Genomic DNA, 72,089 nt, shown 5'->3' with positions numbered 1-72,089 from the left:
TCTTGAGTACCCAGATACCAAATATGTGGAGGAAAACTACTGTTTGGATGAATGGCATGACTCGGAAGGGAAGGAGCACAATTTTAACTTTTTAAATGCAAAAATTGCTGGAATCATTAGCAGCCCCTGATGTCCCTAAAGTGTTGAAACCCACCACAATAGATCCCAGTTTGGAAATTAGGCCCCTCACAGAACTTATCTACATGTGTGGTGAGCACCTTGAATCCCCAGATAAATAAATAAATTACATCTTCCCGGCAAAAATTTTCTTTTAGTCCCAAATATTTTAATTTCACAAGAGTAACAGGAGAAAATGGATGACAGAATTTGTTGTGCAATTTCTCCTGAGTATGCTGATACCCCATATATGGGGGAAAACTACTGGGGGAAAAAAAAGAAGTGACGTTTTGATGGAATGTTCTGGTGGTGTCACGTCTCGTTTGGAGAGCCCCTGTTATGCCTAAACAGTGAAAACCTCCACAAGTGACCATACTTTGGAGACTAGACCCTTCAAGATATTTATCTAGATGTTTGGGGAGCACCTTAAGCTCCCAGGTGCTTCACAGTATTTTATAATGTTGAGCCAATAAAATAAAAAAAGTTCATTTTTCCACAAAATGGAAAAAAATGGATATGTGGTCTAAAAACTACTTTTCAAGCCACAGTGCAAAGCTCAGAAGTGAAGAAGCGCAATATTGAAATTCAGAATTTGCTGCAATGGTTTAAGGGTGCCATGTCACATTGGTAGAGCCCATGAGATGCCAGAACAACAGAACCCCCATTAGGTGACCCCATTTTATGAAACTCACCTCTCAATGTACTCCTCTAAGGGTGCAGTGATCATAATTAGAGTTGAACGAAACAGGTCGGTCAATTTCAAAAATCGCCGACTTTCGCCAAAGTCGGGTTTCATGAAACGAAACCCAACCATAGCGTGAGGTCGGCCATGATGTCGGCGACCCGAGCACCAAAGTCACGTTTCAAATGATGTTTCCAGTGTCTTTTTTCAGCCAATGATGGAGGACGCACACTGTGGTCAATGCGATGACATAGGCAGTGGCCAGCACCATCTTAGGGAAGGGCATTGAAGTGATTGTCTGGCTTTGTGTGGCGTCACAGGGGGTATAAAAGGCTGTGAACGCCGACCGCCATCTTACTTCTGCCGATCTTACAATAGGGAGAGGTGCTGCTGCTGATTCTGAACAGGGAGAGCTTTAGGCAGAGAAGAAGAAAAAAAAACTGCTTCTGCTGATAGCGCTTTCACTGTACAGTTAGTGTGCAGTGAAAGGGGATGATTTTTGTTGTGTGCAAATGGGGCAGATCAGACACTGGAGCAGCATCTAAGGGGCACATTGTACACTGGAGCATTACAAATGGGGCCCAGTATATATGGAGCATTATGTGGAGCTCATCAGATACTGTATGGAACATTATATGTGACTAATTATTTGGTATGGAGAAATATATAGGGCTCATTATTCTGTATGAGGCACAATGTGGTGGCCATAACACTGTATGGAGTATTATACTGTCCTGTTTTTGAGCTATTGTACAAGTTAAAATAGATCAGTCATGTCATGTAAGCAGTGAAGTATGTGTACTATACCTATATTTCTGTGGCGTATCGGAGCATCATGAGTTGTGGTTTGTGTTAAAGGGGCACACTGACACTCTTTGGTCCAGGGCACACGAAAACCTGGAGCCAGCCCAACCCCCCCCACAACTTTAGCCAAATAACCCCCAGTTTTCAATGTGTAACTATTATTAGGAAGTAAATTAAGGTTGACAAGCTTCAGTTATAAGAATTGATCTTTTTGGCATTGAAATGGCCACTGTAAGTGTGTTTCCTGTCCTCCACTCACTGCCGACTTTGCTTCCCCATTGACTTGCAATGGGTTTCGTGTTTCAGTCGGCCTCCGATTTTTCCCTATAGTCGGCCGATTTCGTTCAACCCGACTTTTGCGAAAGTCGGGTTTCATGAAACCCGACTCGACCCGAAAAAAGGCAAAGTCGTTCATCTCTAATCATAATGACACCAGAGGTGTGTCACAGAATTTAATACCATTTGGCACTGAAGAAAAAATAATTACATTTTCACCACCAAAATTTAGTTTCAGCCCTAGATTTTATATGTTCACACTGGGAAATGGTTAAAAATGGCACAAAAATTTGTCAAACAATTTCTGCAGAATGTGGAAATACACCATACGCGGCTGTACAGTACTGCTTAGCCACACGGTGAGACTCGCGAGGGATGGAACACTATTTGCCTTCTGGAGTACAGATTTTGCAACAATAGTTTGCATTCTTCATGTAAGAGTCCCTAAGTGCTAGAAGAACAGAATCCTCCCTCAAGTCATCCCATTTTGGAAATTATACCCCTTTGGGAGTTTATCTATAGGTGTAGTGACATTTTGATTTCATAAGTGTTTTCCAGAAACAAGCAGCAGTGAATGTTGCTGAATGAAATTTGCAAACTGCCATTGCAGTGCCCAGTACGTTGTAATTACCAGTACGTTGTAGTGACCAGTTTGTTGCAGTGACCAGCTCATTTTTCTGAAGACATTCACATATAATTTAGGTGGGCTGTCATTGCTACAAAAATTCAAATAATGTGGATGCTAAATATGGTTTGGGCACACTGTGGGGCTGAGAAAGGAGCCTTTGTATCAGCAGTAGCGTGGAAGCACCCTATGTTTTCATTGACAGATGATGCACCTGAGTGGGGACTTGCTTTTTTGTGGATTTAATTGAAGCTTTTCTTGGGAACATTTCATATTTGGGATCACATTTATCCGGCGCTCTATGCTGAGCACTTACATCGGCGCTTGCATCTAAATTTCCAAGTGACGTGATTCAGATGAAACCTACAAGGGAACCACTAGCTGTAATGAGGTATCAGAGTTACTCTGGACTTCGTATGGCATCTGTTCAGGGTTGTCCTTCTTTTTTGAAGTGCCCAAAACTGTGGCAAAATAGATTGTCAACTCCAGATCATAAGTTAGATGACGTTCACAATGATTCCACCTTCAATCATTATAGGGAATCTTCCACCGAATATTGGAATAAAGTATTTCAGAGATTTACTTAGAAACCCGGTTGTAAGCGTTCAGCACAGAGCCCAGTATATAAGTGAGTCAAGCTTTACTGAGATCTTTGGGAGACAGAATAAAAAAATAAACATCAGGCGAAAAAATGGTTTATTTATTTTTTATGCCATTCCTCCTGCAGTATAAGTGATTAGATGAGTTTATTTTTCGTGGCTGTGTGATTACAGTGATACCAGATTTATAGTTTTTTTATGTTTGGCTCCTGTCACACACTAAAAGTTTTTGCATCCCTATATTTAGATAGTTATAATTTTTCCATATTTCCATATTTCTGCTGACAGAATCATGTGACAGCTTGTTTTTTGCAGGATGAGTTGATGTTTTTATTGGTTACACTATTGGGCACATATTTTTTAATTGCTTACTATTCCAATTTTTTGTTGACACAATGAACAAAAACCAGCAATTCATGAATTGTTTTTTTTTAATGCCATTCCTCATGTGGTAAAATTGGTAAGGCAACTTTATTCTTTGGGTCAGTATGACTACAGTGATACCATATTTATATCATTTTTATGTCTTGGCGCCTTTATGCCATAAAAACTATTTTATAGATAAAATAATTCTTTTTGCATCATTATTTTCTGAGAGCTATAACTTTTTTATTTTTCTGCATATGGAGCTGTATGATGGCTTGTTTTTTGCAGAATGAGATTATGTTTTCAGAGATGCCGTTTAATATTTGCATTTGTCTTTTTGATCACATTTTATTCCACATTTTGTTCGGCTGTATCATTATAAAGCATAGTTTTTGCTTCGTTTTTTATTTAGTTTTTCATGGTGTTCATTGGAAGGGGTTAACTAGTGGAAAAGTTTTATATAGCTGGTCGTTCTGGACCCAGCAATATCAAAAATGTGTACTTTTTTGTTTATTTTTACATTCATATAAATAAATGTATTTATAGGATTAGCATTTTTTTGCTCCTTATTTTGTGATTTTTTTTTATCATATTTTTACAATTTTTATTTACTTTTTTAATTTTTTATATTGTCCCAGGATGGGACGTCAACTTGATACTGACACATCACTGATGTAATTCTCTGTCATGCTTCTGCATTGCAGAGGATAAGATCAGCATCTTACATACAGGAAGGAGCCGTGTCAGCTCCTGCTCTAAGCATGAGCTAAAAGATGACCATCCCTGAGTGACCATCTTTGGTCACCTAGGGATGCAATTGCGTTGTGCCAATGGGAGCAGAGAGGGAGCTCCCTCCTTCTCTGATGCGCGCAATGTTGATGTCACTATTGACAGCAGGATCAGAGGGGTTAAACACCCGGAATTGATGCCAGCACCGATCAAGGTCATTGCTGCAGGGTGTTAGCTCTCATATGGAGCTGACACTTGCATTTGATAGTGGGGATGCTCAGTGTGAGACATCTCTGCAATAGTAAGCCATGAGCTTGATGTCACTGGACAATACAAAGATGACATCAACTACACAAGCATGAACCCTACTTGCCACCCCCACAGGGCAAATGGTAAGAGCTGGGCAAAGTGCCAGGATTGACACATCTAATAGATGTGATTTTTTTGGGCTTGGTGGTAATAACAATGGCCCCTTACCAGTCTGAGAATACCAGCCCCCAGCTGTCTGCTTTAGCTGGTTGTCAAAAATGGAGAGACCCCACATCATTTTGTTAAATTATTTATTTAAAGCTGACAGCCGAGGGTTGCAACCTGCTGCTCTCAGTTTTGCCTGGCTGGTCATCAAAAATACAGGGGAACCCATGTCAATTTTTTTAACGATTTATTAAGAGATCAGGCACCTGCTGATAAATGCTCCAATCAGCTGTACCTGCTCTCAATGTTATTTTCTGCAGTAGACATACTGTAGGCTTGTGGAAGTAGTAGTCCCATCTGCCGATGTCAGTTGTCGGAGGTAAACTTTTTACCTCCAATCAAAGCTGTGGGCTCACGCTGTCATTTGACAGCGTGGAGACCACGACTGTCTGAGCGGCGGTAATGATTTTACCATTGTTCGGGACCCCATTCAAGTCCGAGTACTATTCTGGTATCCGAACTCAAAATTTTTTAAACTGTTCTGTAAAACCCGCCGAACCCAAGCATAGAGTGGTCCATCCATTTCTACTCCTTGCTCGAATCGACCAGGTCGAACATTCGGACGGGCTCAATTCGTGTATCGAGTATAATGGAAATCAATGTGATACTTGAGCATTTTTCCAGAGACCCTAATAGGAGGGCTGGGGGTGGCAGGAATATAGCAGAAATGGATGGAAACAGCACTCAAATGGTATGGGAATAACAGGGACACATTCAGGACCCCCATTTTTTATAACCAGCCAAGATAAAGCTAAGGGCTGATATTATCAGGCTGGAATGGTCCAGGGTTATTTGGCCCTTCCCAGCCTCAAAATACCACACCAGAATTGGCGCATGACATTAGATGTGTAAATTCTGGCACTTTTCCTGGCCAATTACCTCCTCATCAGGGTAATATTTTTGCAGTTGATGTTAGCTGTGTAATGTAAGCTGGCATCAACCAAACGGTTATCAGACACCTCCATTACTAACCTGGTAATAAAAAATAACAAAACACACACAGAAAAAAATATTTTATTTGAAGACATACTAATTTTACATTGTTGTACAAGCTGTACACTAACTATTTTACATTGTATCAGAGATTCATATCTTCAGTGTTGTCCCATGAAAAGATACAACAAAATATTTGCAAAAATGTGAAGGGTGGACTCACTTTTGAGGTATGAATATATATTCTTGCAAAATACCCACGGCTTCGCTTGCGGAAAATGATATGTTAAATTGTTGGATAGATTGAAGATTTTCACTTTGTGCTGAATAATTCTATCTCAGCTTAGAAAGTCCTGTCCAGCCATGACAATAGCTACTTTAACAATGGGATAATTAAATCAACTTTTGTGCTCTCCAACCGGTGTCTTGTCTGCTCTTATTAAAACTTTCTTGCTAAGGCTCTTTTAAAAAGGTTTACTAACTGCTTGTGTTAATGGAAAAATCTTTGCAAATTCAAAACAATGTCGTTTTTTTGTCTCAGGTACGGCTTCACAACGTCGATCAGCTTACATCTGCTTATCTCCCAAAAAGTAAATTTGTAAAAATTTGGGGTCTTCATTTGCTACAGGAATTATCAAATCTATTTTGTGTTATATTCAGCCCTGGACTTTAACCCTTTCATGACCTTGCGATTTTCCATTTTTCCATTTTCACGTATTTGTTTTCTGCTTCCCTTTTTCCAGAGCCATAACTTTTCTGTTTTTCTGTCAATATGGCCATGTGAGGGCTTCATTTTTAAGTTTTGCTTTTGAATGAGACCATTGATTTTACCATATAGTGTACTAGAAAATGAGAAAAAAATTCAAGTGAAGTGAAATTGCAAAAAAAGTGCAATTATACAATTTGTTTCTTTTTTTGCTTTTATTTTGTAATGTTCACTAATGGCTAAGATTGAAGTGCCAACATGATTCTCCAGGTCAGTAAAAGTGCACAGACACCATACATGTATAGATTCTTTTTTTATTCAAGTAGTGAAAAAAAATCCAAAGTTTGTAAGAAAAAAATGTCGCCATTTTCCGAGACCTGCAGCATCTCCATTTTTGGGGATCTGGAGATACCTGAGGGCTTATTTTTTGCGTGTCAAGCTGACGTTTTTCTTGATACCATATTGGGGGGGGTAGATACAATGTTTCATCACCAGTTGTTGCATTTTATTGCAATTGCAGACAAGAAGAAAAAGGCTAATGGCCATACAAGCAGGGATCACCTTAAAATATTTGATACACATATAAAGACATTTAAAAGTCAAACAAGTGGCATAAAAATACACTATTTTGCTCATAATAGAGCTACAGCCCATGACCAGGTGACATGCAAAATGCTGAAGCCACCTAGAGCGGTGACATGCGTTTGGCATTTCTCCAGCCCTCTAAATGTGACTTTTATATTTTTGGCAGGACCACACCATCCTTCATTATCTATGTGAGGTATCTTATACCTTACTCACTTTATTTTTCATTTAGGAGGCTAACCTGTGTCCACTTACTTTGCATTAGACAACTCCTGCCTATCTATTTTATCCTTTGCTCCTTCAGGATCTTTTGTTTTCTAATTTGTCTTCAGTATTTAATCCCTATTACCAAATGGGTATATGGTGACACATGTTAGTGACATATTAATATCCTTGGAGCTTACATTTGTATTTTCTGCTTTAGCAGTGTATTTGTTATCATTCATACTTCTTTTTGACTCTTTTTACATCGTGTGAGCATTACCATATATGTATAGCAGTTGGTATATTCTAATATACATTATTTTGACATATCTTTTTTTATTTTTTGCTTTTTTTAATACTGTGGTGTGCTGATTATATCCATTTATACCCACACATGTTACTAATTGGTATTTGCATTCCTGAATTCTGCATTTTGTATGTCACTTAGTCATGGGCTGTAGCTCTATTATGAGCAAAATAATATATCTTTTATGTCACTTGCTTGACTTTTAAATGTTTTTATATGTGTGTTGTTTGGTTTTTGTGTACCCAATAAAGTATCTAATATTTTAAGGTGATCCCTGCTTGTATGCCCCTTAGCATTTTTCTTCTTGTTTGTAATTCAGTATTCCTATAGGCCTCAGGTGTATCCCTATTTACTCCATGTGGTGCCCTACTGCATATTTGTTGTATTTTATTGCAATATCGCAGAGATCAAAAAAGCGTATTGCTGGCATTTTGATTCTGCTTCTTGGTAAGCCACTTACCTCTCGTATTAATTTGTTTTAATATTTTGATAGATTGGACATAGTTCCTGTATGGTGCAAAAGGGGATTTTTTTTATTTTTTCGAATGGCGCAATAAGAGTGTGATTTAACTTTTATACATTTTTTTTTTTACTTTTTACTTACTTCAATACTCCCTTTAGGAGGCTTGAAGCTGCTATCGTCTGATCACCTGTGCTACTCTTTGTAGGGCTTCAAACCTGATATGTGTGGCATAAATCATTATCTCCTAAGAACGCCGGCTACAGGCTGATGTTCATAGGAGGTTCCGAATGACAGGCATGGGGGGATCTTTTGCATGACCCTATCATGACAAGCTGGGAAAGAGTCATGACAAGCTGGGAAAGATGCAGTCTCAATGCAGGAGCCTGCATCAACCCCTTCATGACCTATACTTCCAAGGTCGTGAAGGGGTTGAAAGTTGGTATAAATCCTGCTTCCTTGAGTCCAGCTGATGTAACAAAGGATGTCATCTGGAAAGATGAAATGCATCTCCTAATACTTTGCAGAAAATTCTTGGACTCAGGAGTAGAGTTGAGCGATACCGTCCGATACTTCAAAGTATCGTATCGGATGGTATCGGCCGATCTTTAAAAAAAGTATCGGTATCGCCGATTCCGATACCGGAAGTCCCATTCAAGTCTATGGGACTTCCGGTATCGGAATAAGAAAAACCCTTTCCTGCCCTTGTACAGCCTCTCTGGGGTCTGTACGGGCCTTTCGGGGGGCTGTGCCGGCCTGCCAGGGGGTCTGTGCAGGCTCCGGTGGTCTGTGCCGGCCTGCCGGTGGTCTGTGCAGGCTCTGGGGGGCTGTGCCGGCCTGCCGGGGGGCTGTGCAGGCTCCGGGGGGCTGTGCCGGCCTGCCGGGGGGCTGTGCCGGCCTGCCGGTGGTCTGTGCAGGCTCCGGGGGTCTGTGCAGGCATCGTCCGATGGGACTACAAGTCCCATCGGGCGATGCCTGCTACCATGACAGTGATTGACACATTAGCCAATGATGGGACAGTAGTAGTCCCATCATCCGGCTAATGTGTTAAATGTAAAAAAAAAAAAAAATTACATGCTACATACATACAACATGCATACTACATACATGCTACATTCATACTACATACTACATACATGCTACATTCATACTACATAAATACTACATGCAACATACATACTACATATATACTACATGCATGCTACATACATACTGCATGCTACATACATACCACATATATACTACATATATACTACATGCATGCTACATGCATGCTACATGCTACATACATAACACATATATACTACATGCATGCTACATACATACTACATGCTACATACTACATGTATACTACATGCATGCTACATACTACATGCTACATACATACTACATATATACTACATGCATGCTACATACATACTGCATGCTACATGCATGCTACATACATACTACATACATACTACATGCTACATACATACTACATATATACTACACACATACTACATACATACTACATGCATGCTACATACATACCACATACATAACACATATATACTACATGCATGCTACATACATACTACATGCTACATACATACCATATACATACTACATGCATGCTACATACATACTACATGCATGCTACATACATACTACATGCTACATACATACTACATATATACTACATGCATGCTACATACATACTACATGCTACATACATACTACATATATACTACATGCATGCTACATACTACATGCTACATACATACTACATACATACTACATGCTACATACATACCACATATATACTACATACATACAATACATTCATACAATACATACATAGACATACAGTACATATAACATAGAGTAACATACTTACCAATACTTGTCACATTGTTCCCCGAAGCCATTGTCTTTTCCGGAATAAATATTAACATAACAAACCACAAAAATACTCACCCACGATCCGAAGCAGTCCACGAGTGTGTCCCACGACGATCTTGGGTAGAGAACTGCAGCATCAGCTGTTGCTGCCGTTCTCTACGGGCTGCAGGAATCCAATGACGGAAGGTAGGTATCCTTCCGCACTGTATTCCTCCGCCACTTAAAAAAAAAAAAAGTCCCTAGTCTCACTTTATGCCATTGCTGTGTGGGAAATTCCCACGCAGCAATGGCATAAAGTGAGACTAGGGACTTTTTTTTTTTTAAGTGGCGGAGGAATACAGTGCGGAAGGATACCTACCTTCCGTCATTGGATTCCTGCAGCCCGTAGAGAACGGCAGCATCATCTGATGCTGCAGTTCTCTACCCAAGATCGTCGTGGGACACACTCGTGGACTGCTTCGGATCGTGGGTGAGTATTTTTGTGGTTTGTTATGTTAATATTTATCCCGGAAAAGACAATGGCTTCGGGGAACAATGTGACAAGTATTGGTAAGTATGTTACTCTATGTTATATGTACTGTATGTCTATGTATGTATTGTATGAATGTATTGTATGTATGTAGTATATATGTGGTATGTATGTAGCATGTAGTATGTATGTAGTATGCATGTAGCATGCATGTAGCATGTAGTATGTATGTAGCATGCATGTAGTATATATGTAGTATGTATGTAGCATGCATGTAGTATATATGTAGCATGTATGTAGTATGTATGTGGTATGTATGTAGCATGTAGTATGTATGTAGCATGCATGTAGTATATATGTAGTATGTATGTAGCATGTAGTATGTATGTAGTATGTATGTAGTATGTATGTGGTATGTATGTAGCATGTAGTATGTATGTAGCATGCATGTAGTATATATGTAGTATGTATGTAGCATGTAGTATGTATGTAGTATGTATGTAGTATGTATGTGGTATGTATGTAGCATGTAGTATGTATGTAGCATGCATGTAGTATATATGTAGTATGTATGTAGCATGTAGTATGTATGTAGTATGTATGTGGTATGTATGTAGCATGTAGTATGTATGTAGCATGCATGTAGTATATATGTAGTATGTAGTATGTATGTAGTATGTATGTGGTATGTATGTAGCATGTAGTATGTATGTAGCATGCATGTAGTATGTATGTAGCATGCATGTAGTATGTATGTAGCATGCATGTATTATGTATGTAGTATGTATGTAGTATGTATGTAGCATGCAGTATGTATGTAGCATGTATGTAGTATGTATGTAGTATATATGTAGTATGTATGTAGCATGTAGTATGTATGTAGCATGCATGTAGTATATATGTAGTATGTATGTAGCATGCATGTAGTATGTATGTAGTATGTATGTAGTATGCAGTATGTATGTAGCATGTATGTAGTATGTATGTAGCATGCATGTAGTATGTATGTAGCATGTAGTATGTATGTAGCATGCATGTAGTATGTATGTAGCATGTATGTAGTATGTATGTAGTATGTATGTAGCATGTAGTATGTATGTAGCATGCATGTAGTATGTATGTAGTATTTTTTTTTTTTTTTTAACATTTAACACATTAGCCGGATGATGGGACTACTACTGTCCCATCATTGGCTAATGTGTCAATCACTGTCATGGTAGCAGGCATCGCCCGATGGGACTTGTAGTCCCATCGGACGATGCTTGCACAGACCCCCGGACATCAGCACAGCCCCCCGGCAGGCCGGCACAGCCCCCCGGCAGGCCGGTACAGAACCGCACAGGGTGCACAGACCACCGGCAGGCCAGCACAGCCCCCCGGCAGGCCGGTACAGACCCCGGGCAGTCCACACAGCCCCCCGGCAGGCCGGCACAGCCCCCCAGCAGGCCGGCAGAGACCCCCGGAAGGCCCGAAATGACGGCGCATCATGATGCGCACACACCGCGCATCATGATGACGTCAGGCCGTCAATCAACTGAACTTCCGATTCCGATGCCGAATTCCGATATTGAAAAAATATCGGAAGTCGGTATCGGAATTCCGATACAGCAAGTATCGGCCGATACCCGATACTTGCGGTATCGGAATGCTCAACACTACTCAGGAGTACTGATGGGCGGGATTGGCGGGTTTGCCCAAGTTTTTTTAAAAAATTCGAGTTTGGGGCTGGAGATGACACGAACTTGCATCCAAACCCCAAATTCAGACTTTACAGATATGGGATGGGGCAGGGCAAGCTGTAAAAAAGTAGAAAATTAATAACTAACATTATAATTATACTTACCTGTCCAGCGACACGTCCTCCTATCCCGCTGTCTCGCGGCCACATCTGCTTCTGGGTTCCACCGGTATTCACTGCACTCGGCAGTAGTCAGATTTTTCCGTCAGTGTTTGTGTGGTGGGTACGGAAATTATTCAGACCCCTTTAAATTTTTCACTCTTTGTTTCATTGCAGCCATTTGGTAAATTCAAAAAAAGTTCATTTTTTCCTCAATAATGTACACTCTGCACCCCATCTTCTTCCATTTAAGAAATATAGAGACCACAGTGCTTGAGTACTGCTGACATTCTTTTTTAACCTGGGCCAGACCTGTGCCTCACCACAATTCTGTCTCTGAGCTCCTTGGTCAGTTTCTTTGGCCTCATGATTCTCATTTGGTCTGACATGCACTGTGAGCTGTGAGGTCTTGCATAGACAGGTGTGTGCCTTTACAAATCAAGTCCTATCAGTTTAATTAAACACAGCTGACCCCAATGAAGAAGTATGTGACTTAAATATGAGTGTCTGAGCAAATGGTCTGAATACTTATGACCATGTGATATTTCAGGGTTTCTTTTTTTTTTAATACATTTGCAAAAATTTCTACATTTCTGTTTTCTCCAGTCAAGATGGGGTACAGAGTACACATTATTAAGATTAAAAAGGAACTTTTTTGAATTTATGAAATGGCTACAATGAAACAAAGAGTGAAAAAATGTAAAGGGGTCTGAATACTTTCCATACCGGATGTGTGTATATATATATATATATATATATATATGCATATACTTATATCAGAAAAGGTGTGCCCTTCTCATTGTCCATAGCAACCAATCATAGCTCAGCTTTCACTTTACCTGTTCAGCTTCAATGCTGAAAGCTGCACTCTGGTTGTATAGGCAAAAACAGCGATCTTTCTGTGAGGCAATGTTCATAAATGGGGCCCCATTTACCTCTGCAGTGGTTATAAGCAACAATAATGATCTTACTGTGAGGCAATTATCATAAATGAGACAAGTGTCACTACTGCCACAGCCTTTGATATAATTAGTGACTTTAGAGTGAATTATCAGGTTGTCCCACCTTAGCAAATATAGAGGTGCTGTCCCTTTAAGAGCAACTCTTTGGGAACTTTAATACTTTCAGACTCTTTGGACAAATATCGTGGCTTTCATTCAGCACACACACACTCATTTTCTACTATATTTCTACAAAGACTAAATATGGGTGCCAAATCTCTTGAAGGAGGAGAGATTTCAAGTATTAAAGTTTACAATCATAGAATCATAGAATCATAGAATTGTAGAGTTGGAAGGGACCTCCTGGGCCATCTGGTCCAACCCCCTGCTCAAAGCAGGATTTGCTAAATCATCCCAGTCAGATGTCTGTCCAGCCTCTGTTTGAAGACTTCCATTGAAGGAGAACTCACCACTTCTCGTGGCAGCTTGTTCCACTCATTGATCACTCTAACTGTCAAAAAGTTTTTTCTAATATCTAATCTGTGTCTCCTCCCATTCAGCTTCATCCCATTGCTTCTAGTCTTTCCTTGTGCAAATGAGAATAAAGTTGATCCTTCTACAATGTGACAGCCCTTTAGATATTTGTAGACAGCTATTAAGTCTCCTCTCAGTCTTCTCTTTTGCAAACTAAACAATCCCAAATCCTGCAACCTTTCCTCATAAGACAGGGTTTGCAGACCGGTCACCATTCTGGTCGCTCTTTGCTGAACTTGCTCCAGTTTGTTGATGTCTTTTTTAAAATGTGGTGCCCAAAACTGGACACAATATTCCAGATGAGGTCTGACCAAAGAGGAGAAGAGGGAAATAATGACTTCACGTGATCTAGACTGTATGCTTCTGTTAATACATCCTAGAATTGCATTTGCCTTTTTGCTGCTGCATCACACTGTTGACTCATATTTAGTCTGTGATCTATTAGTATACCCAAGTCTTTTTCACATGTGCTGTTGCTTAGGCCTATTCCTCCAATTCTGTATATGCTCTTTTCATTTTTATTGCCCAGATGTAGTACTTTGCATTTTTCCCCGTTAAAAACCATTCTGTTAGTTGCTACCCACTTCTCCAGTTTATTTATATCTTTTTGAATCCTCTCTCTCTCTTCTCTAGTATTAGCTATCCCTCCTATCTTTGTGTCATCAGCAAATTTAATCAGTTTACCCTCAATTCCTTCATCTAAATCATTGATAAAGATGTTGAACAATACAGGGCCCAGGACAGAGCCCTGCGGTACCCCACTTGAGACATTCTTCCAACTGGATGTGCAGCCATTTACGACCACTCTTTGGGTCCGATCACTAAGCCAGTTATGAATCCACCTAACAGTTGCCTTGTCCATTCCATACTTAGTCATTTCTTCAATAGGATTGTATGAGATACTTTGTCAAATGCTTTGCTGAAGTCAAGATATACTATATCTACAGCATTTCCTTGATCCACCCAATCAGTGATTCTGTCATAGAAGGAAATTAAGTTAGTCTAACATGACTTATTAGTTACAAACCCATGCTGACTCTGTTTAATCACTTCATTCTTATCCTGGTACTGACATACCTAGCCTGTTGATAAAGATAAGCCATGCAAAATTTTACTCAAATTGGTTGAAATATATGCTTTTGCACTCAACAGGCTACAACACACCAATGTTCTAATGTTCTGCGATATATCTCATAGTGCAAAAAAGTACCTATAAAGTGCTTTGTATGAAGGTCCCAGCTGCCACGTGCTCTCACCCCACTTATCCTCATCTCATTAGTCTGCTTACGGATTGAATTTGTTTAGCACTTCATTTTTGGTCAATATTCCGGCAATATGAGACATTCTTTTGATCATGCACTTTTGCACATGCACTTCTCACTTTCCCATTGAGATTGGGTCATGTTCTATGGCATATTTGCCTCATCAATTCGCTATTGATTGTTTACATCATGCATCAGTAATGAATTCTTATGTAGTCTGTAGCCCATTTCTCTCAATTGGAAGCCTTTTTTGATTATGACTTTATGCATTGAGTACCTTTTGTGCATATAATAGTCAGTACTTACCTTGTGTCCTCATGCTCTCGTACTCCGGTTTTTTTTCCCTAATCTTGAATTCATATAATTTTATTTATCATTTTTATTATTTATTATTAATAAAGATTTATTTTTAATCTTTCATACTTTTGCAATTTATCGTCTTACTTCAGTATACACAATTGAGGATTTGCAGTTGAAAATTTTCAGTTTGTTTTTTCTCTTTACAGGTATATATATTTTTTTTTTTATAAATTTTTTTCGACAGCTGAATTTTAAAGCATTCATTTGCCAGTTGGAGGATTTAATTTAATTTAATATTGTTTTAATTACGAGCTAGTAGTATAATTAGCTGCACATTTTTGTATGTTTTAGTGATATGTTTCTGAGGGTCATTATATGTACTCTTTGCACCACTATTTGGCACTCTGCCTGAGTCAACAGGCGTCTGTTATATGCAGACAAATTGGTATTTGGTGCCCGGTTTATGGGCCTGGTTTTTATATATTTTTTATATATTTATAAAATATAACTAAGTTTTTATCACAAAAAATATGTTTTTGATTTTTTTATGTTATGAATGTCCAATTATTAATAAAAGGAGGACTATTTTAATAGTTTTGCACATTTACCCATTATTTCATTCTTCATTTTTTATTTCATGCTTCTTATTTTTACATTTTTTCCTCTTTTTTTTTTTTTTTTCTGCTTTTGTTCCCCTTTTTTGTACATTTTTGGGTAAAATGTGCACATATATTTTTATTTTTATTGCACTTATTGATTCACTGTTCTTTAGAGGTATTCTTTTATTTTTGTCTTTTCACATCATGTTTAGAGAGCGGTATTAGATATACTCCAGTCCTTTCTAATAGGAGGCAGGAGGAGGGTTAATTTGCTAGCCACCGAGGGTATTTATGGGTGCTGCCTGGGCAGCTCAGGCACCCTGATGAAGAAGGCAGTTTGCGCCTTCGAAACGCGTTGGTTTGCTTTTTGGCCTGTTTACTGCCCTGTACAGGCTGTGACGTCACACGCCCAGGTACTCTTGGGCGGCCGTTTCTAAGCGGGTTTCCAGGGAAGCCTGTCGGCTGATGCTTTTCCTTCCAGCTCCTTTCACATCCTGCTCTCCCCTGTGCCTTGTGCACACTCTTCTTGTTTTGGCAGCATGCCATCTGTGCACGGACTTCCTAAGTCATTATCGCCCTGTACTGTTCTCCACTTCTGCCTGGTATGTAACCCCTGCTGTCTCTGTAATTTATGTCCTTGTTTATTCAGGGACACACTCACCTTTTTTTTCCACAGCGTCGCTTCATACACAAACCAGCATTGTTACCACGTCTGTGTGATTGATCCTCTGCAGCTCTCATCATCATCCCCTTTTTTTCTGGTGAGTGCATGCTGGTTTCCTTGAGGATGAGTATTTAGTGCTATTTTTTTATGTGCGATTATCTATGATATTTGTAGTTTGTACCTTTATTGAATTGATACATGTTAACTTAGGTGGTGCCTTTGTACATCATTTGTCCACTTTTGCAGCCTCTATTTAATCCTTTTAGCTCAGGTCTTTTTTTTTGTTTTGGATTTGTTTTAAAACTGTGGGCTGACACTGACCTACACTAGACCTAGCAGCTGGGGAACTATTAGTGTTTATTGCTTGGTAAGCGCTTGTGTGATCTGTTGTTTATTTAGGTAGATTTTTGAGTAAAATGTAAATTGCTCTTTTATTCTATAAACTACTGACAACATGTCTCCGAATTTCCAAGTAATAAATATTGTATTTATTTTCAGAAAATGAGTAATGGTCAAAATAACAAAAAGATGCAGTGCTTCCAGACCTCAAATAATGCTAAGAAAACAAGTTCATAATCATTTAGAAACAACAATGCTAATGTTTTAACTCAGGAAGAGTTCATAAATCAATATTTTGTGGAATAATTATGATTATTAATCACAGTTTTCATGCGTCTTGGCATGCTTTCCACCAGTCTTTCACACTGCTTTTGGGTAACCTTATGCCACTCCTGGTACAAAAATTTAAGCTGTTCTTTGTTTGATGGCTTGTGAATATCCATCTTCCTCTTGAATACATTCCAGAGGTTTTCAGTGGGGTTCAAGTCTGGAGATTGGGCTGGCCATGACAGGGATTTGATGTGGTGGTCCTTCATCCACACATTGATTGACCTAGCTATGTGGCATGGCGCATTGTCCTGCTGGAAAAAACAGTCCTCAGACTTGGGGAGCATTGCCTGAGCAGAAGGAATCAACTGTTTTTCCAGGATAACTTTGTATGCAGCTGGATTCATACATCCTTCACAAAGATTAACAGGCCCAATTCCAGCCTTGCTGAAGCATACCCAGATCATCACCGATCCACCAAATTTCACAGTGGGTGCAAGATACTGTGGCTTGTACACCTATTCAGGTCTCCATCTAACCATTAGATGACCAGGTGTTGGGCAAAGCTGAAAATTAGACTCATCAGAGAAGGTTAACTTGCTCCAGTCCTCTATAGTCCAACCCTTATGGTCTTTAGCAAACTTCTGCCTGGCTCTCCTTTGCTTCTCATTGATGAAAGGTTTTTTTCTACCTTTACATGACTTTAGCCCTGCCTCTAGGAGCCTGTTACGAACTGTTCTTGCCGTGTACTTCACCCCAGCTGCCATTTGCCATTCCTTTTGTAGGTCACTTGATGTCATCCTGCGGTGCTCACTGTATCCCTCTGCTAGTAAAGCCAGAATTAAGCCCTTCTTGTTCTCACTCAGGACTTTCCATTCAACTCCTTTAGCATGGTTAAAAGTTATTTTTTTATTCCTATTACTTTTGGGATATAACTAGCACTTGTTTTGCCATCCAGCTGGTCCTTTGTGAACACCACAGCATGGTTTTTTATACTTTCCTTCGCTAAATAAGATTTGGTTCAGGTAATCAGAAGCACATTAAGCAGAATAAGGTGTACTCTGGTTGGAATTCAACTGACCCTGGAATAGAATGGCTGTCAGACATGTAGAGAAGCTGATTTTTATAAAACTGTGCAGTGGTCTCTTAACTTTTGCCACAGCTGTAAATTGTAAGGAGGCTAATGGCCGTACAATCAATGGGAGGTATGTGTCGCAGAGATGGCTGCTCCCTGTCATGCATCCCAGAGTATTTTGATTCAGTGCACGTGAGCACTAAGATGTCGTTTAGTGCACCTGGGTCTGGGTTGCGGGTAGCTATGAGAGATAGGCGGGTCTCGCTACCCATATACCTACCCTGTGAATGTGGTTACAGCTGGCATAATGGAGGCTGTTGTTTGGCACAGGGTCTCTGTGCAGAGAGAGAGAAAGCCTCCTCTCTTGACCCATCCTCTGTATCTAACTATTGCCCTATATCACTTCTCCCCTATGCCTCAAAACTACTGGAACAACACGTCCATCTTGAACTATCCTCCCACCTCTCTTCTTGCTCCCTCCTTGACCACTTGCAATCCAGCTTCTGGCCACACCACTCCACTTAAACTGCCCTAACTAGGGTCACCAATGACCTACTAGCCGCCAAAGCCAAGCGACACTACTCTGTCCTCCTCCTCCTGGACCTGTCCTTTGCCTTTGACACAGTGGACCATTCCCTATTACTACAGACCCTCTCATCTCTTGGTATCACAAACTTGGCCCTATCTTGGATTGCGTCATACCTAGCAGACCGGACATTCAGCATCTCCCATTAATACACCACCTCCTCACCGCACCCCCTATCTGTCGGAGTCCCGCAAGGTTCAGTCCTAGGGCCCCTGCTCTTCTCCGTTTACACCTTCGGCCTCGGACAGCTCTTAGAATCTCATGGCTTTCAGTATCATCTCTATGCTGATGACACACAGATATACATCTCTGGACCAGATATCACCTCCCTACTAAACAGAATCCCTCAATGTCTGTTGGCTATTTCATCCTTCTTCTCCGCTAGATTTCTAAAACTTAATATGGACAAAACAGAATTAAACATCTTTCGCCCATCTCACGTGACCCCCCCAACAGACCTATCCATTAAAGTAAATGGCTGCCCACTCTCTCCAGTCCCACAAGCTCACTGCCTTGGGGTTATCCTTGACACTGATATCTCTTTCAAACCACAAATCCAAGCCCTTTCCACTTCCTGCTGACTTCAACTCAAAAATATTTCACGGATCCGTACATTCCTCAACCAAGAATCTGCAAAAACCCTAGTCCATGTCCTCATCATCTCCCGCCTTGACTACTGCAACTTCCTGCTCTGTGGCCTACCCTCTAACACTCTCGCACCCCTCCAATCTATTCTTAACTCTGCTGCCCGACTAATCCACCTGTCCCCCCACTATTCCCCGGCCTCTCCCCTCTGTCAATCCCTGCACTGGCTCCCCATTACCCAAAGCCTCCAGTTCAAAACCCTAACCATGACCTACAAATCCATCCACAACCTGAGTCCTCCGTACATCTGTGACCTAGTCACCCGGTACTTACCTGCATGAAACCTCCGATCCTCACAAGATCTCCTTCTGTACTCCCCTCTTATCTCCTCTTCCCACAATCGCATACAAGATTTCTCCCGCGCATCCCCCGTACTCTGGAACTCTCTACCACAACATATCAGACTCTCGCCTACCATGGAAACCTTCAAAAAGAACTTGAAGACCTACCTCTTCCAACAAGCCTACAACTTGCAGTAACCACCGATCCACCAAACTGCTGCACGACCAACTCTACCCTCGCCTACTGTATACTCACCCATGCCATTGTAGATTGTGAGCCCTCGTGGGCAGGGTCCTCTCTCATCCTGTACCAGTCGTTACTTGTATTGTTTAAGATTATTGTACTTGTATGTATTATGTATTAGGTATTATGTATACCTGTCAGACTAACCTGATAAGCTTTTATGAAGAGGTAAGTTCCGGACTGGACCAAGGGAATACAGTGGACGTGGTGTACATGGATTTTTCAAAAGCTTTTGATACGGTGCCACACAAAAGGTTGATACATAAAATGAAAACAATGGGGATAGGGGAAAATATGTGTAGGTGGGTTAAGAGCTGGCTCAGGGATAGGAAACAAAGGGTGGTTAGTAATGGAGCACACTCGGACTGGGTCACGGTTAGCAGTGGGGTACCACAAGGCTCAGTTTTGGGCCCGCTTCTTTTTAGCATATTTATTAATGACCTTGTAGGGGGCATAGAGAGTAGAATTTCAATATTTGCAGATGACACTAAACTCTGCAGGGTAAGCAATACAGATGAGGACAATTTTATATTACAGGAGGATTTATGTAAACTAGAAGCTTGGGTTGATAAATGGCAAATGAGCTTTAATGGGGATAAATGTAAGAAAAACACTGGGCAAAACTGTCACTGAAAAAGACCTGGGTGTATGGGTGGACGACAAACTCACATTTAGTGGCCAGTGTCAAGCAGCTGCTGCAAAGGCAAATCAAATAATGGGATGCATTAAAAGAGGTATAGAAGGTCATGAGGAGAACATAATTTTACCTCTATATAAGTCACTAGTGCGACCACACTTAGAATACTGTGTACAGTTCTGGTCTCTGGTGTATAAGAAAGACATAGCTGAACTGGAGCGGGTGCAGAGAAGAGCGACCAAGGTTATTAGGGAACTAGGGGGTCTGCAATACCAAGACAGGTTATTACACTTGGGGTTATTTAGTTTGGAGAATCGAAAGCAATGATAAATATATGCGGGACAGTACAAAGACCTTTCTAGTGATCTTTTTACTCTTAGACCTGTGACGGGGACAAGGGGGAATCCTCTACGCCTGGAGGAAAGAAGGTTTAAGCATACTCACAGATGCGGATTCTTTACTGTAAGAGCAGTGAGACTATGGAACTGTCTGCCATATGATGTTGTAATGAGTGATTACCTACTAAAATTTAAGAAGGGACTGGACGCCTTTCTTGATAAGTATAATATTACAGGGTATATACACTAGTTTCCTTAATATTGCGTTGATCCAGGGAGCTAGTCTGACTGCCTTATGATGAGTTGGGAAGAAATTTTTTTCCCCAATGTGGAGCTTACTGTTTGCCACATGGTTTTTTTTTGCCTTCCTCTGGATCAACATGTTAGGGCAGGTTAGGACAGGATATGGGTTGAACTAGATGGACTTAAAGTTTCCCTTCAAGCTTAATAACTATGTTACTATGTTACCCCTCCTCACATGTAAAGCGCCATGGAATAAATGGCGCTATAATAATAAATAATAATAATAACAATAGATATCAAAGCTTAATATTTTTGGAATTTGGAGTGGGTTTTTTTAGATTTGGCTATCTTAGGAGGATATCTGTTTGTGCAGGTAACTATTACTGTGCATAATTATTAGGCATCTTAATAAAAACAAATATATACCCATCTCGCGTGTTTATTTTCACCAGGTAAACCAATATAAAAACACAAAATGTAGAAATAAACATTTCGGACATTCAAAAACAAAACAAAAAAAATCAGTGACCAATACAGCCACCTTTTTTTACGATGACACTCAAAAGCCTTCTATCCATAGATTCTGTCATTTGCTTGATCTGTTTACGATTTGGATGCATGTGATGGAGCATTGTTCTGCATGAAAATCATGTTTTTCTTGAACGATACCGACTTCTTCCTGTACCACTGCTTGAAGAAGATGTCTTCCAGAAACTGGCAGTAGGTCTGGGAGTTGAGCTTCACTCTATCCTCAACCCGAAAAGGTCCCACAAGTTGATCTTTGATGATACCAGCCCATACCAGGACCCCACCTCCACCTTGCTGGCGTCTGAGTCAGAGTGAATCTCTCTGCCCTTTACTGATCCAGCCTCGGGCCCATCCATCTGGCCAATCAAGAGTCGCACTCATTTCATCAGTCCATAAAACCTTAGAAAAATCAGTCTTAAGATATTTCTTGGCCCAGTCTTGACATTTTATCTTATGTTTCTTGTTAAAAGGTGGCCGTTTTTCAGCCTTCCTTACCTTGGCCATGTCCCTAAGTATAGCACACCTTGAGCTTTTTGATACTCCAGTAACGTTGCAGCTCTGAAATATGGCAAAACTGGTGGCAAATGGAATCTTGGCAGCTTCACGCTTGATTTTCCTCAATTCATGGGCAGTTATTTTGCGCCTTTTTTTTTATCAACACGCTTCTTGAGACCCTGTTGGATATTTGCCATGAAACGCTTGATTGTTCGGCGATCACACTTCAAAAGTTTGGCAATTTCAAGACTGCTGCATCCCTCTGCAAGACATCTCATGATTTTTTACTTTTCAGAGTCCGTCAAATCTCTCTTCTGACCCATTTTGCCAAAGGAAAGGAAGTTGCCTAATAATTAAGCACACCTTATATAGGGTTTTTATGTCATTAGACCACACCCCTCCTCATTACAGAGATGCAAATAACCTGATTTACATAATTGGCAGTTGGCTTTCAAGCCTATACAGCTTGGAGTAGGACAGCATGTATAAAAAGGATGATGTGATCAAAATACTCATTTGCCTAATAATTCTGCACACAGTCACACAGTATATATATATATATATATATATATATATTGGACATGAGTAAATGATCAATGCTTGTACAATGGATATGGTGATGGTGCTAGTGGCCTTTCCATGTTCTTAGTATTTTATACATTCCTGTGACTTTTGTGAAGTCTTGTTTCACTGGAGGATAACTTCAACTACGATGCTTGGCTCACATTTCTTTTTAATAGATTTTTTCCATTTCCTTTCCTTCCTGACAGGAACACACCAGGTGGACAGTTCATTTTACTATCTCTCCTTCTAAATGTTGACTATCTATTGAGGCACACACAGGAAACTAAAATTCCATTATGCTTTCAAAAGGTCAGTCGACAAAAATTAAGCTGCAATTCTGGGATAATTGTCTTTTTCTCTGAGTATGATTATTGTCTGCTTTATATTACACTGAAAATTACTTTTCTAACTAATTTTATTTAATAGTCAGAACATTGTCATAGCGTTTAGAGGATCTGTAGAAAGAAACCTTCATTGACAGTAAGCAATGTTTTAATCTAATTGATATAGTAACAATTGCTTTGGACTTTAATTACATTTTTGTAACTTGAGATATGCAGATCGAGTATTCCTAAATTGAAACTAATAAGGCACATCAGTTGGATCTGTGATACAGCATATCTAAGCTGTTTACTGAAAAACTAAATGGAATGTAAATTGATAGAATTGCCAAAAGCAAAACTAGAACACCAATCAATCCCGATTATTCTTTCAGCAATGACTATTTAAAAAAGTTACTTTAAATGCACAGAAAAATATTATTCCTAGCTACTGTTTGACCATACAGTTAGTGTTTAGAAAGATTAGAGACATTTTAGTTTTTCAACTACCGAAAGTCTCTTTGAAAGAGCATTGTATGATTTAATAGTATTACGGGATATAATATTCCGCATTATGCTTCCCCTTTTATTTCCCATTTACAATACCAAAGATAAACATTTCAAATACCTCTTATAATCTGAAAAAAAATAGATGGAAAACTATCTGCCTGATTACTGCATTTTGTTTGTATCTGTTGCATTATGTTAGTTATTGGTCTAATAATAGAAATAATATAAATAATTGTTAACAAAACTTACTAGTAAAGATGAGTGAATCAAATTTAAATGAATCAGAATTTTGGTAAGAATTTGTAAAAATCCAGCACAATGGCAGACAGTCAACATTTTGGTGGATTCTAAAGGGTGAAAATCATGTTTCGAAACAAGAAACAATTATATTTACCTGTCCTCGGCCTACTTTTCCAACTACTCTTCACTGTAGCATACTTGTCTGAACATCCTCATACTACCTCTGTCTTTGTTGATAACTGGCTCTGCAACTGATACCTACGATGTCGGTGACAATAATAGTGTTTTTCAGCTTAATTTTTTGATAGCTAGGCCTTAAGGCCCCGTCACACTAAGCGACTTACCAGCGATCCCGACACCGACATCAAGGTGTCAGGATCGCTAGTAAGTCGCTATGTGATCGCTGGTGAGCTGTCACACAGACAGCTTCACCAGCGATCAGCACAGCGATGCCGAGCGCCCGGCCTCGCTGGCCATCCTGTAAAAAATAGAATCAAAATAAAAAATATAGTTATTCTCACCTTCCGACGTCCCGTTTAGCCATCCTGCCTCTCTCCACGCTCCGGTCCCAGTGATCCTTTGCACGAATGACCGCGAGATGTCACAGTCTCGCGGGATAACAAAGTCTCGCGGTCATTCGTGCAAAGTATCACTGGGACCGGAGCGTGGAGAGAGGCAGGATGGCTGAACGGGACGTCGGAAGGTGAGAATAACTATATTTTTTATTTTTTTTATTATTTTTTACACCTGATCGCTGGTCTCCCGCCTGTCACACACAGCGATGCGTGCTGGCCAGCGGGAGACCAGCGACCAAAGAAATGTCCAGATATTTCTTGCAGCGATCAGCGATACCGGCAGGGGGGCCGCTCGCTGATCGCTGTCACACATAGCGATCTCGCTGGTGAGATCACTGTTACGTCACAAAAGTTGTGACTCAGCAGCGATCTCGCTACCGAGATTGCTTAGTGAGACGGGGCCTTTAGTATCCTTTATCCAGGTTATCTGTGCTTTGCAGCATAGGTCTGGTTATCAATGTAATTACCTGTTTGATGGGTGTCATGTGCAGTGACTCCTCCCTATTTAAATCCACAGCAGTCAATTTCTGGTTTCCAGTTATACTTACTCTGGTTCACTCCTGCTTCACTTCTTCTTAACCTGTCTATTTTGTCCTTGACCTCACTTTGACAGCCCACTTCTTGATTTTGTTGCTTACCTTGAGCTCCTGATTCTGACACAAAATTTTGACTATTCTCTGCCTGGCAGCTATACCCACCAGTAACAACTGCATGAACACAACTAAGGGAATTCTGCATATGTCCAAATCTCTATATAGAGATTAGGGATCTTCTAAATGAAGTGGCTAGAACAAAACTTGTCTATGATAGCCATTTTAAGTGATATAAGTTAGGGAACCATGTGACCCAGCACAGGGAAAATTACCAGTGCTACACCATATTACATCTATTTGGCCTGTTTACCAGACCTGCAGCACTTGTAATTTTCCCGGTGTTGGGACACATGGTTCCCCAAGCAGCATGCAGTTTCTGATGAAGGTCTACACCCAGACCGAAAAAGTTTAAACTTACCATTATATGCAAAATAAATTGGAACTGTTTTCTTTCAACACTATTCCTTTTGAGTGCCAATTTTTTTTACTTATATTGATATTGGGACAGATACCCTACTTGCACACCTAATTCTATGACTTTGACTGCCGTATATAATCCATTACTGCCATTTTAAGTGATTCAGCCCTCCGCTGACATTTCTCAATTATACCTACACAGTAGTCATAAAGAGAACTAAGACAACCTGATAAAATCAATACCTATATATAACATGCGGTTAAAAAATTCAAAGGAAACTTTTAGAAAAAAAAAAAATATATATCTATATCTTTTACAATAAAAATATATGTATACATATAAATATATATATATATATATATATATATATATATATTACCGTGAGAAGTTAAAATTAATCAACCATGTTTATATAGTAGCTAAAAGGAGAATGGTAGACCATTCGAGAATTAAATAGTACCGAACCACAAGACCTCGAATTTTACGGTCAAGTATAAAATATATAAAAATAATAATAAAAATATAAAGGCAATGCAATATGGTTAAAATACCTTTATTAGATAATAGTGGTAAATGGTAACACTAAAAAAGCATTGTGTGCTCATTAAATATTCAATATATCATTTAATATATAATAATTAATAGAAAAGGACGGCGGGCAAAATAGTTCATCAAGATTACATATAAGTTAATGTATAGTACCCTTAGTAAGCTCATCCCATAAAAAGTGGCAATATAAACAGGGAGCCATTTAATAAATCTTATGAGGGCTCCAAACAAAGTGAATTGTGCAAAAGTTTTAAATAAATATATATTAAGGCTCAAATATATAGAAATAAAACAGTGCATATAGACAGTGCTGAGTTCATAAGTACCAAAGGAAAAAGGGGGGAAAGCAGCACAGCCCCGATGCTCATTTCAGAATGAATCCTTCTTCAGCCCCCCTTATGTCAAATTCTGATTTTATAGGTATGGCATGGAAAATATTATATTTCCTTTGCCATGTGCGGTTTCTGATATGGAGCTGTACTGTCTGCCTTTGGGGCCAGTAACTTCACCTTGCACTGATTATAGCCTCTTTAGTAATTAGGATGTACGCAATCAAAATGTGCACTTCCAACAACGTTCAGCTTACTTGTTAATCACCCTGTATAAACACTCCATATCTTCTCTCCATCAGATATCCTACTTCAATTCCCTTTTCACATTGGGTGGGGTTCAGGCCTTGATTAAATGACCCCAATCTTTGATCTGTATAACTCATAATTCCATTTATGACACTGTTTTTCACAAATCTGAAAAAAAACTGACTTGTGAAACCAGCCTAAGTAAAAAATATTGTCTCTAGATCAACAGAATTTGTTTTCATTCATGTTGGATACACTATCTTCTAAAAAGTGATGTAACACAAACTCTTGAGTAAATATGTTAGCTATAGTGCAGTCCACTACATTACATTAGCACCTTACTGCCAGCTGACGGAATAGTACTTCAGCTGGCAGTATCTCCGGTGGTGAGCCCACCTCAAAGCCATGACTTGTCATCTGTTTTAAACAGCTGACATGTGCCTGCAATAGGCGCGAGTGGAATCATGGATATAACCATGGGTATATTCATGATCAGGGATCAGTGTGGAAATAATTGCAAAAGTTTTGGTGACTGGCAACCAATAAGAATGCAATGTTTCCTTAAATTTATGGATATATAATATTCATATGTGGTATGTATAGAATTCATGAAAAATGCTTGGTTAGCTGACAGACATTTAGTTTCTCTAGGAGGTTCCTGAGGGAAAATATGGCTGCCAGCTGAAGTATGTCCCAAAAATGCATTAGAATTGAATATAATCAGTCGTCCTTCTTTTACCTCGGCTAAGGAAGGAGTGAGGGATCTGGCGAGCCCCTCTATAACATGTCATATAAGGAATATCATTGTCAGAACAAGGAAAAGCAGTGAGCAATGCAGATGTGTCCTTTTTTCCTATGGCATTTTTTTCTGCCAGAAGCTTTGACGGAGCCAATTTAAGACTTATCTGAATCTTGTCCCTTAAAATTGTAAACAATTTTTGCCTGTATGTACTTTATGTATTTTTACTATACCATCTATTGTAATATTTTTAAGCACTGTACTTCTTTTTGTAGATTCAATCTAAATGTTAAAAAGTTTATTCCTTGCTGCTCTAAATGTGCACGCAAACCCTGATGAGATGAGAATAGCTTGGATGTGTTACCCTGTTTATGTCAGAGTGCAAGAAGAGTACTCATCAGGTGCTTTGGAAAACTGGGTGTAGTGGGTGCTAGCATGTGACCAGTGCATTGGTCTCTTTGGCCTATCAAAATGATGAGTGGTGGCAGCAAAAAGTGTGGTGTGATTGTGAGTACTAGCTGCGAGTTTCGCTTTACAGTAGCATCTGAGGCACGTGTGTCGCCCTAAGTTAAACACATTTTATTCCCAGTTAAAAATTGTGAGTAAAAAAAGATTTTTATTTGTAAGAAATAAATTCTATGCAATAACATAAATGCAATGCAGAGATGAAATTGGGATGGCGTGGTAGGCATGACATGGGCCCCTGGTGCAGCCAGTAGGCCACCCAATTCAGCAGTCTAAGGTTGGTTTCACATTAGCGTTTTTTAGCACAGCGCACCGTACGCGTCCATGCGCCCATATGTTTAACATGGCGGGTGTATGATCTAGCATTTGCACGCGTTCGTATGCATTTTCGTGCCCATGCATTTTCTTGTTGTGTGCACCTAGGTGCGCCCGACGCAACCTTTTGCATTTTTTGGTCCATCCAATGACGTAAAAAAACGCATGTGCACGCTTGCGCACGGAATGCGACAAAATAGTGCATTACAGCCTATAGGAACGCAGGTGTGCGCATGGACATGCGCACACCTGCGATTGAAATCACATGTGTTTTAAGAGTTAGCATGGCTAGAAACTAGTTAAAACGCATGCGCCTAAAAAACGCAAATGCATGCAAAATGCATGATGCGTTTTTTGCATGCGTTTCTATTGCACACGAAGCGCAGCGCTAAAAAACGCTAATGTGAAAGTAGCCTAAAGAGGCTTTGCAGAGTGGGATTTGTCCATTTTCAGGCTCAGCTGTTAGATGAATAGCTGGCTCAGAGAACATGTATAATACCAGATCCCTGCCTCTTTCAAGTGCAAGTACAATTAATTCTCTTATTATGAACACTTCAAGGGGTCTACAAAACATATTGAAGCAAGATGAGGAAACCTGATTACACTGTTGATGTCATTTTTGCACCACAATAGTTTAAGTGGCTCTTCTAGTGAATAAGCAGTATCAGTGACTAGCGGTGATGTCATCAAGGTCACTGCCAGTCACTGAAGCTGTGTTCCCAGCCGGGCTGAACTGTGGTGACCTCGGTGAGATCCCCGCTAGCACCATGAGAAAGTCTCATGGTGCAGAGGCGAGTTCACCATGTGGTTCACTGTTCTGGCTGGGAACACAGTCTCAGTGACCGTCAGTAACCTTGATGGCGTTACTGCTAGTCACTGATGCCACTCTTGCAACAGCTCATTCACCAGTAGTTCTCAGCCTGGACGGTTGCATCTTGGCACCATACAGGTTGAAAACTGTTTAGGCCATGTACACACGTTGCGGATTCTGCTGCAGATCCGCAGCGTTTCAGGCTCTGCGGGTCCGCAGCAGATTTAGCCGCGTTGCACAGTACTATTGTTTTCAATGGTAAACTGAAAAACGCTGTGCACATGCTGCGGATTTTTCCGCGCAGATTTACTGCGGGTTCAAATCCGCAGCATGTCAATTCTTTGTGCGGAATCCACAGCGGTTTCACACCTTCTCCATTGTAGAGGTGTGATACCGCAGGGCTAGACCGTAGGCTAATCCGCAGGTAAACTGCAGGTCTTCTGACCTGTGGATTTACCTGTGGATTTTCCCAAATCCGCGCGGAAAAATCCGCAGCACCTAAAACTACATGTGCACATAGCCAATCCCCAGACATGCATTACGGTGTGGGACAGAATGATGGACAGGTGAAGGATATAGTTTGTTTTATTACAGGAGACGAAGGATTCAGTGGAATTAGATGTTAGGTGAGTATAACTGTTTGTTATTTTTAAATAAAAAAGTAAAAGTGCTTTGTTTTATTTCAAATAAAATTTTTTATTCTGGCTGTGTCTTTATTTACCATTCAACTATAGGATTAATAACGGATAGGTGTCTTATAGATGCTTCTCCATTACTAAGCCATGGGCTAGATGTCACTGGACAATACAAAGGTGACATTAACCCCACAAATATGAACTCCCACTTAGCCACCGCTACAGGGTAAATGGGAAGAGCTGGGCAAAGCACAGAGTTGGCACATTTAATAGATGCACCTTTTCTGGGTGGCTGTGGCGTGCTATTTTTAGGCTGGGGGGACAATATCCATGGCCCCTTACCAACCTGAGAATACCTTCCCCCCACTGTCTGCTTTAGCAAAGCTGATTTTCAGAAATGGAGTGGACCCCATGCCATTTTTCTAAATTATTCATTTAAGTAATTAAAAAATACGGCATGGGGACCCTTCTATTCTTGATAACCAGTTTTTCTATTGCTGACAGCTGAGGGTTGCAGCCCTCAGCAGTGAGTTTGCCTGGCTGGTTATCAAAAATAATTCACATGACGCAGCGACAAACACCTGGTGTTCGGGGGTCAAACCCGAACAGTAACACAGATTTCCTGTTGAGGTCCGTGTTCAGTATCCATGACCAAACAGTAGATGTTCAGTGCGGACATGGAACTTTACTGTTCAGGTTTGCCCAACTTTACTGTTGATCACTGGTTACCATCCATGTACCTTTAGCTCTATGTCACTTTGACAATATCAAAGCTATGTTACTTAGAACACCTAAGAATGTTATTCATGTCATTTTTAGAGGCAACTGGAGGCTTTAAAGTACTTTTTCTTCCTAGCAAATCAATTTCTACCAATAGTACTCTATGAAACTTACCTTTGTGCCATCTTAATGTGGCTGTGAAAAAAAGGAGCAGTTGCATGAGGATTTTAGGGCATCCAGCAAAGAAGGCTTTCACCGCTTCCTTAATCCTCAGGTCTTCATTGAAACTTCAATCAAAGCTGCAAATGCTGGTCCAGACCCTGATACCTCATGCATGGCCCTTGGCTGACTGCTTCTGTGCCATTATGAAATGTTCTACTGTGGGTCAATTGATCAGTCAGCAACCTTTGTTACTTTCCTTACATTTCTATACCAATAGTACTCTATAAAATTTATGTTTGTGCCATATGAGTGTGGCTAGGAAAAAAATGAAGCTGTTGCATGAGATATCAAGGCTCCAAGAAAAGAAAGCTTACATCACTCCCTTAACCACTGTTGGCCCAGATCCTGATACCTCATGCATGGCCTATGGCTGACTGCTGCTGTTCCATTAGCAAATGTGTACTGTGGGTCAATTGATGCTACTTTTAATGGTGTCTGACCTTAATTTTATGCGTTTGGGAAGCTTTTTGTCACTCTTTAAGGTGTTATGTATATGTTTCATTTGGCCTTCCATTGAATCTAATGGGATTTGGGTATGTTCTCTGAACTGTTCGGCAAACATTGGGATGTTCGCCGAACCAAACCTTTTGAAGTTTCATTTATCTCTATATCTGACTATAAGTCCCAGAGGACACAAAACTAAAACTGTTGCCTACAACGAGAGCGTGGCCTGGTGATAGAAGCAGAGTCAAGAAAGACAGACACTGATACAGATGTCACAACTGCATTATCTTTACAGATTGTGCAATTCCTATTATTCCAGTGCAGGGAGATGGACCGGACTGGTGGTGTCCCTCTCGTATCAGGGCTGGAACTGTCAGGACTGTCACCACTGTTGCCAGGGGGAAGGACTTCCTCACTGGAAGAGACCTTTGCACCTGACTGCATGGGGCGGGTGTGAGATCAAAGGTAAGGCACGTGCCAGAACGGGGCTCTTGGCGGTAAGACAGCATGTGCGACAGGAGAAGGTTGACTCCCTCTCCGCAGACCATGCCAACAAGCAGTCCTGCTTTGCGCTCAACGTTCCCTCGCGCTGTCTGTCTTCTCTGACGTGACTAAGACAAACCAGTCCACATTGCTGACCACTTCTGGCCTGCGACATAGTACTCATCTGACAGTGGATGCTGAAGCAGGTAGGATGACTGCGGCCTCCACTCCGGGACTTAGTTCACCAACCGCGGTGCAGCAGATAAACACTCGAGCAGTACCTTGTTCCAGGACCGCAAGACTGCACGTGAGATGGCCAGGATACATCACCACTGTTAAGAGACAGTGCTTCACTTTTCTCAGGGACCAGTTTGGAAACTTCATGCATTACCTATGACGCCATTGTGGGATTTTCCAGCCTCCACCGTCCAGAAATCACAAACTGATAAGTTTACCTTTTATTTGAACTCTTGCTATTATTTGTTTGTGGTACTCCCCTTCTTCATATATATTACCTCTCTCCCTACGTGAAGTATTTACTGCTATAACATACCCATTATAAAATACCCGTTAACTCTTGCTCTGCCTCCTGCTCGTCACTGCAACCCTTGTTCCTGCTAAAACCTTACACCAGTACTTGTAAAGCTAAAGCATTTAATTTACTGTATCTTTTCAAATAATAAGGTTTTAATAAAATTTGTTGTGAAGTTGAATTAACTGTGAGCAATGCATGTAATGGTATTAACAAATAACAATGTTTATTAAAAAGATGAATCAAGGCCAAAATAATCTCAGAAAAAATACAATATAAAATTAGCTGGAACTGGAGACATGAGTTAATGGATATGTTTACATCAGCCAAACATACTGTATAAATAACATGACAGAATCTCTGAACCAAGTTTTGTTTTAAAATGGAGAAAGAAAAAGACAAACAGGTCAAGCACTTTAGATCCTTGCATTGAAAATCTCGTTTCTACCATTGCATGAATAATAACCGTCAAATTGACATTCCTGTGATTGCTGATCTCTGGGAGAGGATTCAGATCTAGCCCTTTATCTTTTGAAATGCCAGGACTTTTATCTCTGTGGTCTACATCTGAAGATAAGGTTGCTGATATGTTATGCTTTGCACCTTGCTGAACTATAGCAGTTAAGGCTTTGCTTTTTCGCGGTGTCTGCATGTGGACATGAATTGTAAAGCTATAATGAATGACATTCCCTTTGTATGAAGAAAAACTTCTAGAGGAAAACTTCTAAACAGGTTTTCTCTTGAAAAAAAAGGAGGAAAAAAAATAAAAGATTCTATAGCTGAGTTCCATTGTTTTAAAGTGGATGACAAAATCGTAAGTAATGTCCCCATTTATCACATATACACAAGATAAATATAGCTTCATTCAATATAGATGAAGTAATTTATTTTGTAAGATTTTTTGGACTTCGTGATAATGCCGTGCTTTGCTGCAGTGTAAATCAAGCAGGATATATCAACAGGTTTAGACCTCAACCAAACTCATTTGGTTTTGCCAAATCATATACGAGTTGACATTTTTTAGGGTATGTGCACATGTTGCGGATTGCTGTGCGGAATTTTCTGCGTGGCATCTGCATCTCTTGGCAGAATCCGCAGTTCAAAATCCCGGCGTTTTTTATGCGGATTTCCTGCGGATTTCCCAAGGATTTATTGCGGATTTTGTGCGGATTTCGCCTGTGTTTTTACACCTGCGGATTCCTATAATGGAATGGGTGTAAAAACACTTCAGAATCCGCACAAAGAATTGACATGCTGCGGAAAAAAAACCGCTGCGTTTCTGCGCCGATTTTTCCGCAGCATGTGCACAGCAAATTTTATTTCCCATTGAATAACATTGTACAATAAATCACTTGCGGATCCACAGCAAATCCGCAACGTGTGCACATACCCTCAATGATACCATTTTGATGTAGATAAGATCCTTTGATTGCCCGTTATTGCATTTTAATACATTGTTGCAGTGACGAAAAAAAAAATTCTGGCGTTTTGACTTTTTTTTGCTACGCCTTTTACCGATCAAAATAATTCTTTTTATATCATAATAGATCAGGCAATCAAGAATGTGGCAATACCAAATATATGTTTTTTTTTATTGTTTTATTTTAAATGGGGTGAATGGGGGTGATTTGAACTTTTATTTTTTTATTTTTTTTATATTTTTAAAAACATTGATTTTTAATTTTTACTTGCTTCAATAGTGTCCATGGGAGACTAGAAGGTGCAATCTTCTGATCGCCTCTGCTATACATAGGCGATGATCAGATTGCCTGTGCATAACAGAAATGCAGACTTGCTATGACCGCCAACCGCTGGGTGGTGCTCATAGCAATCCATCAATGACAACCACAGGGTCTGCTGCAGAACCCAGGTTCTCATTTCAACCCATCGCAATTCCACCCATGCACACGGCAGGGCTCGGAAGGGAAGGAGCACCTTTTAATTTTCTGAATGTAAAATTTGCTGGGATAATTAACGGATACCATGTCGCCTTTGAAGAACCCCTAATGTGACACCATTTTGGAAACTAGACCCCTCAGGGAACTTACAGTTGGTACGAAAAGTGTTCAGACCACTTTAAATTTTTCATTCTTTGTTTCACTGCAGCCATTTGGTAAATTCAAAAAAGTTCATTTTTTTCTCATTACTGTACACTCTGCACCCCATCTTGCCTGAAAAAAAACAGAAATGTAGACATTTTTGCAAATTTATTTTGTGATAGCACCCCTCATGGGCATTGCTGTGGGATGTCAGATCAGACATAGAGCTGACTCCTGATCGCCACGGCGCTCAGCATGAGGTTGCGTGAACACGGCACCATATATATACTGCTGTTTGCGGGAACATAGCTCCCACAGAGCAGTATATACACAGTGCAAGTCGGGAATGGGTTAATAACTTACAGTGTGTACATTCCAGCAGCCAATCAGGGAGCAGAAACCATCCACAACTTCATGATGAAAGGTTCTCTGTGATTGGCTGCTGAAGTCACATGTCCCTGGCTTTATAAAAACCGGATATCTTGTTTTGCTGACATCATTTTCTCAGTTGCACTGTGCAAGGAAGGCACTCCTGCTAGTGCTGCTGCTGAAAGTGAACTTGTCAGTTAGCTAGATAGGATCCTGTCCTGTGTAAAATCCATCTTCCAGCATCTAACTAGATTGTACTAAAACTATGCTGCAATCTCAGGAGGCCCCATTTGCTAATCCAAATAATTTGTGATAAAACTGTGTTTCAGTGATAAATCAGAAGGCCAGATTTCCACTTAAAAATTGTTAGGCCTAATAATGGGGTGCAGCTAGGAGGTCAAATTTGCTGCTCCAAATCGTAAAACCGTGGTTGTGGGGGAAGAGGTAATAGGCTTCTTGTTCGACGTGTACATGGGTTAGGTGTTAATGTTACACAGTTACATAGGTTGAAAAAAGACATAGGTCCATCAAGTGCAACCTTTCTCCAAGAATTGTTAATTTTGCCACCAAATTGGCTATAACGCGCAGTGTTTTTTGTATTGAAGAAATCATCCAGCCCTTTTTTAAAAACTGTTATAGTGCCTGCCATTACTATATCATGTGGTAGGGCATTCCACATTCTGACTGACCTAACTGTAAAAAACATTTCTTATTTAGCTATCAGAATCGCCTTTCTTCCACCTGTATTGCGTGCCCCCTGGTCATTAGTATGGTTCCTGAAAGGAATAAGTCATGTACCAGTCGTTTGTACTGACCACACATATATTTTAACATATAAATGAGATACCCTCTGAAGTGTCTTTTTTCTAAGCTAAACAAGACCAATTTTTCCAACCTCTCCTCATATGAGAGGTCTTCCATCCCTTGTAACAATCTAGTTGCCCGCTTTTCAACTGATTCTGAATGTCCTTTTTAAAATGTGGAGCCCAAAACTTGATCTCATATTCTAGATGTGTCCTCACAAGTGATTTATAGAGGGGTAATACATTGGGATCATGGCATTTTGTATCTCTTTTTACATACCCTAAAATCTTGTTTGCTTTTGCTGCTGCTGCTGCTTGACATTGTGTACTACTGCTCAGCTTACTTGAACCAGAATACCCAAGTCCGTCTCTTGTTCTGTAGCTCCAAGTATGGTCCCATTTAATGTATATGCAGCAATAGGATTACTCCATCCTAGGTGCATTACTCTGCATTTATCTACAGAGTGGGCCATTTATATGGATACACGTAAATAAAATGGGAATGGTTGGTGATATCAATTTCCTGTTTGTGGCACATTAGTATTTGAGAGGGGGGAAACTCTTCAAGAAGGGTGGTGACCATGGCGACCATTTTGAAGTCAGCCATTTTGGATCCAACTTTATTTTTTCCAATGGGAAGAGAGTCATGTGACACATAAAACTTATTGATAATTTCACAAGAAAAATAATGATGTGCTTGGTTTTAATGTAACTTTATTCTTTCATGAGTTATTAACAAGTTTATGAACACTTATAAAATGCGTTCAAAGTGCTTACCAAAAATGGAATGAAAATAACACAATTCCTAAAGTCAAATAAGGTGGAGGTTCAAAGATGTTTTCGGGTTGTTTTGATGACTCTGGCATTGGTGCCTTGACTCTGTGTAAGGCTCCATGAAATCTGAATATTACCAATACACACAAAGGAATAAAACGTGTATAACAAAACGTGTAATTGCAATAATTTTGGAAAAATACTTCATTTTCTGGAACAATTTCAAGGGTGCCAACACTTTCGGCCATGACTGTATAGCACTTGAGGAGTATAGCAAAAGTTAAGAGTCACCTCTGAGAGATAGCAGCAATATCTCTTGTAGTGAGTCCTCAACGCAACACCCTCAGAGGAGGAAAGTAGAGACTATTATGAAATGTAATCATCTTTGCCTGTGCTATAGTTTCTTCTGTTTGCATTGCTTTGCCAAGGGAATTGAAGCTCCTCGATATGCTCACATTATCCACTACTTTATATGTAAAAATTAGTATTTTACAGCAAAGATTGGGTGTTCACAGGTCATTTGAATGAAAGAAAAATGTATTTAGAATAAAAGTAACAATGAACAAAGGTAAATAATAATACAATATGCAGTATATAATAAAAAAAATATATCTCTATGAATATGTGAGATGGATCATCCCTGCAGAAGAAGGTTGCAGTATTTAGAACAACATTTTGGCTTACAGCCATGAAATGTTTGCACATGACCAGAAAAAAGAGTTTAGAACACCAGTAATAAATAAACGCATAAGCAAAACACAGAAAAACTGTTAATTTTTAAGGATAATTATTTTGTAAAAGACTTAGTGGAGTACATGTTTTCTATAGAATGGCATCTTACAGAACATTCTTAGAATATCTGCACGCTTAGACATGGTTTCTTTTAGCTGAGACAAAACATGATTTTCTAAAGTATATAAAATTCATTGTCAAATGGTGGGTTATAATAGCTATGTTGTTTATTTTCTTCCTCAGTCAGGACTTATAAGTTAAAGAGTTTTTCAGGGCCAACTCCAATTTTTAGCAAGAATGATAGCATGACAAATGCTAACAGTCTGTAATAATGTACTAACTATTGGGATTCAGCTCTGCTTGCGGGTTCCAGCAGTCGTCACTTAAGTACTCATATGTGAAGCCCACTACTGGCTCATCACTACTCCTAAGCTGTGTATAAGAGTGAGAGCCAAACTGAATAAAATAGGCAGAACAGGAGCTGAAACAGAAGTAAATAAGAGATATAGACTATGACTGTCAATGTTCAACAACAAGCTGGGAAATCTAGTAGAGTGTGGGGCAGTCCAATAGGCAAAAGCATGGTGCTGATTACTCCAGCTGGTGACAACAAACACACTTACTGCCTGAATTGATGGCATTACAGCTCCCAAGCCAAACTAACCTTGCCGGACTGGAACAATCTTGCACTGCCCAGAGTCTCTGGTTCAGACATCTGCCCCATCACAAGCGTTTCCAACAGAATGAACAGGATGGTTCTTTCTGGCAGAAACAGGCAACACTGTAGGAGGTCTACAAGGACAGAGGACAATGCCTATATATCTAGGGCTAGCTGACTTTACAAAGTATTTAGAAATATTTTCCAATATTAGTAACAACTTCAAAGGTGGTGAGTTAAATCGTGTACGAAAATCATATCATTACTGCAAGTGTTATGAACTGCCAATCTAGTCAACTGTTTTTACTGTGCCTCTTCATTTCCCCCAAATTTTAAACTATCGTCTCATCTATAGAATGATAATTTTTGCACACTCCCATTTCTTTATATATGGCCTGCCGGTCTCTATATGTGTAGATAAAGTGGGCAGAAAGCGAGGAATTTACATACTAATTATGTGTGCTTATTAGATATAAGCAAAAAAACTCTGGTCCCTGGTGAAGCATGCTCGTTGGCAGTCCGTGACTATTGATAAGAAACTAAAAAAAAAATGTGTGACTATGGGGAATACATTTAAAAAAATCCATTTTATTGAGCATTAGACATCAAAAAACACGTAAAGATATCCAACAAAACAGACATAAGGACAAATTATAAGTGCAAGGTGCATGCAGTATACAGAAGCTTTGTACTATTGGGGCTCGCTCCTTGGCCCAACCACCAGTTTGTGCTTATGTCTCTTTTTGGACATCTTTTTTTTTAATAATTGTTCACCATTTTTTTGCACGCATTTGTTCTTCTTAGTTTCCTACTTATTTAACTAAAAGAGAAAAATAATTTATCATCCTTTCATTCACCATGAATCACCATCTCCATAAATAATGTTGAAAAGCTTGCTCACAACTTTTAGTGGATTATTTCTGCAATAACTAATTTTATGTATAACATTAAAAACTGTGAAATGAACCATAAGAATATTCTTTGATGGGTATTTCAAAGATCTTTAGTACTGAACATTTCCACTTTACATAATTTAGCATTTTTATTTAATCGTTATTAGGAAATTATCATAAACCTTGTTATTTGGCAAGTGACCTAAACAGTATGTGTAATTGAATGAAGGTGTACATGAATGGACATGTTCTATTACTACATAAGCACCAGTTGTGTTTAATGGTGCAAAACTTACTACGTAAATTAGCATTTGGATAATACTTTTCCCTTGTAAAGTGAATCACAATCTATGTAAAATCATAATAAACTAATTGTAATCACATAATGATAAGAAAATTCATAAAAAAATATTATGGCACTTTCAATAGCTACAAAGCTGCTGCTTCAAGACTTTAGGTAGATAAGAATGTGTTCAATGGACCTTGTACCAGTTAATACAAATATTCTTGAAACTTTATATGTAATGATGTAAATTAGAAATATACTCTTATTATTCAATATTGTTGGTGTGGCTATTAGTGGAGAGCGAACATATTTGGTAATGCTCGGTAGGTGCCTTTCCGAATCCTGCTCATGTAGGTACTGTTCACATGATCAGTTTTAAATACATTAGATAGGACTGCTCCGAGAAGGGTATACCGTGACGTGGTGGAGTGGCTTCGTATACAATTTTTGCAAAAAACGTATCAACTAAATACCCTGTTTTTGTTATCATCTTTTACCTGCACTTGCTGCATATTATTACATATATTTTTACAACAGAGTATTCATGCATGTTTGTCATACTGTGTGCTTTTTCTGTGTCTCAGTCTTTGGATGGTGTGAACATTGACCTGTTCATTCTTGTGCATGTCCCATGTGTTTTTAATTTATTAATTTCTTGATCATGCAAGCTTTGGGAGATCCCCTCCTCTCTCTTGTGGGACTTGCACATGAAGAGCCATTTTGCCTAGCGTGCCCATACCGTGCAGCGCCTTTCTGAATTCTGCTCATGTAGGTACTGTTCACATGATCAGGTTTAAATACATTAGATAGGACTGCTCTGAGAAGGGTATACCGTGATGTGGTGGAGTGGCTTCGTATACATATTTTGCAAAAAATGTATCAACTAAATACCCTGTTTTTGTTATCATCTTTTACCAGCACTTGCTGCATATTGTTACATATATTTTACAACAGAGTATTCATGCACGTTTGCCATACTGTGTATTTTTTCTGTGTCTCAGTCTTTGGGTGGTGTGAACATTGACCTGTTCATTCTTGTGCATGTCCCATGTGTTTTTAATTTAGGCATTGTATGTGGCATACTTCATTGCATACATCAAGAAGGTCCATTTCATTAATGTCTGCTGCTGCTGCCTATTACATATATTGACCGTATATACATAGCCCCAGGTATCAGTGGCCAGGAATAATTTTTTTTTCATCTTAATCATGATTACTTTAATCAAAAGCAATCCAGAGCACAAGTTTTTCTCCATCTGTTTGTTGACACTGCACAATACAGCCAGATCCTTTTCATAGAACAGCGTGAAAATCCAGCAATTTTAAATGAGTTTGCCCATCCCAACGATCACATTTGAGTGCGCAGAATATTCTGCCATTTTTGTGGTACTGCAATATTTTTTTGGAGTGTCTTATACAATTTCTTGACACCATTTTGCTGCCAAAAAAATATTTAGCTGCCAAAAAAATTTAGATACAGGGCAGAAATTTACCTCAGGGTTTTGTCCACCACATGGATTGCATATCATTGCGGTCAAAATTGTGCCAATTCAGGCCTCCATAGAATTGTTTTTTTGTGTCTTAGTATATTTATTGATACAACTTTACTGTTCAAAAAAAATACAGGCAACATATTTTACAGTGTGGTATCTCCGTCACATTCCTCATCTATCTGTGGGTTAAAAAATGGGGCATTTTAGGCCTACATTGAACTGTTTTTGCTATGTGCTACTCTAGTTAGTGACACTATTTAGCTGTAAAAAAATAAAAATACAGGCCACATATTTTACAGTGTGGTATCTCCGTCACATGCCTCATCTATATATGAGCTAAAAATTGTTGCACTTCAAGGCTACATTGAACTGTTTTTGCTGTGTGGTACCCTAGTTAATGACACTATTTAGCTGTAAAAGAAAATACAGACCACATATTTTACAGTGTGGTATCTCCATCACATGACTCAGCTCTCTGAGGGCTAAAAATTGTGGCATTTCAGGCCTACATTGAACTGTTTTTGCTGTGTGCTACCCTAGTTAGTGTCACTATTTTGCTGTAAAAAAAAATACAGGCCACATATTTTAGTGTGGTATCTCTGTCACTTGACTCAGCTATCTTTGGGCTAAAAATTGTTGTGGCATTTGAGGCCTACATTGAAATGTTTTTGCTGTGTGCTACCTTAGATAGTGACACTATTTTGCTGCAAAAAAAATAAAAATACAGGCTGCATATTTTACAGTGTGATATTTACGTCACACGCCTTATCTATCCGGGGTCTACAAATTGTGGCATTTGAGGCCTCCTATAAAAAACAAGCATAAGATAAGCTTTCATTCAGGCCATTCGGCGCCATGGATTCCAACCGGTGGATCCAGGCGCATTCTCTTTGCAACAATAATTTGTCAAAATTGCCTCCCCTAGGGTTCCTTTTCACCACCTCAATGACACAAAACCGAACCTCCTCCATATTACCTCCATGTCTCTCATGAATGTGTTTTGCCATAGGTGTATCACGATTATGCCTGATGTCACCAGCATGTTCACCCACACTACGTCGGAGTTCCCTAGAAGTTTTCCCTACATAATAATAATAATAATAAATTTTATTTCTATAGCGCCGACATATTCCGCAGCACTTTCCATTTCAGAGGGGACTTGTACAGACAATAGACATTACAGCATAACAATAATCACATAGATCATAACAGATACCAAGAGGAATGAGGGCCCTGCTCGCAAGTTTACAATCTATGAGGAAAAAAAGGGAGACACGAAAGGTGGGTGGTAACAGTTGCCCTGATTGTATGGACCAGCCATAATGTTAAGTGTGTAACAGTACAGACGCAGAGGGCTAACGGATGCATAAAGCATGTGGGAACATGATGTGGGGAACCTGGTTATGGTAAAAACTTTTGGCTGTGCCACATAGGGATAGATTAGGTTAATGTGTTGAGGCGGTAGGCCAGTCTTAATAAATGAATTTTCAGGGCACGCTTAAATTTGTGGGGATTGGGGACTAATCATATTGACCTGGGAAGTGCATTCCAAAGAATTGGGGCAGCACGTGTATAGTCTTGGAGACAGGAGTGGGAGGTTCTGATTATTGAGGATGCTAACCTCAGATCATCAGCAGAATGGAGGGCGCGGCTGGGATGGTATACTGAAACAAGGGAGGAGATGTAGGGTGGTGCTGAGCTATGAAGAGCTTTGTGGATGAGGGTAATAAGTTTGTACTGGATTCTGGAGTGGATGGGTAGCCAGTGTAATGAATGGCACAAGGTAGAGACATCGTTGTAATGATTGGCGAGGAATATGTTCCTGGCAGCAGCATTCAAGACAGATTGGAGGGGGGAGAGTTTGGTAAGAGGGAGACCGATTAGAAGAGAGTTACAATAGTCAAGATGAGAATGAATAAGAGAAACAGTAAGAGTTTTTGCGGAGTCAAAAGAAAGAAAAGGTCGAATTCTAGAAATGTTTTTGAGGTGCAGATAACAAGAGCGAGCCAGTGATCGCATGTGGGGGACAAAGGAAAGCTCGGAGTCAAGCATGACCCCAAGACAGCGGGCATGTTGCTGGGGAGTAACAGGGGAACCACATATGGAAATGGCAATGTCGGGTATAGCTACATTAGGTTCAGTTTCAGATATAGTGAGGACATGATGTTAGACACAGCATTTAGACAATCGCTGGTGTTTTCTAGAAAGGCAGGTGTGATGTCAGGAGAAGAAGCATATAATTGGGTGTCATCAGCATAGAGATGGTATTGGAAACCAAATCTACTGATTGTTTGACCAATAGGAGCAGTGTATAAAGAGAAGAGGAGGGGGCCTAGGATTGATCCTTGAGGAACCCCAACAGTAAGGAGAAGATGAGAGGAGGAGGAGCCAGCAAAAGATACAGTAAAGGAGCGGTCAGAGAGATAGGAGGAGAACCAGAAGAGAATGGTGTCCTTGAGGCCAATGGAATGGAGCATAGTGAGGAGGAGCTGATGATCCACAGTGTCGAATGCTGCAGAGAGATCCACGAGAATTAGCATGGAGTAATGACCATTTGATTTAGCTGTTAGTAGATCATCAGAGACTTTAGTGAGGGCAGTTTCAGTAGAGTGTAAAGAGCGGACACCGGATTGGAGAGGATCGAAAAGAGAGTTATCAAAGAGATAGCGGATAAGACGGGAGTGGACCAGGCGTTCCTGGAGTTTAGAGATGAAGGGAAGATTAGAGACAGGTCTATAGTTAATGGCACAGTTTTGGTCGAGGGATGGTTTTTTAAGTAGTGGATATATGACGGCATGCTTAAATGAGGAGGGAAAGATACCAGAAGAGAGAGCGAGGATAAATATTTTAGTTAGGTGGGGGGTGACTGCAGGGGAAAGGGGCTGGAGTAGATGTGACGGAAATGGGTCACTGGTGCAAGTGGTTGGGCGAGAAGATGCAAGGAGCCTGCTTACTTCTTCTTCTGTGACTGGTTCAAAATCAGAAAGTGAGCTAGATGCAGTGAGGGAGGGAGGACAGTACATGGTATGAGGTGATTGGGAGATAATTTCCTGTTGGATCTGGTCAGTTTTTTCATTGAAGTAATTGGCCAGATCGTCAGCTCGAAGCTCTGTGGTTGGGGCCTGTACTCTTGGGATGAGTAAAGAATGAAAAGTGTCAAAGAGACGTTTAGGGTTATTGGACAGTGAAGTGATGAGGGTGTTGAAATAGGTTTGTTTTGAGAGGTGAAGGGCAGTGTTGTATGTTCGAAGCATAAACTTTTAATGGATGAAATCTTCGGGTAGGTTGGATTTTCTCCACAGGCGTTCGGCACACCTGGAGCACTGCTGCAGGAAATGTGTTTGCAGATTGTGCCAGGGTTGTTGCCGTCTGTGTTGTGGTGTTCTATGTATAGGAGGTGCAATGAGGATAGAAAGAGTGAGCAGATGGTTAAGTGATTTCTGAGAGCGTCTCTGATGTTGAATGGTGGGACTGAATGGATCAGTGCTGTTTAGCAATGTGAAAAGAGCGTGAGTGCTATACATAGGAGAGGAAAGGAGTGAAGGGCCAATATCGACGGAGTGTAGAGAGTTAGTGCCAGGGCAGTGGATGTGTGTAAATGCAGCGGCCAGGATGTAAATTATACAAATGCATATGGTAAATATTTGTGGTAGTCTAAATGTACAGGGAATAGATTGATTTATTTGTCTTACCTGTCTCCTGCCCTGTCTAACTGTCATGTTATAACTGCCAGCATACTTTGATGCATGTACTTCGATTACATGTACATAAATGCCCCCCTGCATAAATGCATCCCCAGGCTAGCTCTGAATTTATAGAAGGCCAGTTCTAAGATCTTCCTTTTTTTTCTCTCCTTACTCATTAGCAATCAATCAAACTAAGTTAGGACAGCAGGACACAGTAAATGTATTTAGCAGATAAACAAGTGTCCAGGCCTACTTGGATCATAAACCACTTTCAAAAGTTATTTGACCTCAATAGCATAAGGGGACAAGCAGGGTGAGTTGAAATAACTATATACCATTATATATGCTGCAAAGATGAATGATAGAGGTTGGACACATGCAGAATTCAGTGAAGTTGCTGGAAATAGTTAAATACCATTATATATGCTGCAAAGATGACTGATAGAGGTTGGACACATGCAGGATTCAGTGAAGTTGCTGGAAATAGTTAAATACCATTATATATGCTGCAAAGATGAATGATAGAGGTTGGACACATACAGGATTCAGTGAAGTTGCTGGAAATAGTTAAATACCATTATATATGCTGCAAAGATGAAAGATAGAGGTTGGACACATGCAGGATTCAGTGAAGTGAATAATCATGCGGGCAACTGCATGTAGCCATATATATCACACCAGGGGTTTTGCAATTTGAAAAATCGCTATTATGGAACTTTTTTCCATTATGGAAGCTGATGAAAAATTTTCATGATCTCATAAATTTACAATTCACACAGTCCCCACACTTAAAAAACCACAGGTTTTATGGTCCAGCCATGTCCCAGTGGGTGTAGGTCTCCAGAAGAAACTAGGTACCAGGCTGTCTTTAATGGAACGCCCCATAATAAAGGTGATCATTGGGCGTGGAACTACAATGCCATTGAGGTCTGGGTCAAATGTTAAAATATCCCAATGTTTATTGAGAATACCCCTCACTCTCTTATTCTGACAAAGTTCCTATGATCCTTGTCACATCAGAGACCCCCATGGGGCCGAAATCTCGAGTTTGTAAAAGAGAATTCCTTTCTTTGGAGAGGGCATGTTGATAAGATTGTTCAACAATGGCTTTAGGATATCCCTTATCAAAGAATTTCCTTTTCATATCCATTGACTGAAATCTGAAAGTATCCAAGTCTGAGCAATTCCTCCTTAACCTTAAGAACTAGCCTTTGGGAATACCGTGTTTTAATGCTTTGAGATTTTAGAGAGCCATCCTCTTCTTTCCTAATCAGGACATCAAGAAATGGTAAAGTGGTCCTGTTAATGTCATGCGTAAACCTCATACCAATGTTATTATCATTTAACTCATTGACAAATTGTAGGAAATTGCTCTCTGTCCCTTGCCAAATGATAAACACATCGTCAATGAATCTGTACCATGTTCCAATGTGCTCTTGCCACCATTGTGGCATGGCTCTCTAAAATCTCAAATTTATTGCAAACTGACCAGCATAAATAGCTTGCTTCGATGGGATAGCCATCATCCTGAAGCATTAAAACTTTAAGAACTGGCCTTTGGGAATACCGTGTTTTAATGCTTCAGGATGACGGCTATCCCATCAAAGCAAGCTATTTGTGCTGGTCGGTTTGCGATAAATTTGAGATTTTAGAGAGCCATGCCACAAACACAGATAGAAAAATAGGCTGAGCAAACGATGTGGCACACACTAACTAGAAATGACAGGAAAGGAAAGATGCTGTCTGCAATCACGCACAAAACCCTGCCAAAAAATGTCCAACACTTTCTGATAACAAAAACTCTGAAGTCGCTAGTCTTCAATTCCCTATATCAGCACTCTGGTATATTCTGAAGACAGAGCAAAAAGAGGCCAATCTGATCAGGGACGAAAAGCAAACTGGCATAAACAGAGACAAAGGAATAGAAATTCAGCACAGCCCCAACAGGGGCTGGCTGACAACAGAAACTGCATAAACCAGACCAAATCTCATGTGAAAAAATAGCAGAGCTCACTTAGATTGAGAAGGCAGGAACAGAACTGGAAACCAGAGCCTCAGGGCAGGAAAAAAATCACCAGCACAAAATTAGGGAGTCGGCTATCGTAAATCTAGTCAGAGACTCCTGATGTCCACTCACAGTCCTCCTTCTCAGGTGGCAGGTCTCTGCCATTTAGATCAGCTTCATTACCTACTGTCACCACTAGAGGGAGCCCAGATGGAGAACTCACGACTCCTCTGTCAACACAGCCAGCTCCACCACCCTCACCAGAAGCAAGAGGTAAACCAGAAAATGAGTTCACAACAGTAACCCCCCTTGAGGAGGGGTCACCGAACCCTCATCCACGCCACCAGGCCGATCAGGATGGGCCCAGTGAAAGGCACGAACCAATCTATCGGTATGAATGTCAGAGGCAGAGACCCAAGAATTGTCCTCCTGACCATAACCCTTTCACTTGACCAAATACTGGAGTCTCCGTCTAGCCAGATGAGAATCCAGTATTTTCTCTACCTCATATTCCACATTACCTTCAACCAACACAGGGTCAGAAGGTGCCGCCATAGGAACCACTGGCTCAACAAACCTCTTCAACAGAGACTTATGAAACACGTTATGGATATTAAACGTAACTGGAAGAGCCAATTGGTTAAGAATCTCCAAAATCCTATAAGGTCCAATAAATCTTGGCTTGAACTTTGGAGACGTAACCTTCATAGAGATATTTTTTGACGACAACCAAACCATATCACCCACTTTAAACCGGGTACCAATGGTCCTATGCCGGTTGGAAAACCGCTGGGCCTTTTCTTGAGAGAGGGACAACTTATCCACCACTTGGTCCCAAATCAGCTGCATTCTCTCTACCACAGTGTCAACACCTGGGCAGGCTGAAGATTCCATTTGCCCTGAGGAAAATCGAGGATGAAACCCAAAGTTACAGAAAAAAGGCAACATCAATGTGGCAGAATTATCTCTATTATTTAGGGCGAATTCGGCCAAGGGCAAAAATGAGATCCAATCATCCTGATCAGCAGATATAAAACATCTCAAATAGGACTCCAAAGTCTGGTTTGTTCTCTCAGTCTGCCCATTGGTCTGTGGGTGAAACGCAGAGGAGAAGGATAACTGACTTCCCAGCTTGGAACAAAAAGCTTTCCAAAATCTGGAGACAAACTGGACTCCTCTGTCCGACACAATGTTCTCAGGAATCCCATGCAACCAAACCACCTTTTGTAAAAACAAGGGCACCAACTCTGAGGAAGATGGAAGCTTTGGGAGTGGTATAGGATGGACCATCTTAGAAAATCTATCACAAATCACCCAGATAACAGTCACTCTCTGAGAGACAGGAAGATCAGAAATAAAATCCATTGAGATATGGGTCCATGGCCTCTTGGGCACCGGCAAGGGCATCAACAACCCTCTAGAACGAGAACAGGGTTTAAACCGGGAACAAGTCCCACAAGACTGTACAAAATTCCTGACATCACGATATAAGGCGGGCCACCAAAAAGACCGACTCACCAAATACCTGGTTGACCAGCCAACGCAGAGCAATGAACTTCAGACATCACTCTCTTCCTCCACTGGTCAGGAACATATAATTTTCCCATAGGACAACGCTCTGGTTTGTCCTCCTGAAATTCTTCCAGGGCACGTTTCAAATTGGGCGAGATGGCAGAAAGAACTACCCCCTCACCTAGGATGGTAGTAGGTTTGGTCACAATAGGAGAATCAGCAAAGAAACTCCTAGAATGGGCATCTGCCTTAACATTCTTAGTGCCCGGAAGAAAGGAGACCACAAAATCAAAACGCGTGAAAAACAAGGCCCACCTAGCCTGTCTAGGATTCAAGCGTTTGGCCGACTCCAGGTAAATCGAATTCTTGTGGTCAGTAGGGACCAGAACTTGATGTCTAGTTCCCTCCAACCAATGTCTCCACTCCTCGAATGTGTCACATCGGCGGTGGTAGCCGCCGCCGTCCCAGCAGCGGCGGGGCCCGCCGCCACATGTACTCACCAGCGCTCGCCACGCCGCACGGTGCCCGCCTCCTCCACGTTCTAGTCATTCCGGCGCGTGCCTGTCTCATGTGGGCGCCTTAGGCCGCGGGCGCGCGCTCTGCAGGTCTCTTAACCCTAAACACACAGAAAAAAGAGCGACCACAAGTCCAGAATTATTATAAAGTATCCATAAAAAATTCTTTATTGTAAAAGACATACAGATGAAGGAACGAATCACCACAATGTGAAAGTTGGCTAAAAGCCCAAGTCGCTGACACTTGCTGCGGACATCTCAATGAAATGTAAATCATGACTAAGAGGTATAATGTTTGAGCACACACATAGGTAACCCCATGTCATAGATAAATAGATCATGGTAATAAATAAAGTGGCACAAATCAATGCTGACATAAAGAAACACTCCATAAACTCTCAGTATAGATAGATGAACATACCTAATAAGGCAAAACGGTAATGCAGAGGGGATGAAGGCAGGAGATGTGCCAGCGTCACCCGACGCGCGTTTCGGAGCTCTGTGCTCCTTGCTCAGGGGGCGTGGCCAAAAGGCGCCGTGTGTTAGTTTATATAGCGCGCTAATAGGAAGTCCCGCAGACGCGTCAGTTGTCAATCAAATCAGGACCACGCCACCGCTCCGATGTAACCCGGAAACACACGGGCCCCACGTGATCCGGTGTCACAAGGAAATGGAGAGCGCAGGACATGACGACCAACAACGCGCGTGCGCAGAACAAAGAAGCATAATCGGCCATAATGAAAAAGGGCAGGAGTGAGGGAAAAACAATAACGGGAAAAGTAAAAAAACATTAATAAATACAAGACGTAAGCATACATTAGATATAACTTAGCATGGCCAAGAAGATTTTTTGTATATATTTTTCAATACATATATAATGGCACAGAGTTTACATTACCAGATCAAAAATATAACTAAATAAGACCTCAAAGTGATGGATTATAAATATAACCCACACAGACATTCTACATAGGCGTAACTTAAGGATACAAAATAACAGCAAATAAAAATAATAAATTTCATCCTCATAGTGGTGGGTAATTGAAGCAACCCACCACAATATCACCAAAAGTAGAAAATATCAATCAATAGTCATACCAATACATGAAGAAACATGAGTATGTTTACAACAAAATCACTTCATATATCTAAACGGCCGAGAATGCCTACGAAATGTAAATTGCAATGTTTATTGAAAAAACAAGACAACCCACGCATCCATTGCTTGCAAAATCTACAAAGTAATTATAGATTAATCAGACCCACAAAGCTGAGAAAACAAGAAAAAAACAAATAATTTTTATTTTTATATATCATAAGTTGATTGAAGCCGGTCTCCCAACTTTGTAGTGAAGGATATTGATCTCCGCCGATATCATGATGCAAACAATTGGACCTCCACAAAACAATTGATGGCCACGAAGGAGAAGGATCAAAAGAAACATCACATCTAAAAAAACACAAATAAAAAACAATAAAATTGAAGCCAAAATACACCAATCGTAATATGACTCAGAAGCCGGCAACCGGTCTCACAAAAATGGGACAAAACTATTATATTCGTTCAGTCCGTGAGGGTGAAGTGTATTAAGAGTCCAGATCCAACGGGATTCTAGCTGTGCTAACCTCTGCGACGTCCTACCCCCCCCCGCTGAGAAGCATCAATGCAATCGATACCTCTGACACGGAGAAGGGAGGCATCACAGGAGTGACACAGCCAGAAATGCCTTGGTAGAGTCTGCAGGGAGGATGCATCCTTGTGGTCGGCGGCAGCTGAGATGCCTAGAATATGTTCTCTCACGCGAACCTTGAAGGGACGCGTGGTCAAACCAACATAGATCAATCCGCAGGGACACATAGCAAAGTAAATGACATTACGAGTATCACACGTAATCCTCTTCCTAATGTCATATGTCCTAGATCTATCAGCATTATGGAAGGTGTTACATCTTTCAATGTTGGGACATGCAACACAACGACCACAAGGAAAACATCCACCCCTAAAGCCAGCACCACTAATTAGAAATGTTGGTTTGGAAACCCCGACATAGTGGCTCCTAACCAACAGATCACGCAAATTTTTAGCGCGTCTGTTGGAAATAGCTGGTTTTTTTGAGATATATTTAGAAAAAATAGGATCGGCTCTAAGTATAGGCCATGATTTAGACAAGGCCTCCCTTACCCGGGCTGATTGTGCGTGGTAATCTGTAACAAATCTAACCTAATAATTGGTCGTCCAGGTGGACATTCCTTATTTTTATGTAATTTAGGTAATAAATACAGTGTGGAGATCGTAGGTTCCACAACATGGAGTGCTGTAGCGAGTTCTTTCTCAAAGATACCCTCACTCAATGCCCTATCAATAATGGCATTAAGTTGGGCAGTATAGGCCGACAAGGGGTTGAAAGAAAGCCTTTTATAGCATGCTTTATCATTAAGCTGACGAAAAGCTTCTTTTTCATACATGCTCTTCGGCCAGATGACAATGTTCCCCCCCTTGTCGGCCGGTTTCAATACTATATCATATAACTCATTAAGAGCTTTCAAACGCTCACGTTCTCCACTAGTCAAATTATCATGTGGAATCATTTTTGGTATCTGCATCAGGTCGTTAGTAACCACCTGAACAAATAACTCAATATTTGTACAAGATGACGGGGGGGGAATCTCTTGGAGCGTGATCGAATCGATGGGGGTATCTTACCCTCAATTGGTGTTTGATGTTCAATGGATAATTCCTCGAGGATTTTCAGAGCGGATTGTTCCTCCTCTGTTGGAAATAGAGCATGCGCGTTACCATCATGAAAAAATTTTTTAAATGATAAAGAACGAGCAAAGATATGCAAGTCTTTTATAACAGAAAATGTGTCAAACTTGGTAGATGGTGAGAAGGATAAACCCTTACTCAATAAAATCAGATCTGTATCAGAAAAAATATGGCCTCTCCCTGTCAGATCATGGTTCGTCGATGGACCGCGTCCTTTTTTGGGCGCGGTACATCGACGATATTTTCATGATCTGGCAGGGGCCCGTGAATTTCCTTCAGGATTTTATGCAATCATTGAATGTCAATGATATGAACATTCGCGTTACCTATCAATATGACAGTAATGTGGTCGAATTTCTGGATGTTACTCTTAAACGTGGTGATGGTAATGTCCTACAGACGGACATATTTAGAAAACCAACATCAACTAATTCTTTGCTGCACGCCTCCTCTGCACATCCAAGACATGTGATCCAATCTGTGCCCATAGGACAATTCTTACGATTACGTAAAATCTGTTCCACGGATATTGACTTTGAACTACAAGCAGAGGACCTTAAAAAACGATTTTATGAGCGTGGATATAGCCGTCGTATGGTGAAACGCGCTTATAATCGCGCTAAACACTCTCGACGGTATGATCTGTTATATAAATCAGAGGTGCGACAAATTGATGATAAGTAGAGTTGAGCGATACCAGCCGATACTTGAAAATATCGGATCGGAATGGATCGGCCGATCTTAAAAAAAAGTATCGGTATCGCCGATTCCGATACCGGGAACCAATGCAAGTCAATGGGGCCAAAATATCGGAATTAAAAAAAACCCTTTCTTTCCTTGTAGGTTAATTCTACATGAAGAAAAACAACTAAGAATAATGTAGAATGTATTGTGGGAGGTGGAGGAGACATTAAAGCCATAGAGGTTTAGCCCAATCAAATGGAATAGCAGGAATTAAACTTTTTTTTTTAAAGATGTTAGGAGTTACAAAGATATTGACTATGTTAGCCTCATTTATATTTTGCCAGACATGTATGTCTTCTTCTTCTACTTCCTTTTTTTACATTCTTCTTCTTCTTCTTCTACTTCCTTTTTTTACATTCTTCTTCTTCTTCTTCTACTTCCTTTTTTTACATTCTTCTTCTTATTCCTTTTTTTACATTCTTCTTCTTCTTCTTCTACTTCCTTTTTTTACATTCTTCTTCTTCTTCTTCTTCTTCTTCTTCTTCTTCTTCTTCCTTTTCTTACATTCTTCATATTCTTCTTATTCAACAATTATTATTCTACATATTCAGCTTCTTCATCTTCTTCCTATTCTTCTTCATCATATTCTTGTTTGTGTCAGGCATTCCTGTAGTTGTTATCTAGAAAAGTTAGAAGTTTACACCTTCCGTTCTGCCTGTCACAAAAGATTTACAACAGGATTTGTCCGCGTTCAGTTTGGCCTGCAGAAGCAGGCCTTTTCCAGGGGCACCACGAGGAGGAACGGACTCACCCCCATACACTGCTTAGTCTTCTTCTGCTTATAAATAAGATAATATCATTTGCTCAGAGTATTAGTCTTATGCTTAATGTTCTTCTGCTTTGTTTTTTTTATGCTTCTTTGTCTTCTCTCTCTTGTTGTTCTGCATCTTGGTGGTTGTCTTCCTGTTCTTTGTCCTCTTGAACCAGCTGACGGTACTGGCACCCGGAGGGGCAGCAGAAGGAACAAGAGCCAATGGCACTACCGAGGACCAGCTGACGGTGCTGGAACCCGGTTACTAAGCAGGAGGTACCTGTGCTACAAAGCACTACCAAGGACCAGCAGACGTTGCCGGAACTCGGATACCGAGATGGAGGCACCTAGGCCAAACGCTCTGACGAGAACCAGCTGACGGTGCTGGAACCCGGAGGGGTAGCATAAGCTGCAAGAGCAAATGGAAATAGCGAGGACCAGCTGACAGTGCTGGCACCCGGAGGGGCAGCAGAAGGAATAAGAGCCAATGGCACAACCGAGGACCAGCTGACGGTGCTGGAACCCGGTTACTAAGCAGGAGGTACCTGTGCTACAAAGCACTACCAAGGACCAGCAGACGTTGCCGGAACTCGGATACCGAGATGGAGGCACCTAGGCCAAAGGCTCTGACGAGAACCAGCTGACGGTGCTGGAACCCGGAGGGGTAGCATAAGCTGCAAGAGCAAATGGAAATAGCGAGGACCAGCTGACAGTGCTGGCACCCGGAGGGGCAGCAGAAGGAATAAGAGCCAATGGCACAACCGAGGACCAGCTGACGGTGCTGGAACCCGGTTACTAAGCAGGAGGTACCTGTGCTACAAAGCACTACCAAGGACCAGCAGACGTTGCTGGAACTCGGATACCGAGATGGAGGCACCTAGGCCAAAGGCTCTGATGAGAACCAGCTGACGGTGCTGGAACCCGGAGGGGTATCAGAAGTTACCCCTGAAAAGCAAAGTTGGCATGCCGCAAGCTGGCCGCAGTTACCGAATCACACAGTCCTACAGGGGGTGCTTGTCCTACTGGCACTATGGAACAAACCTTTCTTACCAGAACCCGCAGTCCACATAGGAAGCACCTAAACTGCTGGCACCCTAGCCTCGGCTAACCCAACCGCAACACGACATGGCAACTTGGGGTGGCAAACTGACATTGACACTTCCCGGAAACAGCAGGCAGGGCTGGAACCAAGCTGGGCAGGAGGGAGTACCCGTGCCAAAGTCAGTTATGAGCAGCAACTGGCGATGTTGGAGCCCAGGACAAGCACTTAGCAGGCTGAGGCCTGATGTGCTGTCAATTGGGAGGCAGCAGGACAGATTGCCATCAAAACAGCAGGGGAACAGCTGACGTTACTGAACCCCACAAACACAGGAGCTAGTGTTTTACTCTGTGAAGACGGCACTTCCGAGCAACAACTGGCTGTGTTGAAGCCCAGGGACAAGCACGGAGCAGGCTTAGGCTGCATTGAAGAAATTTTAAGATCGGTTGTAGACTACTAATTTGAACCAAGCTCCACTTAGGCCTGTGGATTCACTGATTTTCGTATTTCCCCTGTCCTCCAACCCCGCCAGTTACAGCTCCGAAGTGGCGTCTGCACAATCCACACTTGTTCCTGTGTTACAGGTGTTCAGTCCGGTCAGTTAATCCCCTGATGTGTGTCCGGCAATGTCGCCTGCTCTGTCCACATTCCGATAATGGGAATGTGGACAGAGCAGGCGACATTGCCGGACACACATCAGGGGATTAACTGATCGGACTGAACACCTGTAACACAGGAACAAGTGTGGATTGTGCAGACGCCACTTCGGAGCTGTAACTGGCAGGGTTGGAGGACAGGGGAAATACGAGAGACAGTGGAGCCACAGGCCTAATTGGAGCACGGTTAAAAATCAGTAGTGGTACGACTGTGTAGGCAGCAGGAGACTTTGCCATCCACACAGCAGGGGATCAGCTGACATTACTGAACCCCACTGAGACACGGGAGCAAGTATCTCTTTCCGTGTGGACGGCACTTCCGAACTACAACTGGCTGTGTTGAAGCCCAGGAAATAGGAGGGTGTAGGCAGAGGCCTACTGTATTTTGAATGAGTTTACAGCAGGAGAGACTGCCATCCACACAGCAGGGGATCAGCTGACGTTACTGAACCCCACTGAGACACGGGAGCAAGTATCTCTTTCCGTGTGGACGGCACTTCCGAACTACAACTGGCTGTGTTGAAGCCCAGGAAATAGGAGGGTGTAGGCAGAGGCCTACTGAATTTTGAATGAGGTGACAGCAGGAGAGACTGCCATCCACACAGCAGGGGATCAGCTGACGTTACTGAACCCCACTGAGACACGGGAGCAAGTGTCTCTTTCCGTGTGGACGGCACTTCCGAACTACAACTGGCTGTGTTGAAGCCCAGGAAATAGGAGGGTGTAGGCAGAGGCCTACTGTATTTTGAATGAGTTTACAGCAGGAGAGACTGCCATCCACACAGCAGGGGATCAGCTGACGTTACTGAACCCCACTGAGACACGGGAGCAAGTATCTCTTTCCGTGTGGACGGCACTTCCGAACTACAACTGGCTGTGTTGAAGCCCAGGAAATAGGAGGGTGTAGGCAGAGGCCTACTGTATTTTGAATGAGTTTACAGCAGGAGAGACTGCCATCCACACAGCAGGGGATCAGCTGACGTTACTGAACCCCACTGAGACACGGGAGCAAGTATCTCTTTCCGTGTGGACGGCACTTCCGAACTACAACTGGCTGTGTTGAAGCCCAGGAAATAGGAGGGTGTAGGCAGAGGCCTACTGAATTTTGAATGAGGTGACAGCAGGAGAGACTGCCATCCACACAGCAGGGGATCAGCTGACGTTACTGAACCCCACTGAGACACGGGAGCAAGTATCTCTTTCCGTGTGGACGGCACTTCCGAACTACAACTGGCTGTGTTGAAGCCCAGGAAATAGGAGGGTGTAGGCAGAGGCCTACTGAATTTTGAATGAGGTGACAGCAGGAGAGACTGCCATCCACACAGCAGGGGATCAGCTGACGTTACTGAACCCCACTGAGACACGGGAGCAAGTGTCTCTTTCCGTGTGGACGGCACTTCCGAACTACAACTGGCTGTGTTGAAGCCCAGGAAATAGGAGGGTGTAGGCAGAGGCCTACTGTATTTTGAATGAGTTTACAGCAGGAGAGACTGCCATCCACACAGCAGGGGATCAGCTGACGTTACTGAACCCCACTGAGACACGGGAGCAAGTATCTCTTTCCGTGTGGACGGCACTTCCGAACTACAACTGGCTGTGTTGAAGCCCAGGAAATAGGAGGGTGTAGGCAGAGGCCTACTGTATTTTGAATGAGTTTACAGCAGGAGAGACTGCCATCCACACAGCAGGGGATCAGCTGACGTTACTGAACCCCACTGAGACACGGGAGCAAGTATCTCTTTCCGTGTGGACGGCACTTCCGAACTACAACTGGCTGTGTTGAAGCCCAGGAAATAGGAGGGTGTAGGCAGAGGCCTACTGAATTTTGAATGAGGTGACAGCAGGAGAGACTGCCATCCACACAGCAGGGGATCAGCTGACGTTACTGAACCCCACTGAGACACGGGAGCAAGTGTCTCTTTCCGTGTGGACGGCACTTCCGAACTACAACTGGCTGTGTTGAAGCCCAGGAAATAGGAGGGTGTAGGCAGAGGCCTACTGTATTTTGAATGAGTTTACAGCAGGAGAGACTGCCATCCACACAGCAGGGGATCAGCTGACATTACTGAACCCCACTGAGACACGGGAGCAAGTATCTCTTTCCGTGTGGACGGCACTTCCGAACTACAACTGGCTGTGTTGAAGCCCAGGAAATAGGAGGGTGTAGGCAGAGGCCTACTGTATTTTGAATGAGTTTACAGCAGGAGAGGCTGCCATCCACACAGCAGGGGATCAGCTGACGTTACTGAACCCCACTGAGACACGGGAGCAAGTGTCTCTTTCCGTGTGGACGGCACTTCCGAACTACAACTGGCTGTGTTGAAGCCCAGGAAATAGGAGGGTGTAGGCAGAGGCCTACTGTATTTTGAATGAGTTTACAGCAGGAGAGACTGCCATCCACACAGCAGGGGATCAGCTGACGTTACTGAACCCCACTGAGACACGGGAGCAAGTATCTCTTTCCGTGTGGACGGCACTTCCGAACTACAACTGGCTGTGTTGAAGCCCAGGAAATAGGAGGGTGTAGGCAGAGGCCTACTGTATTTTGAATGAGTTTACAGCAGGAGAGACTGCCATCCACACAGCAGGGGATCAGCTGACGTTACTGAACCCCACTGAGACACGGGAGCAAGTATCTCTTTCCGTGTGGACGGCACTTCCGAACTACAACTGGCTGTGTTGAAGCCCAGGAAATAGGAGGGTGTAGGCAGAGGCCTACTGTATTTTGAATGAGTTTACAGCAGGAGAGACTGCCATCCACACAGCAGGGGATCAGCTGACGTTACTGAACCCCACTGAGACACGGGAGCAAGTGTCTCTTTCCGTGTGGACGGCACTTCCGAACTACAACTGGCTGTGTTGAAGCCCAGGAAATAGGAGGGTGTAGGCAGAGGCCTACTGTATTTTGAATGAGTTTACAGCAGGAGAGACTGCCATCCACACAGCAGGGGATCAGCTGACGTTACTGAACCCCACTGAGACACGGGAGCAAGTATCTCTTTCCGTGTGGACGGCACTTCCGAACTACAACTGGCTGTGTTGAAGCCCAGGAAATAGGAGGGTGTAGGCAGAGGCCTACTGTATTTTGAATGAGTTTACAGCAGGAGAGACTGCCATCCACACAGCAGGGGATCAGCTGACGTTACTGAACCCCACTGAGACACGGGAGCAAGTATCTCTTTCCGTGTGGACGGCACTTCCGAACTACAACTGGCTGTGTTGAAGCCCAGGAAATAGGAGGGTGTAGGCAGAGGCCTACTGAATTTTGAATGAGGTGACAGCAGGAGAGACTGCCATCCACACAGCAGGGGATCAGCTGACGTTACTGAACCCCACTGAGACACGGGAGCAAGTGTCTCTTTCCGTGTGGACGGCACTTCCGAACTACAACTGGCTGTGTTGAAGCCCAGGAAATAGGAGGGTGTAGGCAGAGGCCTACTGTATTTTGAATGAGTTTACAGCAGGAGAGACTGCCATCCACACAGCAGGGGATCAGCTGACGTTACTGAACCCCACTGAGACACGGGAGCAAGTATCTCTTTCCGTGTGGACGGCACTTCCGAACTACAACTGGCTGTGTTGAAGCCCAGGAAATAGGAGGGTGTAGGCAGAGGCCTACTGTATTTTGAATGAGTTTACAGCAGGAGAGACTGCCATCCACACAGCAGGGGATCAGCTGACGTTACTGAACCCCACTGAGACACGGGAGCAAGTATCTCTTTCCGTGTGGACGGCACTTCCGAACTACAACTGGCTGTGTTGAAGCCCAGGAAATAGGAGGGTGTAGGCAGAGGCCTACTGAATTTTGAATGAGGTGACAGCAGGAGAGACTGCCATCCACACAGCAGGGGATCAGCTGACGTTACTGAACCCCACTGAGACACGGGAGCAAGTGTCTCTTTCCGTGTGGACGGCACTTCCGAACTACAACTGGCTGTGTTGAAGCCCAGGAAATAGGAGGGTGTAGGCAGAGGCCTACTGTATTTTGAATGAGTTTACAGCAGGAGAGACTGCCATCCACACAGCAGGGGATCAGCTGACGTTACTGAACCCCACTGAGACACGGGAGCAAGTATCTCTTTCCGTGTGGACGGCACTTCCGAACTACAACTGGCTGTGTTGAAGCCCAGGAAATAGGAGGGTGTAGGCAGAGGCCTACTGTATTTTGAATGAGTTTACAGCAGGAGAGACTGCCATCCACACAGCAGGGGATCAGCTGACGTTACTGAACCCCACTGAGACACGGGAGCAAGTATCTCTTTCCGTGTGGACGGCACTTCCGAACTACAACTGGCTGTGTTGAAGCCCAGGAAATAGGAGGGTGTAGGCAGAGGCCTACTGAATTTTGAATGAGGTGACAGCAGGAGAGACTGCCATCCACACAGCAGGGGATCAGCTGACGTTACTGAACCCCACTGAGACACGGGAGCAAGTGTCTCTTTCCGTGTGGACGGCACTTCCGAACTACAACTGGCTGTGTTGAAGCCCAGGAAATAGGAGGGTGTAGGCAGAGGCCTACTGTATTTTGAATGAGTTTACAGCAGGAGAGACTGCCATCCACACAGCAGGGGATCAGCTGACGTTACTGAACCCCACTGAGACACGGGAGCAAGTATCTCTTTCCGTGTGGACGGCACTTCCGAACTACAACTGGCTGTGTTGAAGCCCAGGAAATAGGAGGGTGTAGGCAGAGGCCTACTGTATTTTGAATGAGTTTACAGCAGGAGAGACTGCCATCCACACAGCAGGGGATCAGCTGACGTTACTGAACCCCACTGAGACACGGGAGCAAGTATCTCTTTCCGTGTGGACGGCACTTCCGAACTACAACTGGCTGTGTTGAAGCCCAGGAAATAGGAGGGTGTAGGCAGAGGCCTACTGAATTTTGAATGAGGTGACAGCAGGAGAGACTGCCATCCACACAGCAGGGGATCAGCTGACGTTACTGAACCCCACTGAGACACGGGAGCAAGTATCTCTTTCCGTGTGGACGGCACTTCCGAACTACAACTGGCTGTGTTGAAGCCCAGGAAATAGGAGGGTGTAGGCAGAGGCCTACTGTATTTTGAATGAGTTTACAGCAGGAGAGACTGCCATCCACACAGCAGGGGATCAGCTGACGTTACTGAACCCCACTGAGACACGGGAGCAAGTGTCTCTTTCCGTGTGGACGGCACTTCCGAACTACAACTGGCTGTGTTGAAGCCCAGGAAATAGGAGGGTGTAGGCAGAGGCCTACTGTATTTTGAATGAGTTTACAGCAGGAGAGACTGCCATCCACACAGCAGGGGATCAGCTGACGTTACTGAACCCCACTGAGACACGGGAGCAAGTATCTCTTTCCGTGTGGACGGCACTTCCGAACTACAACTGGCTGTGTTGAAGCCCAGGAAATAGGAGGGTGTAGGCAGAGGCCTACTGTATTTTGAATGAGTTTACAGCAGGAGAGACTGCCATCCACACAGCAGGGGATCAGCTGACGTTACTGAACCCCACTGAGACACGGGAGCAAGTGTCTCTTTCCGTGTGGACGGCACTTCCGAACTACAACTGGCTGTGTTGAAGCCCAGGAAATAGGAGGGTGTAGGCAGAGGCCTACTGTCTTTGTAATGCGGAGACAGCAGGAGAGACTGCCATCTCCACAGCAGGGGAACAGCTGGCAGTGCTGAACCCCACTAACACTTGAACGAACGTGTTTGGTTCTGTGGAGACGACACTTCTGAACACCAACTGACGCTGTTGGAGCCCAGGATTAGGCGAGGAGCAGGCTGGGGCCTACTGGATTTTGGCAGGTGAATGCAGCAGGAGACTTGCCATCTCCACAGCAGGGGAACAGCTGGCAGTGCTGAACCCCACTAACACTTGAACGAACGTGTTTGGCTCTGTGGAGACGACACTTCTGAACACCAACTGACGCTGTTGGTGCCCAGGATTACGCATGCCGCATGCAGAGGCCAATGGGCAGCGGTTTTTATGGAGGTTGTGGACTACTACTGATTCTAACCATGCTCCACTTAGGCCTCTGGCTCCACTGTCTCTACTATTTACCCTGGCCTCCAACCCCGCCAGCTACATCTCTGAAGTGGCGTCAGCACAATCTACACTTGTTCCTGTGTTACTGGTGCTCAGTCCCATCAGTTGATCCCCTGATGTTTGTCCGGCAAGTTCGCCAGCTCTGTCCTCATTCCCACTACTGGTTATGGGAATGTGGACAGAGCAGGAGACCTTGCCGGACACACATCAGGGGATAAACTGATGGGACTGAGCCACAGGAACACAGGAACAAGTGTAGATTGTGCTGACGCCACTTCAGAGATGTAGATGGCGGGGTTGGAGGTCAGGGGAAATAGTAGAGACAGTGGAGCCAGAGACCTAAGTTGGGCACGGTTAAAAATCAGTAGTGGTTTGAATGTTGATGGAGCTGGTGACTCTGCCGTCCACACAGCAGGGGATCAGCTGGCATTACTGAACCCCAGTAACACAGGAGCTAGTGTGTTTCTCTGTGCAGACGACACATCTGAGCGACAACTGGCTGTGTTGAAGCACAGGGATTATAGTTCAGGTGGTAGAAAAATGAACACACCAGCAGACCTGGATACAGTTGCCAACCACTAATTTAGTCTGTAAGAGGAATGGCAAAGTCTTTGGAGATCCAGGCCTTGTTCATTTTCAGAAAAGTCAGCCGGTCAACATTATCGGAAGATAGTCGCGTGCGACGGTCTGTTAGTACACCACCTGCGGCACTAAAGACACGTTCCGATAATACACTGGCAGCAGGGCAAGCCAGCACCTCCAATGCATACTGGCTAAGCTCTGGCCATGTATCCAGCTTAGAGACCCAAAACTTGAAGGGGGAAGAGCCATCTGGGAGTACAGCGACAGGGCAAGACATGTAGTCTGACACCATCTGACGGAAGCGTTGCCTCCTGCTGACTCGAGGCGTCGCTGATGGTGTAGACAATTGTGGTGGACACACAAAACTTTGCCACATTTGGGCCATAGTGGTCTTGCCTTGTGCTGCGGCACTGCCTCTGCTCCCTCTTTGTGCAGAGTTTCCTCCACTGCCTCGACGCACAGAGCTGCTTTGTAAAGCACTTGCAACAATGCTGTCGGGTGGAATGGAAAACATTATGGACTGCACCAGTGACTCTTCGTACTCCCGCATTTTACGCTCCCGGTTCAACGTTGGTATGAGCCTTTGTACGCTGTCCCGGTAGCGAGGATCTAGGAGGGTGTACACCCAATAATCAGCCGAGACGAGAATGTGGGCGATGCGGCGGTCGTTTCTCAGGCACTGCAGCATGAAATCAACCATGTGCTGCAGACTCCCAACTGCCAAAGAACCGCTGTCCCCTGTTTGAGGCGTGACCTCGACCTGCTCTGCATCACCCCACCCTCGCTGTACATACTGAGTAGAGGTTTGTGTACCTCCCTCCTCTGGAGAGATGTCTTCCTCCTCCATCGACTCCTCCTCATCCTCCTCACAAAGTGTCCCCTGCCTAGGCCTTTGTGAGGAAACACGTAGCGCAGACTGTCCAGAAGCAGATGGCATTTGGGACTCCTCATCCTCCACCTCTTCTGAAACCTCATCCCTTAGTGCTTGCAGTGTTTGTTGAAGCAGGCAGATAAGGGGGACAGTCATGCTGACTAGTGCATCATCTGCACTCGCCATCCGCGTGGATTCATCGAAGGCACGCAAAACGAGGCAGATGTCCTTCATAGAGGCCCACTCAATGGTGCTGAAGTGTGAACGGCGCACAGTGCGACTTGTTTGCGCCTGATGCAGCTGGTACTCCATGACTGCTGCCTGCTGCTCACACAACCGCTCCAACATATGTAACGTTGAATTCCACCGGGTGGGTAGGTCACATATGATGCGATGTTCTGGAAGGCCAAATCGTCGCTGCAGAGCAGCGAGGCGCGATCTTGCCGTGCTGGAACGTCGCAAGTGAGCGCACTCTATGCGGACCTTGTGCAACAGTGCATCAAGATCCGGATAGTCCCTCAGAAAGCTCTGCACGACCAAGTTAAGAACATGTGCCAGACATGGGATGTGTGTGAGGTTGCCTAGGCCAAGAGCTGCCACCAGATTTCGGCCATTGTCACACACTACCAAGCCCGGCTGGAGATTCGCTGGCCCAAACCACACATCGCTCTCCAGCTTGATAGCATTCCAGAGCTCCTGCGCTGTGTGGCTTCGATTCCCCAAAGAAATTAATTTGAGTACAGCCTGTTGACGTTTGGCCACGGCTGTGCTCATATCGGTCGTAACAGGCTCCTGCTCTGCTGTTTCTGAGGAACTTGAGTAGGAGGAGGAGTCTATGTGTACAGACTGGAGTCCTGCAATCCGTGGCGTTGGAAGAACACGTACAGCGCCACTCTCCAGATCCGTACCCGGCTCCACAACATTGACCCAGTGGGCAGTGAGGGAAAGGTATCGTCCCTGTCCATGGTTACTGGTCCACGCATCGGTGGTCAGGTGGACCTTGCTACTAACGGCGTTTAGTAGCGCATGTTTTATTTTGCCCTCAACATGTTTCTGCAGGGCAGGGACGGCTCGCCTGCTGAAATAAAAGCGGCTGGGCACGTTGTATTGGGGGACTGCCAATGCCATTAAGTCCCGGAAGGTGTCAGTGTCCACCAGCCTGAATGACAGCATTTCAACTGCCAGAAGTTTGGCAATGCCAGCATTCAGAGACTGTGCTCGGGGATGGTTTGCCGAGTAAGGGCGCCTTTTATCCCATGCCTGTGCTACCGATGGCTGTGATGGATGGGAACGTGCTGTTATGGGTGGAATCTGACAGGGTCTCCGGACAACAGTGGCAGAGGTTCTTCCTTGGCGATCCTGTGAGGAAGCCGAACCAGCAGTGTGTGAGCTGGAGGAAGAGGGCCCAACACGAACTGAAGAGGTGGTAGGTGGTGCTGTACGTTGGCCTACGTCTTGAGGGTGTCTCTGCAACTCCAACTCGTGCTTGGTGCGCACATGTTTCCACATATTTGTGGTATTGAGGTTGCTGACATTTCTCCCTCTTTTGACTCTCTGATGACACAGCTTGCATTTGACAAAGCAAATGTCATCTGCAACTGTGTCAAAAAAGGACCACGCACTGCAACTCTTGTGAGCGCCCGGTTTGCCTTTGGAAGGAGGAATGCTCCTAACGGGTGCCGAAGTGGAGGGTACAGGCAACCAAGTCTTCCCCCTCCCTCTGCCTCCTGTTTTGGCCGGTAGGGGAATCTCTTCCTCCGAGCTGCTCCCACCACCTTCCTGTTGCTCACGCCATGATGGGTCAAGGACCTCATCATCTTCCCTCCCCTCTTCAAACAGCTGCTTCTCCGGGGTTGTCTCGCCAGCACCGTACGCACCAGAAAGTGGCAACTGAGTCTCGTCATCATCTGATGCGTACTGAGGTGTGCTGACCATAGGCACTGGCCCACTCGCCTCTTCAGATTCAGAGGGACAAAGAAGTTGCGCATCACTGCATACTCCCTCTTCTTCACATTCAGGAATGCTGCTTGGCTGGCCCCCTCTTTCCAAGCCAACAGATTCCGAGAACAGAAGTAGAGATTGTGATGGCTCCTGTCCATGTCTCTCTGACTGCCTGGGCACTTTGGCAGGTGGTGAAGAGACAGATGGTTGCTCTTCGGTGCTCTGACCCTGAGAGGATGCGGAAGTAATTGAAGTCGATGCGTTAGCTGCCATCCATCCGACAACGGCTTCAATTTGTTCCTCCCGCAGCAGTGGGGTACGTTGAGGTCCTACAAAGCTGCGCATAAAGGACTGTTGCCTGCTAAAACTGGGGGATGCTGATCCACTGGTGCCCGCAGCAGGCCCAGAATCCCCACGTCCTCTACCTGTAGAATCCCCACGTCCTCTCCCTGCAGAATCCCCACGTCCTCTCCCTGCTGAAACTCCACGCCCACGCCCACGCCCCCGCGCCTTACTCCCTGCCTTCTTCATCTTGCAAGACTGCTTAAGATAGGCAAAAAAGGACAAAGGGGGGCCTTAGTGTGCTTATTCCTGAACAGCTGGTTACAGGTACAAGAAACACTAATTTTATGAAGTGTGTGTGTGTGGACTAGACTTTAATAGGAGCTGATGTGGCCTACACAAGTTCAAAATGTAGTGTTTGGTGAACTTTTTATGTGGTTTCTTTGTTTGAAACAAACTCAAAGTATGAGAACAAAGAATTGAAACTGATAGTATCACCAACTTTTTGGAGCTATTACAATGCAGGCAGGTAACCTACAATGCAAAAGATGAGGCTACAAAAAAATTGGGTAATACTAATCTGGCTGCGCCGGCAGGGCACAAGCCAGAAAAAAAGGCTCCTCTATCTACTCCTATATAGTGTTTGCAACCAACCAATGTTGATGGATACGGATGGATGCACACTAATAGGAGAAGAAAAAATGAGCTGCACTCAGAGACAAATATGTGTGAGGCAGTGACGCACGTTGAGCGTCCTACAACCAGACGTAGCTGCAGGACACTCTACTCAGCGTGAGCTGCACTCACACACAGTCAGAGACCTCTCAGACAGCCGTCAACAGTGCAGCTAAGTGGGCACTGGCACTGACAGGCTGCAGAAAGGCTCCGCTGTGTACTCCTATATAGTGTTTGCAACCACCGTAGATGGAGACGGATGGATGCACACTAATAGAAGAAAAAATGAGCTGCACTCAAATAAAAATATGTGTGAGGCAGTGACGCACGCTGAGCGTCCTACAGCCAGACGTAGCTGCAGGACACACTACTCAGCGTGAGCTGCACTCACACACAGTCAGAGACCTCTCAGACAGCCGTGAACAGTGCAGCAAAGTGGACACTAGCACTGAAAGGCTGCAGAAAGGCTCCGCTGTCTACTACTAGTGTTTGCAACCAACGTATATGGATACGGATGGAAGCACACTAGATTGAAATTATTTAAAAAATGCAGCTCAAAAAATAAAAGATGTATGAGGCAGCAGTGATCACACTGGGTGGCCTACAGCCTGACGTGGCTGCAGGACCCACTCCACAGCGTGAGCTGCACTCACACAGCCCTTGCAGACAGCTGTGAAAACAGCGCTGCTAGGGAAAAGCAAGCTACAGTGGTGGTTTATGTAGCCTGGATAAAGCACAATATTGTTTTTAGAATCGCTATTTCTAACTGTCCCTCACAGTCTTCTACAGCAGCCTGTCCCTAACTGAATTCACAGCAGAGTGACCAGAAATGGCGGCTGCGGTGGCTTTTATAGTGCATCATGACATCATTTCGGCAGCCAATCACAGCCATGCCAATAGTTAACATGCCTACATGCCTAACAGGATGTGCCCACACTTCGGAGGATTCCCATTGGCTTAATCAAAGCAAGCAGGCTCATAGCATGATGGGAACTTCCTATTCCGATTCCGATCCCGGAATCCGATATGAAAAAAGTATCGGAATTAAGTATCGGAATTCCGATACCGCTGATATCGGCCGATACCCGATACTTGCGGTATCGGAATGCTCAACACTAATGATAAGGTTAGATTTGTTACAGATTACCACGCACAATCAGCCCGGGTAAGGGAGGCCTTGTCTAAATCATGGCCTATACTTAGAGCCGATCCCATTTTTTCTAAATATATCTAAAAAAAAACAGCTATTTCCAACAGACGCACTAAAAATTTGCGTGATCTGTTGGTTAGGAGCCACTATGTCGGGGTTTCCAAACCAACATTTCTAAATAGTGGTGCTGGCTTTAGGGGTGGATGTTTTCCTTGTGGTCGTTGTGTTGCATGTCCCAACATTGAAAGATGTAACACCTTCCATAATGCTGATAGATCTAGGACATATGACATTAGGAAGAGGATTACGTGTGATACTCGTAATGTCATTTACTTTGCTATGTGTCCCTGCGGATTGATCTATGTTGGTTTGACCACGCGTCCCTTCAAGGTTCGCGTGAGAGAACATATTCTAGGCATCTCAGCTGCCGCCGACCACAAGGATGCATCCTCCCTGAAGACTCTACCAAGGCATTTCTGGCTGTGTCACTCCTGTGATGCCTCCCTTCTCCGTGTCAGAGGTATCGATTGCATTGATGCTTCTCAGCGGGGGGGTAGGACGTCGCAGAGGTTAGCACAGCTAGAATCCCGTTGGATCTGGACTCTTAATACACTTCACCCTCACGGACTGAAAGAATATAATAGTTTTGTCCCATTTTTGTGAGACCGGTTGCCGGCTTCTGAGTCATATTACGATTGGTGAATTTCGGCTTCAATTTTATTGTTTTTTATTTCTGTTTTTTTTAGATGTGATGTTTCTTTTGATCCTTCTCCTTCGTGGCCATCAATTGTTTTGTGGAGGTCCAATTGTTTGCATCATGATATCGGCGGAGATCAATATCCTTCACTACAAAGTTGGGAGACCGGCTTCAATCAACTTATGATATATAAAAATAAAAATTATTTGTTTTTTTCTTGTTTTCTCAGCTTTGTGGGTCTGATTAATCTAGAATTACGTTGTAGATTTTGCAAGCAATGGATGCGTGGGTTGTCTTGTTTTTTCAATAAACATTGTAATTTACATTTCGTAGGCATTCTCGGCCGTTTAGATATATGAAGTGATTTTGTTGTAAACATACTCATGTTTCTTCATGTATTGGTATGACTATTGATTGATATTTTCTACTTTTGGTGATATTGTGGTGGGTTGCTTCAATTACCCACCACTATGAGGATGAAATTTATTTATTTTATTTGCTGTTATTTTGTATCCTTAAGTTACGCCTATGTAGAATGTCTGTGTGGGTTATATTTATAATCCATCACTTTGAGGTCTTATTTAGTTATATTTTTGATCTGGTAATGTAAACTCTGTGCCATTATATATGTATTGAAAAATATATACAAAAAATCTTCTTGGCCATGCTACGTTATATCTAATGTATGCTTATGTCTTGTATTTATTAATGTTTTTTTACTTTTCCCGTTATTGTTTTTCCCTCACTCCTGCCCTTTTTCATTATGGCCGATTATTCTTCTTTGTTCTGCGCACGCGCGTTGTTGGTCGTCATGTCCTGCGCTCTCCATTTCCTTGTGACACCGGATCACGTGGGGCCCGCGTGTTTCCGGGTTACATCGGAGCGGTGGCGTGGTCCTGATTTGATTGACAACTGACGCGTCTGCGGGACTTCCTATTAGCGCGCTATATAAACTAACACACGGCGCCTTTTGGCCACGCCCCCTGAGGAAGGAGCACAGAGCTCCGAAACGCGCATCGGGTGACGCTGGCACATCTCCTGCCTTCATCCCCTCTCTGCATTACCGTTTTGCCTTATTAGGTATGTTCATCTATCTATACTGAGAGTTTATGGAGTGTTTCTTTATGTCAGCATTGATTTGTGTCACTTTATTTATTACCATGATCTATTTATCTATGACATGGGGTTACCTATGTGTGTGCTCAAACATTATACCTCTTAGTCATGATTTACATTTCATTGAGATGTCCGCAGCAAGTGTCAGCGACTTGGGCTTTTAGCCAACTTTCACATTGTGGTGATTCGTTCCTTCATCTGTATGTCTTTTACAATAAAGAATTTTTTATGGATACTTTATAATAATTTTGGACTTGTGGTCGCTCTTTTTTCTGTGTGTTTTGAGTTTATGTTTGCGATTAGTCCATATTTTGGTCCATTATCCTGGCATCATATTTATTTAGCATTGGCTTTATGCATTTATATATTATGATATTGATGCGTTTGTTGAATTGTCTTTTCATCTTTTTTGCTGTGTTTTGCACAGGTGCTTGGTATTTCAACAAAATGGACTACAAAGCCAAGGAAAAGACTTGGCAGAATCAACTTGAACAGGTGTTTGGTGGAAACACCAGTGACTCACAGCCGACTAACAGCTCTAATTGGGACGGTCAATTCTCTGTATTGAAAAATAATCTAGTAAAAAGAACCAAAATTTGGTGGAATCGGGCATTTTTAGAAAAATATATATCCCTTAAATATATACCTAGGGGTTTACGTATTCGGACCATTCCAGCCTTCCCTGTGGAGGACGAGTCCTTTGTCTTGCAGTGGGAGGAGGCGTGTAACAAATGTTCCTTTACAATGATGCAGTTATTAATAGATCTAAATTCTAGTTCTATTGTTTCTTTGGATTCTGTGATTGATTCATCTCTTGCTGAATTTAAAACTCAATGTCCTTCTGAAATATTTAAAAATTTTGAAGGTCAATTAGAAAAAGCATTAGATATAGTAGTCAAAAAAATTAATGAGACCCAAACGTCAAAATTTAATCGTGACATAAGAGACTATCAGACCAATAATGTCTTTTTTTGGAAGAAGCCTACGTCCATATCTGGATATCCTAAACGTATCCCTTCAGTTACATCGGCTTCATCTATCAGTGATTTATCTGATTCAGCCTCTATATCTATGACAACAAGGTCTGGTGGTAGCTCTAGACGGACGCGTGAAAGGAATTTCCATCCATACAGGAGATATGGTCATAGGTCACCAGAAAATGTCAAAAACGATAAAAAGGTAATTATAAAAGACAACAATATTATTAATTTGAGTGACCATATTTTTTCTGATACAGATCTGATTTTATTGAGTAAGGGTTTATCCTTCTCACCATCTACCAAGTTTGACACATTTTCTGTTATAAAAGACTTGCATATCTTTGCGCGTTCTTTATTATTTAAAAAAAATTTTCATGATGGTAACGCGCATGCTCTATTTCCAACAGAGGAGGAACAATCCGCTCTGAAAATACTCGAGGAATTATCCATTGAACATCAAACACCAATTGAGGGTAAGATACCCCCATCGATTCGATCACGCTCCAAGAGATTCCCCCCCTGTCATCTTGTACAAATATTGAGTTATTTGTTCAGGTGGTTACTAACGACCTGATGCAGATACCAAAAATGATTCCACATGATAATTTGACTAGTGGAGAACGCGAGCGTTTGAAAGCTCTTAAAGAGTTAAATGATATAGTATTGAAACTGGCCGACAAGGGGGGGAACATTGTCATCTGGCCGAAGAGCATGTATGAAAAAGAAGCTTTTCGTCAGCTTAATGATAAAGCATGCTATAAAAGGCTTTCTTTCAACCCCTTGTCGGCCTATACTGCCCAACTTAATGCCATTATTGATAGGGCATTGAGTGAGGGTATCATTGAGAAAGAACTCGCTACAGCACTCCATGTTGTGGAACCTACGATCTCCACACTGTATTTATTACCTAAATTATATAAAAATAAGGAATGTCCACCTGGACAACCAATTATTTCAGGAGCGGGGAATTTCTTGGAGCGTGTCAATCGGTGGTTGGATTCTATTTTGCAACCCTTTGTTGAGAGTCTTCCTTCATTCTTGAAGGACACAGGGGCATTTCTTAGACTTACTGATGATCTACATATTGATCAGGATACTATTTTGGTTGTGGCGGATGTGGAATCCTTATATACCAGCATTAGGCATTCCGATGGCCTTAAAGCTGTCAAATACTATCTCAGTATGTCTAACCTTCCCTGTGCCTTCCAGAACTTTGTGTTGGAGACCCTGGATTTTTCTTTGACCCATAATTTCTTTATTTTTAAGGGGTCCTTCTACCTACAGCTCCAGGGAACAGCTATGGGGGCCTCCTTTGCGCCCGCCTACGCAAACCTGTTCCTGGGGCTGTGGGAGAGGGACCTCTCCCTGTCAGATCATGGTTCGTCGATGGACCGTGTCCTTTTTTGGGCGCGGTACATCGACGATATTTTCATGATCTGGCAGGGGCCCGTGAATTTCCTTCAGGATTTTATGCAATCATTGAATGTCAATGATATGAACATTCGCGTTACCTATCAATATGACAGTAATGTGGTCGAATTTCTGGATGTTACTCTTAAACGTGGTGATGGTAATGTCCTACAGACGGACATATTTAGAAAACCAACATCAACTAATTCTTTGCTGCACGCCTCCTCTGCACATCCAAGACATGTGATCCAATCTGTGCCCATAGGACAATTCTTACGATTACGTAAAATCTGTTCCACGGATATTGACTTTGAACTACAAGCAGAGGACCTTAAAAAACGATTTTATGAGCGTGGATATAGCCGTCGTATGGTGAAACGCGCTTATAATCGCGCTAAACACTCTCGACGGTATGATCTGTTATATAAATCAGAGGTGCGACAAATTGATGATAAGGTTAGATTTGTTACAGATTACCACGCACAATCAGCCCGGGTAAGGGAGGCCTTGTCTAAATCATGGCCTATACTTAGAGCCGATCCTATTCTTTCTAAATATATCTCAAAAAAACCAGCTATTTCCAACAGATGCGCTAAAAATTTGCGTGATCTGTTGGTTAGGAGCCACTATGTCGGGGTTTCCAAACCAACATTTCTAAATAGTGGTGCTGGCTTTAGGGGTGGATGTTTTCCTTGTGGTCGTTGTGTTGCATGTCCCAACATTGAAAGATGTAACACCTTCCATAATGCTGATAGATCTAGGACATATGACATTAGGAAGAGGATTACGTGTGATACTCGTAATGTCATTTACTTTGCTATGTGTCCCTGCGGATTGATCTATGTTGGTTTGACCACGCGTCCCTTCAAGGTTCGCGTGAGAGAACATATTCTAGGCATCTCAGCTGCCGCCGACCACAAGGATGCATCCTCCCTGAAGACTCTACCAAGGCATTTCTGGCTGTGTCACTCCTGTGATGCCTCCCTTCTCCGTGTCAGAGGTATCGATTGCATTGATGCTTCTCAGCGGGGGGGTAGGACGTCGCAGAGGTTAGCACAGCTAGAATCCCGTTGGATCTGGACTCTTAATACACTTCACCCTCACGGACTGAACGAATATAATAGTTTTGTCCCATTTTTGTGAGACCGGTTGCCGGCTTCTGAGTCATATTACGATTGGTGAATTTTGGCTTCAATTTTATTGTTTTTTATTTCTGTTTTTTTTAGATGTGATGTTTCTTTTGATCCTTCTCCTTCGTGGCCATCAATTGTTTTGTGGATGTCCAATTGTTTGCATCATGACATCGGCGGAGATCAATATCCTTCACTACAAAGTTGGGAGACCGGCTTCAATCAACTTATGATATAAAAAAATAAAAATTATTTGTTTTTTTCTTGTTTTCTCAGCTTTGTGGGTCTGATTAATCTATAATTACGTTGTAGATTTTGCAAGCAATGGATGCGTGGGTTGTCTTGTTTTTTCAATAAACATTGTAATTTACATTTCGTAGGCATTCTCGGCCGTTTAGATATATGAAGTGATTTTGTTGTAAACATACTCATGTTTCTTCATGTATTGGTATGACTATTGATTGATATTTTCTACTTTTGGTGATATTGTGGTGGGTTGCTTCAATTACCCACCACTATGAGGATGAAATTTATTATTTTTATTTGCTGTTATTTTGTATCCTTAAGTTATGCCTATGTAGAATGTCTGTGTGGGTTATATTTATAATCCATCACTTTGAGGTCTTATTTAGTTATATTTTTGATCTGGTAATGTAAACTCTGTGCCATTATATATGTATTGAAAAATATATACAAAAAATCTTCTTGGCCATGCTACGTTATATCTAATGTATGCTTATGTCTTGTATTTATTAATGTTTTTTTACTTTTCCCGTTATTGTTTTTCCCTCACTCCTGCCCTTTTTCATTATGGCCGATTATTCTTCTTTGTTCTGCGCACGCGCGTTGTTGGTCGTCATGTCCTGCGCTCTCCATTTCCTTGTGACACCGGATCACGTGGGGCCCGCGTGTTTCCAGGTTACATCGGAGCGGTGGCGTGGTCCTGATTTGATTGACAACTGACGCGTCTGCGGGACTTCCTATTAGCGCGCTATATAAACTAACACACGGCGCCTTTTGGCCACGCCCCCTGAGGAAGGAGCACAGAGCTCCGAAACGCGCATCGGGTGACGCTGGCACATCTCCTGCCTTCATCCCCTCTCTGCATTACCGTTTTGCCTTATTAGGTATGTTCATCTATATATACTGAAAGTTTATGGAGTGTTTCTTTATGTCAGCATTGATTTGTGCCACTTTATTTATTACCATGATCTATTTATCTATGACATGGGGTTACCTATGTGTGTGCTCAAACATTATACCTCTTAGTCATGATTTATATTTCATTGAGATGTCCGCAGCAAGTGTCAGCGACTTGGGCTTTTAGCCAACTTTCACATTGTGGTGATTCGTTCCTTCATCTGTATGTCTTTTACAATAAAGAATTTTTTATGGATACTTTATAATAATTCTGGACTTGTGGTCGCTCTTTTTTCTGTGTGTTTTGAGTTTATGTTTGCGATTAGTCCATATTTTGGTCCATTATCCTGGCATCATATTTATTTAGCATTGGCTTTATGCATTTATATATTATGATATTGATGCCTTTGTTGAATTGTCTTTTCATCTTTCTTGCTGTGTTTTGCACAGGTGCTTGGTATTTCAACAAAATGGACTACAAAGCCAAGGAAAAGACTTGGCAGAATCAACTTGAACAGGTGTTTGGTGGAAACACCAGTGACTCACAGCCGACTAACAGCTCTAATTGGGACGGTCAATTCTCTGTATTGAAAAATAATCTAGTAAAAAGAA

This window comes from Dendrobates tinctorius, unplaced genomic scaffold, assembly GCF_039654945.1.
Source record: "Dendrobates tinctorius isolate UK_male_01 unplaced genomic scaffold, ASM3965494v1 ptg000044l, whole genome shotgun sequence".
Taxonomy (NCBI): domain Eukaryota; kingdom Metazoa; phylum Chordata; class Amphibia; order Anura; family Dendrobatidae; genus Dendrobates; species Dendrobates tinctorius.
Note: the sequence above shows the minus strand (reverse complement) of the source record.